Below are 72,089 nucleotides of genomic sequence, written 5' to 3'. Positions count from 1 at the left end.
TGTAATTACAGACACCATGTAGGTGTGATCTTTTTTTCATTGACAAGCATCACCCTTGCTTTTGACGATCCGTTAATCATTCTCTAAAGTTCTATTACGAATTACAACAATTAATGTTTTAATTCCGGTCAGATATAATTGTATTCATCAAATCCTCCTTTTGATATGACACGTACCAAACTGAACTGAATCTAAACTCATTCCTCCGTCAGAAGTAACGTATCTTCTGAATGGAGTATCATCAGAGTCTCACGTCACGTCAGAGACAGGGTGAATCTGATTCGTGAGAATTCACCAAGTCATGTCAGAGTAGTATTTAGCGGCCTTTTTACCGTGGTATTTACCTTTTGGCCCCTTGGTATTCACTTCGGGCATATCAAGTAACATTACATTGCAACTAATAGTTAACATCGATTCTGACAGGCTTGTAGGGGGCGCAGTGCTACGATGGCCCTGTATTACGACACAATAAGGATAAGATTTATTTACTACGTAAACCTTATATTTCAGTTCTAGTTTCAGTTTCGCAAATACATTTACGAAGATAATTAAAAATACCAATTAAAATCTAAGATGTATGATTTTAACGAGGGATTGTATTACTTGAGAAAACTGTATCTCGGATATTAAGAATAGATATAAGATTAAAATAAATGATAATAATCAGTTCAGATTAATGAACAAGGAGCTAAACAAACAATAGCTGGCTCAAACTTTCACACGTGATCTTTGTCTCTTCTAGTTCAATTTTCTTTTAAAGAGCACCTGCACTGAATATTGACCATATGATTAGAAAAAGAGAAAGAAAAAATGGAGGAAAGTTCGATGAATGGGAAGACATTTTTTCCCACTAGGTAGTAGAGGATAATGTTAAATAAAAAAAGATCACAAATATTTCAATCATTATTCAATATCCCCTCTCCTTACTTCTGTCCACCCTTTTATGCCGTGGGAAGATCCGGCCAGACAGGTTCTAATAATAAGAAAGGCTGAATTTGTCTTTGACCTTTTCTTAGATAACTAATTGTTTTAAATACCGGGGGAGAAATGAAAAAGATTAAAAAAAACAATTATCGACCTCCCCCCCCCCCTTTTTTTTCCTTCTGAAAAAAAAAATTGTAATATGCTATTAAAATTTTCAAAAAGTATCCAATGAACCTCTTTCGTACGTGGAGTCAATCAGTATTATTTATGTAATCGATTTGGAATCTTCTCAATATTTATTTGAAGGGAGTTTGTGGAAGAGTTGAGTAAATCCCTCAATGTTGAAGAGAGCTTATCATATTGAAAATACTATTATTACACTAATGCTCAAAAGTCAAGCGAGAAAATCGGAAATGTTTATAAAAGCAAATGTTCTAATTATTATTATTTTTTATTTTTTTTTAATTAATACAGATGAAAGGGTGAGAAGCAAAGGACACCTCTCTCGTGAAATTACAAAAACAATGGGAAAAACAAAACTCGTATAACTGCAGCAGAAAAGAACAATCATATATATTGAGTTACAAAAAGTTCAATGGAGAACGTTCGAAAATATAGGATATGATCAACTCCGATGCCGGATGCACATGCTCTACAACATAGTTTCCCAAACTTTTTGTTCCATCGCCCTCTTCTTTAAAGAAATTTTTCTCTCATGGCCCCCCAGCTCAAGCGAACCCATAGGATCCTATGTTATACCCGTGGCTTCTATCGCTCCCCTTGGACCTTTTCATCGCCCACCAGGTGGCGATATTGCCCACTTTGGGAAACACTGCTCTACAACGTCGATCCATACCAATAATAAGACTATCAATGGTGCTTTGCGGTATCAGGGTCGATTTAAGAGAAAGACTTGTTTGCAGCTCACCGAGGCTTTGGGAAGGGCCACGGAGAGCAGTTGAATGCTTTCCATGGATATCTTATATATTCTCTATTGAGTTAAAGACAAAAGAAATGGGTGGCTATTCTATTCGAGTCGCTTTTCAGACTGAACGTAATGTTCGACAACACAAACTGTGTTAACTTTTGCATTCTCGTCCATAAACATGGCATCAGGTTCCGTGACAGAAACAACTGGTGCGAGCATATGGTGCAAGGATGCCATCTTGATAGTACTCTACCATCTCTGAACCTCTAGTGAAGACATAAAGGTCGATGTGGGCGCCAATAGGAATTTCTGTTCAGATGATCATACTGTTACAATGGGGAATTATCAGTTTGTTGTATAACTCTTGAGCATGAGTGTACTTGACCGTACATGCACCTCGCGGAGAACGTAATTTGTGCGTAAAATGCGTAGCCCTAACGTATTATGGTGTCAGAGTTATGCTTTTTTCGGATTGTATTGGTGCTGCCAGCTGTCTTCCATACTTTGAAGTGTAAATGGCAGATGCTTGAATTTCCGTGTTACGTAAGTATCGTGATGAAGGTCTACATTGAAAGTATTGCAAAAATTTACAGCAGAAAATACACCCGATTATTGTCATGGGTATAAATTTTCTTATTTTTAAAATCGCAATATATATACAAGTCTGTCTTTGTATTTATAATTAAAGTTGGCTTGTTCAAAGCTGCCTACAGCTTTAACTACTCTTCATTAAATTATAAAATTATAAGGAACGTCTGTAATGAAGAAATGACGAGAATTGAGACTTCGATGCCCTTTTACGCTGAATGAATCACAGAGTGACATCACATTTCCTTGTACGTCGTCATCTGGTGGCTAAATGTTAGTACGTATAAATGGGCCATTGGCTGAGTTAGGTCTGACTGTCCATTGCACGGGCCCGTGCAAATGGACGGACCTCCAATGTTCCGTTCAGCGTATATAATATATAGAAAACTGTTCGCGTTGCATCTAGAGTATAGTGGTTGTGGAGTGTAATGCAGTGGTTCTCAACCTGCCGCTATGGTGGTCGAGTGGTCATAGTGACGGACTCCTATCACACATTCCAACATGTACCAATTCGTTAGAAGTTCCGCAGAGGAATATGAACGTGCATGCGTGGTTCAGTAGCAGTGGTTCTCAACCTTTGGGAGCCCGTGGAACGATTGATTTCCTTTTTGTGAGTGGAAGACACGGTCATACACACTATTAATGTGAAATGAATGGGTAAAAAATGAAACGACGAATCTTTCACGGCTCGGTTTGACTGATGTCAAGGTCCGGTTCCAGGCCGCGGCCCGGTGGTTGAGAAACACTGGTCTAGTGCAATAGCCTGGCTTGCGAAGAACCGGTGGTTCAATTCCCCGCAGAGGCAGCTGAATTTTTGTATTCGTAATAGAGTTTCACCAGTAAAGCATGTTCTTGTGAAATCTCGACGACATATTCTATTTATGATGAATGAAAAGGGAGACACAGCCTCCATATCTGATGGTCAAAGTCGGAACTAATTACTTCGCTCTCAGTTTTATTTTCCTATTTTGTTGTTAAGATGTTTGTCAACATGTTCGCAAAGTTTCATAGCTTTCCGATGGGTGGTAGACAGCTCAGAATGCGCAGAAGACTCATTTACTGTATAGTCTTGCCCACGGCACGGTGGGAATATAATTTCGGGGCTTAGCCCCAATTTCATATATTTTGTAGAGGGAGAGGAATTGACATTCATTATCACAGAATATACAGGAATGATGAAAAATATCTACTCACGAATGAGAATTCAGATTTAATGGGGGAAAAAAACCCAGAATTTATACTACAGTATAAAACAATTTTGAACAGATGAGACAAAAATCGCAGAACTGATGAAAGAGAAAATAGCAGAATTGATGAAAATTTAAAATTAATGAAAGAAAAATCCCAGAATTAATGAAAGTAAAAATCGTAGAATTTATCAAAATTTAGAATTAATGGGAGAAATAATTCCAGAATTGATCATTTTTGTCGCACCACGGTCATTTTCTGCACACGAGGGCTAATTAGACCGGGACCTACAATTTATTGCCGATTCCGAACTGCAGGCTTGTTTTTTTTATTCTCATCGAGAGGTTGGTGCACTAACCCCTCGATGGGGGACTATCTGCGGTAGCAATTTTTTTTTGCTGCGGTCAAGTCGCCGTTTTTTGTTGTACCCCTGTGTTAGGAAAGTTTTCTAACAAGGACGAACCGGGTATCGAACTCGCGACACCTCTAAACATCCTTTGGTACTTTAGGCGAGCATCTTATCGACCGGGCTACCGCGCCCCTCCAGAATTGATAAAAGTTCCAGAATCAAACCAGTTGAGGCTCAGACACTATGCTTATTACAAAAAAATATATTTGACATATGCATATTTTTTCATTTCTATCAACGTAAGTGTGAGGCCTCCTCTCAAACCGTGCGGCTCGGTTTTTCTCACCTTTCTCACACCACAAAGGACGACTTTAATCTCACCCCTCGGTACACGGATTGGAATCATCAGTGTGTCTAGCTGTTTCGGAATCAACCACAAACTAATAACCCTCGTTAGGCAATAATATCGTAAGGTGACAAAAGAAACCAAGGAGCGAGAGCCGGATCATGTGATTATTATTATTTTCATAAATCCCAAAAAGAAATCAGATAAAAAATAATAATAATCCCAAAAATCGTAAAAAAAAAGACCTCGTAAGCAAAAAGCTCTTTGATATAGAAAAGAACAATACAATAAAGGGAGCGGAGAACAACATTCTATGGAATCAATTGCGCGTAGCAACTAAGTACACAATATGCATGTGTTGGACCGTGTTTTTAACGAACTTTATTTTCAGTTCCTTTTGTGAACACGTTTTGCTTTAACAACGTACTTAATATTTCTCTCCACCAACATTCACTAATTGTCTCGCAGAAAATCGCATTTACGAGCAGACCCTCTTCCATCGGGGAAATACTAACGTAGTATTATTATTATTACCATTGTAAAATGCATTTCGGTATATCCGTCATTGAACTAAAAATTTCTTTTAAGACTTCAATAGTGAGACTCTTTGTAACGATTGTGTGTCCGGTCTGATGAATGGATTCGGTCTTGACCTTTAGCTGCTGCAGAACTAGAATAAACAATTAAAGCATCTATCTATGTATATATATGTGCGTTCGTTTTCTATGTTTTCTTTAACGTGTATTAAGTGGTGTCAGGATCAACGGAGCGTGGACGAGCTGCACGTAAATTGCGCGAAAGAACTAATGAAATTGCGCTGGAAAAGAATAGGTTGAGTTAAAGTTTCGAATTTTATGGCGAAGTCATTATACAATAGTGATGAAGAAACACTAGACGCTTCTTGTTTCGTTTCATTTATAACAAATATATATATATCTGATAAAGGAGACAATAAGAGAGAGAGAAGAAGGTAGGTCCTTAATACTGAGAATATCCACAAAAAACAAAACCCCGATGTTACATCTTATCTTGAAGCTTTAGTGCTTCTATTTATTTATTTTTTGGTAATTAAAGTTCTCAATTTTTTTCCATTCGAATGGCAACATTTTACCTGGGAGAATGAGACACCTTGGCACATTATTTTTTAAACTTTTTTTTTTTTCAGTCAATTTTCACCGTAAAGTTTCATTAAGTTTATTTTTAGAATCTGTATATTGTATGAAATGTGTCGTAACAATTTTAAATTACCTTTCTTCTTACTATAATCATGAAATATGGATTTTTTTGAAAAAGCAAAAATGTTTCAAGGTACAACAAGGGGGGTCTTGTACCTTGAAACAAGGATAAATTACAAAGATAAAAAAAAATACATGTTACAGGAAAAATATAACAAGTATTTTTTTTAAAAAATGCAAATCATATATTGAAATATAAAATAATGACAAAAATATGATTATTAATATATACAGGGTGTCCTGTAAGTGCTAATGTGGCCTTTACCTCATCACCCGTCCGTCGTAGAAGCATGGTTTCAATTCAAAAATGCTCCAAAGGCGTGCAAAAATTACCCTGTACCAGTTTTGAGAGTGAAAATACAATGTGTAACAAAGTAAAAATAAAAAAAATCTAAATTTTCGTACGGTCCCCCGTCGTTTAACTTTAAATTAGACAGTTGTTGTTCTGTCTCTCCTGAGGCCAACAAAAAAAAATTCCCAAGTGCAATATTCGCTGAGATATTCGAATTCAAATTTATGCTGTCTTTTAATGAGAAGGAGAAACGTTGTCCGTTAATTTTTGCTATTTTTCCATGACTTTTACCCACTCACTGATGAGTCCAACAAAAAAATTTCACGTTTCTAAGAGCAATATTCGCTGAGATATTTGAATTCAAAATCCGAGAAAGAAAGGAAAAACAGCATAAACATAAACTAATAGGCAACGTTCCTTTCCCTCATTTATGCTGTTTTTCCCCAACTCCTCTCCTATTTTTGAATTAAAAAATATTTTATCGAATATTGCACTTAGAAACATGGAATTTTTTTGTTGGCCTCGGGTGAGACACAGAGAAACAACTTTCTAACTAGAAATTGGAGGACAGGTGGGACTATATAAAAATTAAGATTTTTAATTTTGTTGCTCACTGTATTTTCACTCTCAAAACTAGTACAGCGTAATTTTTGAACGCTCTTTAAGCATTTTTTAAATTGAAACTATACATCTACGACGGATGGTTGATGAGGTGAAGGCCCCATTAGCACTTACAGAACATAATGTATAAACAAAAGTAACAATAATGGAGGTAGAAACGTATTTATGTAGATGAAAAACATAATTATATTCTTTATTATACTTGTAGAAAGGAAAGTTATGTTTCTAAATGCTTAGTTCTGTCAGTTCCTTTGATACTAGGTGATTTCATTAGAGATGCAACATCCATGATGTCAACATTTGCTTGTATCTAGAACTGATAAACAATAAAGTATTTTCTCACCTGTCCTTCTAAGAAAATTAATTTGGTAACATTTTTTGTTGGACGCATCCCACACTATTAACTTCATGTTTATTCTCAAGAAATTTGACTAGGAAATAACCGGAGGTGGAATGGAAGGGAAGAAATAGATACTGTATATATAGCTGAAGTTTTTATAGAGAAAAAAAAGATATAGAACTAAAATATTTAAAATATAAATTATATTTAAAAGTAAAAACACAAGTATTATAAAAATTAGAGTGTAAGTTGAGTATTCCAAGGTAAACTATAGGAAAATTTCAAGTTTCATACTTCACCAAGGTACACGATCATTTTTGTTTCAAGGTATATACAATGCTCTATTATTTGTGAACAATATTAACAACCTTCTTCATGGTGCTTGGTGTGATTGAGCACTTGGTACGATTTATCCGGAGAATGCATAGATTATAATCACTAAATATACTTCATTAAACTTGAAACGTTGAGAAGAAACACAGCGAAAACAAGAACAATATTTTTTTACTTCATACACCTGCTTGCAAACTTCTGTGAATACCGCAGACAAAGAGCTGAAACCCCGTTTGGTTGTAAAGTTATGTATATTTCTAATCTCTTGCATTCCAAAAACATCAGCTAGAAAGCAATACTGTCAAAACTATTTCAAGTGTTACAAGGTATAACAGTTTCCGCTATCAGTTGTTTACTGGTTAATACCACCCATATCGAGTATATTTACGCCATCAGAGTTATGCTTGTTTCCATCTGTTTTCCATATCTTGGAGTGAAGATGGTAAATGCTCGAATTTTCATATGTAAGTATAATGTGAACTATTTGACTCCTTCAAAACAACTTTTGCACAGTCTTGGAATCCTTCCCCAACATCAGCTTTATTTCTACGAATCTACTATAATTATTTTTAAACTGCAATTTGCTTCACCTTTGGACAGTTCCCGTTTCTCAAATAGATTGAACAATATATACTCTACCACTTATCCACAAAACTCTTCTGAAGAAGCATTTTACTTACCTCATCCCGAAATTTTGCAACTCTTTACCACCTGATATCCATAATTTTACTAATTTATTACCTATCAAAAGACACATGAAGCAATATCTTTTTTCAATCAGTGACATCGAGAGTTTTTTTTGATTTGCCTTATGCTCCTCAATCAGTTAAATTATGAATCTATTTGACCTTGCGCATTGCAACGATTGCATTGATTTTTGTTATTTGTACTTATCTGAAAATCATAATTGCACTCCTTGCTGTTGCCAAAAATACTACAAATTATGCGAAAGTTTTGTTTTGACATTTGATTTTTTTTTTTGAAACCCCCTCCCCAGTTTCATAAAACTGTGTGTGTGTGTTTTTCTAATATTTCGTTTTTCCGTTTTTGTTTGTTGATATTGTTCACTAATAAGCAACTGTGTTCCTTATTATTCATTATAAACTTGCAATGCATGGGTCTCCAGCCTCCTTGGTTGATTTTTTTTTTGTTTCATCTTGTATTTATGTGAAAAATTAAAACAATAAACAATGAAAAAAAGTGAAAAAAAAAATGTTGAAGGTAGGCCTCCTCCCGTGGAGAAACTTTTTCAATTGGGAAACCGGCAGTAGCAGTAGTAGTAGTAGACTACTACTAAACCACACATGCACCTTATCCACATTCCTATGCGGAACTTCTATCGAATTGATACATGTTGGAATGTGTGTATATGTGCAGTGAACCTGACGTGAAGTTTGTTTCTGTGCAATGCTTATTGTGTGTAGTGCTTCCATCTGCCATCAATTTTTTTCTAACTATGGGTAAAGTGCAATGATTAAATAATTGTATTGTTGTAGGCCTGTTGCTCTCTGTGGTGAGACTTTTTAAGGGGGAAATCGGCTCATATTCGCACCTCGAAGTTGGGAACTACAGAAAACCAACTTTAATCGACCACCACTATGGCGACTGTGTTATGTGTACTGCCGTCAGTTTATCTAATTATGATTGAAGTGCAGTGATTAAACACACACATCTCAACATGTACCAATTCGTTAGAAATTCCGCAGAGAAACGTGAACGAAATGCATTTGTGGTTTAGCAGTAGTAGTGATTGAATAATTGTATCGTTGTAGGCAGGGACGCAGGAAGTCAAAAATGTTTGGTATTGCTCGATTAATGAACACTTAATGTTCACTTGGATATGCTTGAAGACCATACGTCACAAAATGTCCGAATAACAAAAATGTTCCGTTTTAGATAAATCGCACATCGCCCGAACTGAGGGTGAAAGCTATATTTGAATGACGATTGGTGTGTTGCTGAGCAACACCATTCAAATGCAAACACCAAACATGGCCCCCGCTCTGTCCCTTGTGGGATATAAGCAGACTACCTTGCGGGTGTGCCATGCTGGAAAAAAGAAAAAGCCCCGCTAGCCACCAAGACCGCAGGGCACCATTCAAGTGATTGGTGTTGCTTTAGCAACATGAGCACATATGTTCCGGCGTCCCTGGCTGTAGGCCTGCTGCGCACTGGAGCGAGACCTTTTAACGGGGGGGATTGGCCTGCATTTACGCTTCAAAGTTTGGAACCACAGAAAACTAACTTCAGAGTAGTAATAGACAGCAGTGCCATCTGTTGTAAAAATTACTGTTGATTCTGAAATTTTCTCTTCATAAATTGACTGTTTTTACAAGCACAATTCCACATACGTTGCACATTTATATCGTCCCAGTTCTTATTCATTTTTCAAATAGGCCAGTTAGTTTTTGGATACCCTGTATATTATTCGTCAACTCTAAATAAAGCATATCATTAAGTCGTGTGTTCTCAAAAATAAACTTACAAAATAGCATTTTAGAAATAAATTTACAAAGGGCTGTATCTGTTCATTGTTTTTTTTTCTGCCGTCTCATTCCTACAAACGGAATCCACATAGAAATGAAATGAAATCGTGCAAACGAATGTTTCGAGATGTACAAGAAAATGAGATAGACAGATTGATCAGATATATTGCAACATTACAACTAGGTCAGAAATAACGGGTGGTGGATGCAAATAAAACAAAAAAAAAAAAAACAACAACAACAACGAGTGCATCGTTTTCCTGAGCTACATTTCACGCGAAAAACACAGCAAGAAAACGAATACCAGTCACACAAAATGGAAATGAAAAAGAAAAAATGAAAAAAAATGGGGGTACGTATTAGTCTTGAAAATTAAAACAGAGTGTTCAATAGTCACGACTCTCTACTCATGAGATATTTTTTCTCCTTTTTCCTATATCTATCTACAACTGCTACTTTTCGTGAGAAATTACCTACAAAAACTGGTAGTGAAAAAAAACCCCCATCTCTTCTCGTATAATCCAGGAGCCCACACATACATAATACCAGGTAGTACAAACCGATCGGAATATGAACAACGGGTTACGGTCAACCATTAGTATATAAGCTAGAGTTCAATTTTTTTTTTAATAATCCAATCTCCTCCTATTTCAGTCAGTATGGATCACGACTGCCCTACAGACAACACCAGTGACGATAGATGTTTTTATTTTACAGTTGTGTAACTATCAACTCAATGAAGAGGTAATTTACAAGCTCTTTTCCTTTTTTAATGGTGATAACTGGTTCGAACGCGGAAATTGGTGTTTTGTGATATATGTTACTTCTGTTCCGATCATGGAAAACAATAATAATAATGAAAAGAGGTTTACTGAAACCCTTAAAAAAAAAAGAAACCCGTTTTTCTGTTTAGAAGCTATTATTTTACCCTTTTTTTTTTTAAAGAATACTTTAATTATGTGAACATCGTAAAATTAGAGAGGTTTAATAACCTTTTTACAAGATAAAAATTGAAAGAGTTCCCCCCATTAGGAAAACAATACTAAATTAAGGTATGTTAGATCTATTCTTATTTTTTTCAGGACACATCTTATGGAAAAAAAGACTAGTTCGGAACTTGTGAAAAAAAGGAGTGCAGAGATGTGTGAATATGTAGACCACACAGAGTAATTGTTAAAATGTGAATAACCACAGCCATTAATTCATATTTTTGGAAAAATTAATTTCTTAGTGTTTACAGCATTTCTATTAAGGGGTTGACGGATAAGAAAACCGTCGAACACGGGACGCAGTTTTTGCAGAAAATGACCGTGGTGCGACAGAAATGATCAAATGATCAACGGGACGCACGCATTTCGTCAAAAATCTGTTTACTTGAAAAATAGACGGCAGCACCTACTGACATAAATAATTATAGTGGAACCTCACCTCGGACACCTCCCATTAGCGGACACTTTTCTGATTCCCGGTTCCGTGGAATAGGCCTTTAATGTATTTCACTCCCCGCTAGCGGACACGCTCGATAGCTGACAGTAAAATTAGGTAAACTCTAATTTTTTAACATAAGACGAGAATTTATCATATTCGAATACGAATACAAATACAACGCCACAACAGGCAAAATGCCCAACGCGGTGGCTGAGAAAAATTTGCCCATAATAAATATGGATGTCATATATTTCAAAAACACAGCAACCCAATGAAAAATGCAATTACAAACAATATTTTTTGAAACAAAAACGAAGATTATGTATAATCCTAATCTCGTTTAGATAAATAGAATAAATCGTCAATTAAGTAAATTAATTAATCGTCAATACTAAATCAACTGAACATAACTACGGTACAGAATCCAGATGGTGAATTCGAATACTAATGTGTTGGTTTTTTTTGCGCATTTGGATACGTGTGAAGAAAGCCAACATTACAAGACTGATAATGTTGTGTTTTTTTATGAATGTTTTCTTCTTTTTACACTTATTTTAATTTTATATATTTTTTGTTACAAGTACGTGTATCATGTGAGAGCAAAATTAATTAATTGGTTTAATGAAGAGAAGAAAAGTTACAATTTTTTTCATATTTTTTTTCATATTCATCAGTTTCCGAGTTATGCATAATAGCCGGTAAACGTTATAAATTTTGTGGAAGTTAATCAAGCTTTCTTAATCGAGACGATTGGTGACTAAATGATTACCATCGGTGTATCACTTCTAGAGATAAGATATAAAAAAATGTCGTACAAATGTGAAAGTCGCAAAAACGAGGTTTCGCTGTATATTGTACCTCTCCGTTAGAGGACAAAATGTGGTTCCCATATCCAGAGGTTGTGCTGTATGCTTATACGGGAAAAAAAAAACATTCAGAGAGTCAGTGATTGCTAACTTTTCCCTCTTGAAGCATATCAAAGCAAACTCAAATTTTGCGGAACACCTAAAAGTACGTATCACTTTGTTATTTTGTATTATAGCATTTTGTTTCTAGTTGGTAAATGGCAACATGGGATTCAGTCAAGAGTTGCTTCTTTCATGTGAATACACATATAATTAGGATTTAATAAATTGTCGGCCCTGCGTAAATGATGAAAGGATTCAGCTCATAATATTTGATTAAATAAAAGTATTAAATATTGCGGAGAAATACAGTTGAATCCCGTTTTAACGAACACTATTCTAATCCACCAGATAAGTTTACATAGGAAAAATGCAAAGACCTGGAATCCCTTTATAACGAAATTTCATTGTAGCGAAGTGATTTCTCCGGTCAGTTGGAATTCGTTATAATGGGATTCAACTGTATATCAATCGGTATGTTGGCATATTTATGAATAACTAGCTGATACCCGGCGACGTTGCCCGCCCCGTAAAAAAATTATATATGTATACCTTAATAATTATTTAACGACTGGCAGCTGGAGTTGAACATTTTTATTCTCAGTTTTGTCACCGTAGTTGTTGTTCTCTGCTATTAGTGACGTCCCATGTCCAGCGAATATTATTCAAACGCGTTTTAAGCATTTTCTAAATTGAAACTATACCTATACTATGGGCGGTTGATGAGATAAAGGCCGCATTAGCACTTACAGGATACCCTGTATACAGGCTAGCAGAAATACCCGGCGCTCTTCCCGGGTTTTCTTCAATTACTGGGAGGATTGGAAAAGTGACAAACCGTTATAAAGGAGTAAACTGTTATAATAACAGAAATAAAGGTGCGACAAACCATAGTAAAGGCACATATACACGTCTGAAACGCATTGTTGGAAACCACGGTAACCAAAGTAAACGTTCGGAAAGTAATTGTTGAGGCCCCAAAACCATTGTTGCCCGACAGTTTTTCGCCCATTTCGGGCATTTGCCCAGCTCTGACGAACTTTTAAAGTAGCCTACGGTTCAATTCCGAACCTGTTTGGTATATATGCAAAATCTGGCGACGGTCGGTCTAAAACTGTAGATTTGTATAAAGAGCATACATACATACATACTTTCACATTTATATATAAGATGTCTAATGAAAGATAATTAGTTATTAAAGTGAAAATTAATTATTTGAGAACAGATAAGCTGCTGGAATAAATCTGACATCAAGAAGAAATTAAAATATAAATTTAACATTATAATCTCCCTACTTGTTTTCAGTCGCATCTACTCACACCATTTATAAATTTTTAAAAACGTATTTTTTATAAAATAGGTTTTCCTAATATTTTATCTCTTTTTCAGGTTCTCAGTAAAAGATGCTGCAAATAATACAAGAATGGTGTATAATCCACAATTGAGAAATTTTGATATTTTTAAGGAATGTTCGCTGGATTAAGGGCATAGAAATACGGTGTGTATATCGTTTTCTTGTTCCCACAAAACATTCTGTCTCACAATCTGTGATGACTATATTTTATGCAGACAAATAAGGGAAACTATAATGGCTGATACAGGAAACTAGAGAACTATGCTAATTGTTACCAAACTTATCACTAATTGTCTGTCCCTTTGTTTGCCAAAGCAGTAGTTCTCAAACTTTTGTCTCCTACGGCCGTCTTGCTCAATTCATGGTACATCCGCGGCCTCCCAGAACAGTTTGATAGATATTTTCACTTATAAATGAACCACTTCAAAGCATAAATGGGCACACACATCAATATTTCAAGTGCGTCGTGACGCCTCTGACAAAGGTTGGTGACGCTCCTAGGAACCGCGAAGCACACTTTGAGAAACACTGTGCCAAGTATACTAACCGTCTTCAAGGGAAAAAAACCATTAAGGGACTAAACTCCATTTGTACAAGCCAAATTAAAGACCAAATCTGCAGTAAATTAGAATGTATTCCATAAAAGTTAGAAACATCATTTATACGTTTTCAGTTTTAACACATTTTTTGAAAGGAAAAAACACTGAGTGGGAATGACTCCTACCATTCATTGGCAAAGAAAAAAACTAAAATTTCGAATAGAAAATTTCCTTACCAACCGGCGTTAATGGGTTAAAGTTATGAAAATCATCTGTGAGTACGATTACAGTGAAGATGACAAATCAGAGTAATAGCATGTTTTGGGGCAGCCGAAAATTGTGAATAACACAGGGAAAGTCTTTAAAAACACTCTGGTAATCTGGTCACTCTTATCATAATTCGAATAGTCGAAGTTTTATCTGCATTTCTCATTTGACCACACGCTGTTCAACACCGACAATTTGTTGTTCGATGGATGCGTACGTACTCCGTGGGAGACGCAATTCCACAAAGGCACAGCATTCTGTAACCTGTTACAGGTACATACAAGGACTTCGCCGTTATTTCATGTATCGTTCGAATTGAGTCTCAGTTAGATTTCTTGAAACAAAGTTGTACGGATAAACGAGTTTCTTCTGTTTCTTGTGTGTGCGTTTTTTACGTTTTCTGGGTATTCTTCATATTTCAGTGAATATACGTGAAATGTAATTACTTTCTGAACTGCTTTTCACTTCAGGAAGTGAAAAGCAGTTCATGTACGTTTAATTTATGCCGCTTCTTCTTCTTACAAGCAACAGATTGTGGAAGACGTGTACGCAAATGATTTCATTATATGAAGACGGGGGGGGGGGGCAGGCTTAGTTATCCTGCGGTACTCTACAATATTTCCATGCACGGCCCCCGCCCCACAAGGGAAAAAGCTGGTATGGACCTATCCTATAGGCAGGACCGTCTTAAGAGCATAATGGGCCCCCGGGCCAAGTGATTTTTCTGAAGCCCTATCTGGAAAATTCTTGAAAATTTCAATCAGTTATTCTCATTTTTGTGAAGCCCTTGATTCAATCCGGGGGCCTCTTCCCTTGAGGCCCCCGGCCACCATGGGTGGGCCCATTCGTTCAGGGGTTAATAAGGTGGGCCAGGGGCTAATTATCCTAAATATTTTCCTAATTTTTTGTAGTCGTCGGTAAATGTATTCTTTTTTTTTTCAGTTTTCTAGAAAACCAATGTAAGAGGCCCTATTAAACTTACGGGCGAGGGCAAAGCCTCCTAGACGGTAATATCTGGGAGGCTTTAATTAGGGCATCGAAAATGCTGGCCTTGGGGCATCCTGCGTACTTTCTATATATTTTGTATTATATATAGACAAATTGAATGAACGCTTATTAAGTTAGCGCTTCAGCCGTTGATTCGTGAATGCGGTTAAAAAAGAAGAAAAAACTTCATCAGAAAATCCATCAATATTAATTTTGCGAAAGCACGAGCAACAGGAGAATCCGGAAATAAGCTTAAAATCGAACTTCCTGTACTTTAAAGGATTTGCATATTTTCAGTGATTTGATTTCAAGCAGAGCCCTCTGTTGGCCACTTTTTCCAAAAGGGGGGGGGGAAATCTTCCTTCATAATAATGACTTTTTCGCTAACCGCTTTCATATTTTCCAATGAATTTTTAACCTTTTTTCGAATTTATGAGGCGCTCTGTAAAAACACCGCAATTTTCCCACTTATTTATAATTTTTCTGCAATTTACCCATATATAACTATCATTACCGATATTGTCAGTGAGAAAATTCGCAATGTCCCATACCTAAATTTCCTACTTCCGACAATATTGTCGATAAACTAAAACTATGGTCATCCTGATAACGGATAACGTTAACAAATAAAATCTGATGTTGGAACCTGTTCTGCCATCTGTTAGAGAACAAACAAACTTTCGCAGTTTCTCCAGCTTCATGACAGATGACAGCACACACACCTTTCCAGAATCTTTCAAGATCGCAACAATGTCCCATAAAAAATTGCCCGTGTTATATGGTCATGATAAAATCGATGTACACACACACACACACACACACACACACACACACACACACACACACACACCAATTCATGTTAGTTGGTGCTGCCATCTGTATTTCAAGTTGACAACCACTGAAGATATATGTGACCCGTAGTTGTTCTGAATGAAATCTGAATATCCTTTGATGTACTAATTTCTTCCGGCTGCCAGGTGACTAATTTCTAGTTCTTTGAACGGAAATACAGCGAAGGGGAGAAAATATGAAAAACTTTTGAGAGAGAGAGGTGAAAAGTCCATAACAGAGACGGCGTCCAATGCGCACGCATCTTTACTTTGTTGACAAACAATCATTTCTCAAGATTCTTCCTAAATTAGGACTCGTGTCTAATATTTCCACGTGGATATCGGAGGTAAGGATGAATTCACGGATGATTTCTCGAATTCATTGCGAGCTCACAATCAACACCATCGCGATGCCGAACATTTTATTTATTCAATTATGTAAATAATTAGAATTGAGTGTTTCAAAGCGGCCCGCATGATCCAGGATGACACTGAAAAAAATTGATTTGATCCTGTTTATTATTTCATTTAGTTCCGTTGATGACTATAGAGAATAGTGCCAAATCGGATCGTGCGATTAGAAATAAAGTCGCCAAGCAGCGGTTGTCCGTGCAATTGAAATTCCCACCCATGTTTGTTAATTATAAGAGCTAGAGCGATGAGTTTTAAAGAGTTTAGGAAAGACGAGAACATTTTTGTATCATTTTATTGTGGCTAAGATTCCTTAATCGAGGTTTACCGCCAAGTTAGCAATTTCGGAACAGATGCAGTATGATCCAGATCCCTTGGCGACTCTTTTTGGCGCCAAACATGTCCGATGGCCCGAGAAAAAAAGTCGCCAAGGCCCTGACTGACTATTGATGAAGAAAAAACCCAGCGTAGAAAACATGACAAAAGCGGAAACCAACGATAATATTACAAATAATCGTACTATTAAATATTCTCAGTGGGGTCATTGAAGTATTACGTCAGCATCGAGGTGGGTTTCGGATTTGATGACGGGGGGTCAAAAATGGCTAAAAATCTGCTTACGTAATACTTGAATGGCCCCAGTATGAAAAAAAAAATTTCGAGACTCTCTTTGAAATAATAGTGGTCGGCTGAAGTTGGTTTTCTGTGGTTCCCAACTTCAAGGCGCAAATGCGAGCCGATCTCCCTCTTAAAAAGTCTCGCCACAGAGAGCAACAGTCCTACAACGATAAATCATTCAATCATAACACTTCACTCATAGTTAGAAAAAAAACTGGTGGCAGATGGCAAAACAAACTTTACGTCAGGTTGCACTACACATACACGCACATTCCCGCATGTACAGGTTCGTGGGGGGGTGCATTTGGGGTGTAGCAGTAGTAGGTAGGGCCTCCAAAAAATGGCTCGGGGATCCATGATGTTCTTAAGTCAGCCACCTCGTTGGGCAATTTGCCTGTTGTGGCGTTGTATTTGTATTTGTATTTGTATTTGTATTTGATACAGCATAAGTTTCTCAGGGTATCCACTCTTTAAAATAATAGTAAACTAAAATAATGATATTTCTTTACGACACTGAAAAAGGGCAGGAGTTACAAAAAATAACAAGAATAAATATATCGTAAAAATACAACCGACAGAAACAATCCTAGTGAGACAAGATAACGACACGTTTAGACAACGGAAAATGAAATGACGTTATTTCAAATAATATTACACAAAGTGGAGACACCATTTGAATAGCCCGCGTTACTAGCACCACCTGGAATGGAAAATATAAAAAAATTACATTAACGTGGCACTATTTTATGCCTGCCTTGGCGACTTATGGCACCCTTGATGATCTGGATTATAGGCCTACTGCTTTGGCGGTCTGGATTATACTGCATCTGTACCGCGATTTCTGATTGTGCCAAGGTTCTGGCGTTTTGACAACCCAGAACTTTTCTAGAAATGAATTACTTTTTGGGTTAGATAATACAATTTAAAGCTGACGTAGATGAACCCAAAATTGCAAAAAGAACCACGGCTGTACGCGTTTCGGAACTATATGAAGTTCCTTCATCAGTAGCAGAAACGAAGAAGAAAACTCCTTATATCGGGAGTTACTCACTGTTGTAGATGAAATGATCGAATTCAAGATTAATTTTGAATTTGACTTGAATTAAAATGAATTTTGCGACCAGAACTTTTATGTTCGCAGAACGTCAACATTATAGAAAGTGAAGATGGCTGCCAACAAAAAAAACAAAACAAAAAAACAGCACAACATTCAAATACCACAAAAGAAAACAATAATTTATAAAATAAATAAGGTCACGTTAAAAATCAATAAATGCTAAATAAATTTCGATTATTTCCCACTATACAGTACTGTATACCTTTCTCTCACCAAGTTTCAGATTGCACCAAAACCGTGATATCCCGCTAAAATAATCCTCTCTGTCTCATATTTTAAACACTATTGGGTGTAGATATCATTACTCTGGTAATTCTAGCAAATACCGCCAAATCGGTTTTGGTGGTAAAAAAAAAATGTCGTCAAGCAGCAGTATACCATATATTGGGAATTTACCTTTTTCCATAATGCCGAAACAGTGATGTATCGCCAACACCTTCCTATCTGGTATATTTTAAGCATTATTGGGTGTTCCCATAGTAACTGTAGTAGATAATGCCAAATCGAATCTGGTGATTAAAAAAGAAAAGTTGCCAAGCAGCATCACACACACACACACTTACCATATACTGGGAATTTTCCATTATTCTAATAGCATGTTTTGGTCAAGAAATATTTTGCTGGTGTAAGACTGACTTTTGTTAAAAACAAATGTTTTCTCATTAGATTGAAGAATATTCATCCATGGAAAAAATGGAAAATTTAACAAACCACGTTTACATATTTAAGTAACAATGAAAAGCGTTAATGGACGAGGTTTAAGGCACTAATGACAATAAGAATTGAAAATTATGTGAAAAAAAGACAATAATAGCACCTTGGCTTGAAAAGTAACAGTCACTTAACGGACAATTTTCTCTCAAAGATCCAAATTGCCGAAGTAAACTATTTTACTGGTGGGAGAAAAAACCTGCCAATTCGGCTGAAACATAATTCACAGAATCTTAGCCATTAATATCAATCGCTATTTATCCCCTTGAGAATTTATATTAGATAATCTCTTTTTGGTGAATCTTTATTTATTTGACGAGAATGAAGGGCTATGATTCCCATGAGGGGGTGTGTGAATGTGACCTTCGCAACATTCAATCATGCTATTCAAAAATGATTGAAAATTCTACATAATGGTAATAAATAATAATTGATGATTGCATTTTTAATGATAATTGCCTACATGACGATATTACTCCTTGGTTCTAATGCACTTTTCATAGTGTTAATGTATTGCTGCTGTGAGGGTCAAGTGGCCATAGTGACAGACTTGTATTGCAAGGATCCGGGTTCGAATCCAACCGGCCCCACAGTGCTGGTCAGCTGAAGTTGGTTGCCTGTGGTTTTCAACTACGTGGTGTGAATACGAGCAGATCTCTGTGTTATAAAAAAAGTCTTGTCATAGAAAGCACCAGGCCTACAATTGTACAAATATTCAATCATTACACTTCACTCACAATTTGAAATATAGATGGCAGCAGTAAAAAATCAAACAAAACACTAGATACACACTCAGACTGTTAAGTGAACTTACTTTGTTCCAGACTGTGCTGCGAAGTTGGGCTGGAAGAGATCTGAGCAACAGGATAAGTCTGGTGGCAGAGTCCTGGCATTCATTCATTCAGTGTTAATATATTCTATCTATGATAGTAAATCCTTAAAAACTGTGATTCTTCCCATCCCTTGAGTATTGTTATATTGATGTTAACTGTATTTCATACACTACTGCTACAGTGAAAGTTCCATAATGAACAATCAACATCAGTGGACACCTCCCATTAGGGGTCATTCAAGTATTACGTCAGCGTCGAGGGGGTTTTTCAACCACTCCTTTTTGAAAATATGAAATATTCTAAGCTGCTGACGAAATTTTGCTGACAGAGGGGGAGGGTCAGTGTTTTGCTGACAAGGGGGGGGGGGGAGAGGGGGGTCAAAAATGGCTGAAATCTGCTTACGTAATACTTGAATGGCCCCTTAATGAACACTTTTAAAATCTTTAAAACGGGGAGTCACACAATGCTTTTCACTATATATTAATGGATACTCGACGTTAGTGAATTGTACTTACAGTCCCATGGGGTATCTGTTATTTACAGGTTTTGCCGTAAGCCTACCATGTAGCTGAGCATGCATCTTGTAAACATTCCTCTGGGGCCCGGTCTGAAATTAATAGCGCGCACTGGAGATTCTAAAAAATGTTGGGGCTCTCCTTAGCAGGTATCTAAAAATCTGAGGGGGGGGGGGTTAAATCGGCAACAAAAAATTAATACATTATCACAGAATTTATAGAAATGCTGAAAAATATTCTTAAGAAAATTAATTTAATGAAAATTTCAAAATGAAAATTAAAAACTAAAAAACAAAATTAAATTAATGAATAATTCTCAAACAGAACAAATAGGACACAGGAAAAGAAATTAACTGAGAACTAAAGAAAATTCAGCATCAATGAATTAGGAATAAGAAAAATAATTGAAAGAAATAATTCCATAATTAATGAAAAATAATGCAAGCATCAATGGAAATTGCGAATAATTGAAAAAAAAAATTCCATGATCAACGAAAAGTTATGCAAGCAATGCAGAATTCATGCAAATTCAGAATTAAGGAAATCATGTCGGAATGAATGAAAAGAACAATTCCAGAATTGATGAAAACTCAGAATTACATAGTTGAAGCTCAGACACCTTGTTTAATGCACAAAAAGGATTTGATATACATAGTTTTTTTTCGCTTGTATTACTATTAGTGTGGGGAGGGGGGGCCTAAAATTCAGGGCCTGGTGCGACTAACTGTCGCACACCTCTGAGGTCGGCTCTGCTCTGTGGAATTCATAAAGAATCCTTCACTGTAAAGCAATATAGGGTGTCAGAGAAAGATCTTTATTATTCAAAAATATGAAAAGGTGAAACGAGATGAAGTTTGTGACAAAAGAATGAAGAAATCTAACAGTTTTTCAGTACAATTGCCTGAGGTAGACAGCGCTAGTTGCTTGGCAGCTATAATAAGAAACAAAAATGGTGACTGCGCAGGAGAAAGCGCAATGTGTATGGAAATGGGATCACTGAAAACAGTGCAAAGAAAGTTTGCGCCTGATGTGTGCCATAAAAAATCACCAAATATGCCTTCAATTTATGCATGGATGCAGAAGTTTAAAGACACAGATGGAAATGTTGAGCATGTGAATTTCTAGATTTCTCACCAAGTGTCAATTACAGCCTCGTGAAAAAGACCTCACCAAACATTACATTTCGGGCTGTCTCATTCATGTTTGACTGAAATGTCTCTCTGATTCGCTTGACACTCTTTTGATGTTGATGGTGGGCCGTAATTTTTCATATGCTCAACATTTCCACACACACACAGTGTCTTTAAACTTCTGCATCTATACATAAATTGAAGGCATACTTGGTGGATTTTTATGGTTTATTAGACAAAACTTTCTTTGCCTGGTTTTTGGTGATTTTGTTTCCACCAACCACAATACACGCTGCGTGGTTGGCATTTTTGTTTCTTATTACAGCTGCTGAGCAACTAGCACTGTCTACTTCAGGCAATTGATACTAAAAAAACTGTTAATTTCTTCATTCTTTTGCCGCAAACTGCATTCATTTCACCTTTTTGCATTTTTGTTATTAATGTTTAGAATAATAAAGATCTTTCTCGGACACCCTGTATAACCAACCATGTCCTTTATTATGATTCAAAGCATAGACATCATGACCAGTAGGAATATTTAAAAAAAATATACAAGAATCACAAAGGATTATTTATCCAAGATAGAAAACCATCAAGCATTGGCAACCATGTATACTTCCACGTGGTGTGATTTTGTTTGCTTGGCGTTGCTTATCTTCATTCATTTCTTTTGGTTAAATTGAATTACATGGTGACAAATCGAGACAGTAGATTAAGTGGCACAAATAGGTCAATATCATTTCCATGCTAAAGCATCCTATTCAATGTTTGCAACATGAGGATGAGCCTTGTTGTGCAACAAAATCACACAATCTAAAAGTGTGCCTGCCTGGCGCAATTAAATTATAAGACTATATAATTTTTCAAATGAAAAAAATAGGACATTGTTTGTAATTGTTTTTTGTTCGGTCTTCTATTTCAGATATTCCGAAGAAATGGAATCCATTGACATAGAAGATTTAGCTAGTCACCTGCAGTCTAGTCATATAGATTCTTATAATGTCGCAGAAAGCAGACAAGAGAATGAAAACAGCGAAGAACCCGTTGCTGATAGCATCATACCAGGCACTCAAAAAATATACATAAAGACTTGGGGATGTACTCATAATCGATCTGACAGTGAATACATGGCTGGTATGCTCAGCGAATATGGGTACAAGATCACTGATGATGAGAATAGCGCCGACCTATGGTTGTTGAATAGCTGCACGGTCAAGAACCCAGCTGAAGATCATTTTCGTAATGCTATCAAAAGCGGTCTAGATAAAAACAAATATGTTGTGGTTGCAGGGTGTGTATCACAAGCAACTCCGAAAGCATCGTATCTGCATGGGCTCAGTATCATTGGAGTGCAACAAATTGATCGAGTTGTGGAAGTTGTTGAAGAGACTTTGAAGGGAAATTCGGTTCACTTGCTTGGAGTGAAGAAATCTGGTGGGAAGAAATTAGGAGGGTCATCCCTCCAGCTTCCGAAGGTGAGGAAGAATCCTCTCATTGAAATAATCCCGATAAGTACAGGCTGTCTGAATCAATGCACGTATTGCAAAACGAAACATGCTAGGGGTAAACTAGGAAGCTATCCTGTCAATGAAATAGTCGAAAGGGCTAAACAGGCTTTCACAGAAGGGGTCAAAGAAATATGGTTGACATCCGAAGATACTGGAGCCTATGGACGGGATATAGGACAGACGTTGGCAGTGCTTATGTACAAGCTTACGGAAATAATACCAGAGGGATGCATGTTGCGCCTTGGAATGACCAACCCACCGTACATCTTAGAACTTTTAGAGGACATGGCTATAATCCTGAGCCATCCTCGAGTATACTCATTCCTTCATGTGCCTGTACAGTCTGGAAGTGATTATGTACTCGGGGAAATGAAACGAGAGTATTGTATAGAAGATTTCAAGCTTGTTGTTGATTTTCTTCAACAAAGAGTTCCTGGTATCACTATCGCCACAGATATAATTTGTGGTTTTCCGACAGAGACAGAAGAGGATTTTGAGGAAACCATGCAACTCGTTCAGGATTACAAGTTTCCTGTGCTTTTTATAAACCAGTTTTTCCCTAGGCCTGGAACTCCCGCCGCTCGAATGCAGCGCATACCCGCAAATGAAGTGAAGCAACGCACTAAGCGACTGAATGAACTGTTTCGTTCCTATCAGTGCTACGACAAGAGTGTTGGGTCTATCCAGAAAGTTTTAGTAACAGAAGAATCTAGTGACTCTAAATATTACGTTGGCCACAATAAATTTTATGAGCAGGTTCTTGTCCCTAAAATGACAGAGTATCTGGGGAACACCATCGATGTGCTGATAACAAGTGCAGGGAAGCATCATATGTTTGGAAAACCTGTCAGCGCTCATGAAATAAAGTGTGAAAAATGTTAAATTCTCTCTCTCACTTGTTAAAAGGAATGTTGTCAATTTCTTTACGGGGACCTAGAACTTTCTCCCTATTGATAAGTCCTCTGCAGAGCCACTTTTGTGACCTCTGAATGTTTCGTGAATCCAAGTGATTTGGGAATGTGTCCAGGATGGTCAAGTGCAGTTCTAAATGCATATAAAAACCATTTTACCCACAGTTGTTTTATCTGCAAATTCCCACCGTTTTTCGAATATCTCAGTGAATACTGCACTTAGAAACTTTGAGCATCGAGAGACAGGGCAACAACTTTCTAATTGGGTTTTGGGTCATACAGGGATTGCTAAATTTATTTTAATAACTATAGCAACCCTTGCAACATGAATGATGTATCAGAGTACTAAACGTTGTTTGAAAACTTTTTCCAATTGAAAGTATACCTCTAGGATCAACGGTTCGCCAGTAAAATGCCATGCGCCCTGTGTAATGCCAAATTATCATAGGCATAAACTTGAATCCAGTCCCCAAGCCCACTCAGTACTTGCCACTATTTTACTGGACGGCTATAATATTCAGTCTACTGTACTAAATTACATAAATGAACATTAAGGATTTACACAGGTCGACCACATTGATTCAACCATATAAACAGCTTGTTTCAAAGAAATTTAACGGCAATAATAAATTGGCATCAGCAAACCCGGAATTTCTTTTAGCTCGTTCCTATAAATGGAATCTGAAGGTGTAAAATTGATTCAGCAGAAACAATTTCAGAAAAACAGACCAATGGTAACAGCAAGTGAAAATTGTCACCCCAGCAGGAACAGCGCGAAAAAAAACTCTACCCATGCATGACCTATGTGTTTGGCATCCCCTGCCGATTTTTTTTGGTTGATACAGCTGTTTTTGTTCTTTCAACTCTTGATTTGACGCTCTTCCCCCCCCCCCAGTTCTTCCCAATGCGAATAAAAATAGCAGTGATTGTTTTATAAAATATATTCTCAGATAAAAACACACACGAATCTACTAGAAAAGGAAGAACATCTATAAACATCAGAACATTTATTTATTAAAAAACAGTATTTTATGTACACTACACAAGTTTTTAATCAAGCGAATAATAAATAAAATCATTTGTACATCACACTACTAGAAGCAGCAGCAAATAAATATAATCTTAAACTCACAATTGCCATTAATGTTAAAAAAAAGTGCATAAAATGATACAATTTGCAGAAATGGCAACTCGTAACAGATTTTCTAAAAAAATGCATCTAGCGCAACACTGTACTTTTCGTCAAACAAATCTTTTAGAAACGGGCAATTTCACCAGGACAAAAGGACCATACCAAGAGCCTTTCAAAGGCAGCTATTTATGCACACTGTGAGGATAAAACACTAAAAAATGATAAACATACACAAAAATTTTCAACTGGCATATCATCATGTTATGTCGGTCACAATTAGGTATACAATGGCACAATCAGCTTTTTTTCCCCCCAACAGGACAAGTTACGAAACATAGAAAAATGAAAAAGGGACAGAAATCTACAAATGGGGGATTTAAATACCACAGCATTTTCATATATCAAATCACAAAATACAATTTCAAACACGCTTAAGCAAAGCAGTAGATACATAGGAATTTCAGGGAATAAGATTTTTTTCCCAAATATTCAATATTTTTACAATTTTTTATTGCCAAACATAGCTAGCAATGATGATACTAAGTTTTGTCGTTTGTATAGAAATCATATTTTCAAGAACAGTGACTTTTGTTCGAACCGGACGATTACTTTTTCACAGGCTTTTAACCATATTTTGTTTTAATAACTTCATATTTTTTATTTCAAAGCACAAATAACACTTGAAACACATTCACATCAATGAGAATTCTCGTTTTCAAATTCTGTTAAGTACTTTTACACAAAGGAAGCCATTCGCACTAATTATCATACTAACAAAAAATCACATATATGTTGAAATATTTTTATACCATTAAAATATGCCATTTTATAGGGAAACTTTAACAAAACTCGCCTGATGTGAATTTGTTAAAATAAGGAAGATGATTCTGCAAAGCATATTTTCAGTTTTGCGATAGTCTGGGGAAAACATATTTCCCATAATATCCTGTTAGAAAATACAAAATGATAAACATGCATAAGGATTTCGTATTAATAAAATACATGGAATTTAAACTTCCGCTACATGCAATAGATGTTACCAGGGTTTGAATTCACAATGTGAAGTATCCTTGTTGTTTTTATTATATAACTTTAATTCAGGAATATCATGATCACAATATATAAAATATATGTATGTATTTTTCGCAACGAATATTAAATTTGAATGAAAAAATATTAACCCTTGTTTTTATGAACATTTTGAAAGTTAAAAACATTTTTTTATATGTACACACACAACTATGAACATACATTCATAAAATCAATAACTATAATGGAGTAAAAGACCCATGCAAACTTGCACAGCTGGATTCAGTCTGAAAACTTGATTCATCTGGGCTGTTAGAGAGAATAAAACCTGTGAACTAGATTTCAAATAAAACCAGAGCCAGTCTGTGATGTGCAACTGTTCATAACGGAGCACAAAAACAACAGATGGACAACTGAGTGGAAACAGATTTTCAAAGACAATTGTGTGAAATTTAAAAATCCAACAATTCACAGTTTTAACATTTTTGAGGGGTCAAGAAGGGAATAATAAAAATCAGACTCATTGACTCTCACACTCAAAATCAGCATTAAGACTGGCTCTGGATTGAGCCACAGTATGCAAACCATCTGATTCGAATTTTGAGTTCGTCTTGATATAGCCTGAAATGAACCAAATTATTAGTGAGAACTGATTTTTTCTCATAGATGTAAACCTTGATATAGGATATCCTATAAATGAAGCAGGATTTGAGAAGTGTGAGATACCCATATGTAGATGTAGCGATATGCAAGACAAGAAGGCGTCAAAACCATTAAAACATTAGAAATATGTTTAAAGTTTGGATGAAGATGTGAGTACTGTAATACCCAGACTTGCACGAGTAATTTTTTCTAGGCCTAATGATGTAAGAACAGATGCAAAGTCAAGGTAAACATTCCCATAACCGATTCCCCTCCATCCTTAGGAGGAAGGGTAAAGAGAAAGACTAAAAATGCACAATTTCATTTGTTCTTTATATAATTGACAGACATTTGTGGACCAGAGGGCATTTACATTCTAAGACTGCAATGTCAAAAGCCTTTGCATTGCCTCAACTCACTCGGAAGCCACAGAAAAATTATTCACCATATTTTACAGAAAATAATCAGGTTATATGCTGTGAAATTCAACACAATATATACAAGTATTTTCCAAAGTAGGTGATGTGGGGGAAGATAAGAACAAAACGTTTTTAAAGGGGCAATGGAACAAAATTTTGATATTTTATACTAGGTATGGACAAAACTTTTCCACCATATTCCCAATATAATGTAACGATTGGGATGCACTCCTGTATCAGGTATCGCCATATCTTGCAATGTATATACTACACACTGCCGTCTGGATTTGCTTATACAATGATGGAAAAGATTGTATGAAATTTGAATTCTGGTAATTTCTGGAAAACAAAATTTTTTTGCTTTTCTTAAGACACACATACTTTCGCAAGAAAATAATTACAGGCCCAAAAATGGGTTTTTCTCCACCTAAGTGCAAGTGAAATTAAAGAGTGAAAACCTTTGTGCTCTCTCTCTCATGTGCAGCAAATATTTCATCTCAACTATTGAAAATAATTAAATTTTTGGCACAACTTTTGTAAGATTTCGATTTATCAACAGACGTATAGAAATCCAATTTTTTCTTTCATTTAAAAAGAAGTATAGTCACCAGAAATCAACATTTTTTTCCCCTTCTTCCAGATTATAATTACACATAGAAAAATATATGAACAAAAATATGTTTTTATGTGCGTTATTTACAATCAATCTTTTATTTTTTTAAACATATATAGATGGATAATGGTACGATTGTTGAAGAAGCTCTGCAGAAATTTAGTCACTGAATCCAAATATGACTTATTAAAATAATTTGTTATGTACAGATCAAATAAACAAAAATTAACGGTAGTGGATGCCTGTACATGGCTGATTAATCAATCATTTCTCTATGTGATTCACACCACACATAAACTGAGCTATCATCAAAATGAAGGTCTAGTCTCTGAGCACGAGAAAGGAAAATTATGAAATATTTCCTCATATTCATTACCAAGTAAAAAAAAAAAAGATACATGAAAACATTTAAATGCAAGAGTATTTTTCGAACACATGAGCGAATATTACTTTTCATTAGAGCTGTCCTATGAAGTCATAATAGTTCATTATTTTGATATTATAAAAAAATTCATTCTAACAGGAGGGGGGGGGGGTGGTGAGAGTAAGCATTTAGAACAATGAATATATCACTATCATTTCAAGCACATGCATCGGGCAATAAAAAATTCAACTTGAAAACTAGGGATATATGAAATGCCATATTCTAAGGTGTATAAGGAACTACTTTTTTGCCAAAAATGGAGTCCAAAAACTAGAAAGGTTTCTTATACATTGATAGTATTAGATATTTTATCAAATTAATCATTTCCTCAAAACTTTTAGCAATGTTCTAATTTTCTTTGCAGAAATTATTGTTCTCCAAAGACAGAACAAACACCAACATGACGGAAGCAGTTCTGAACTGTGGCACTTGTGCCTGAGTTCCATGCAGAATCAATCGTTTCCACTACATCTAAAACAGAAATTTCTGTGTCGATTCTAACATCCAAAAATTTCCCTCATTTTTTAGCATTGTTGAATGCTAAAAAATGAGGGAAATTTTTGGAACTCAGACACAAGTGCCACGATTCAGAACTGCTTCCGTCATGTTGGTTTTTATTCCGAGTCTTTGGAGAACGATAATTTCTCCAAAGAAAATTAATTACTTAAAATAAAAAGATTATTTCTCCTGAAGATTCCTCCCAGATTAAGTGGGAAGAAAGCATAAATAGCACTGGGTGATTGTATCAATGATGAATTTGTGAGTATTGATTCTGATCTTGTAACTTCAGGACTTTTAGCAGACGACAATATTCTAGAATCAATCACCCAAAGCAAGTGTTTCATGTTTCAAAGAAATAGAATCAGAAAGTTCAGATGAAGTATCTGCACCATCTCTCCATGATGCACTAAAAACTCTAGATGTGATACGTCACTTCCTAGTCAGGAAAAAGCCGAACAATCGCGGTATAAATTGAATAGCGTAGAAAAATTTTTGTTTTCTCTTCGGAAAGGAAAACAAGCAAATGTACTTGACTATTTTTCATGAGGTAAACTTTTTTTTATGTTTTGATTCTATTTTGAAACAACCCCAAATTAAAATTAATGAGAATTAGCATTTTATTTAATACAATTGTTAGAATGTATATAATCACATACACAAAAACGATCGGACAAAAATTGAGAGTGAAACGCTGCTAACTCGACATGTTTGTCGATACTTTTGGGGTGTCGAGTTACTGAGAGTCTACTGTATTTTGTTGAAACTTGATATGTAGGTTATATGGACTATGGGTGGGAATAAAACTGCAATTTAAAAAAAGAAGTTAAATATTTTTAACACCAAGTGAAAAAAAAGTGGCACATTTTCATTGCAGTTTCCCCCCCCCCCCATGGTTCATTTAACCTACATATCAAGTTTCAATGGAATATGTCCACCAGAACAGGTGCTACTACATAGGTCAGAGTAGTGTCAGTTTAATTACAACCACCCTGTATATCAGTTAATTCAGTTTTTCCCAAAAGTCTGCGATTGTGATGATATCAAATGACAGCGATGATTTTTCTAAATCATATACACCATCTTTTTTTTCTAAAAATTCATGGGGTGTTCCTTATACCCATTAAAATACGTCATATGAAAATATATAGCAAAAAAGAAAATAAATTTCAAGCGAGAACATTTCTATACATTCAAGAACTGGGTTTAAAAATACACAAACATTTATCGCAATTCATAAATGAGGATTTAGAGACATTAAAAACCAGAATCACAAGTATTTTCTCAAATACGTAGTAACTAGTAACAATTTTTCAACGCATCACAGCATTTAATATCATTTGTAGAAAAAATTTACAAAACGTTTCAAGTTAATCATAGATAGCACAAATACATTATAAACATGCAGTTTTTTTCTCTCTCTCTTTATTTTATATAAAGATCTTTATTAACCTTCAATTGAAAATAATGAGAAAAAATTACACGTTAACAGTAAAAAACAGTTCAAATTGTTGCAAGTCATGCATAAAATAAACATTTAAACATACCCACTACGATGTCTTTCTCTCACTTTTCTTTCTTTTTTTAAATTGATTAAAATTACAAACATTCTATAATGCAGTCACAAAAAAAAGAAATGAATTTCATCGAAAACATTGCACAACATTTAACAGGATTAATACTGTACTCGCCAAAAGTTTCAACTTGTACAACTAATGCCATCGATCACATTTTTTATATAAGACGAGAATTTCGAAGGTACATCACAAGAACCACATATACAAACTTGTACTGAGCCAGTGTCTGTACTGTGAGCATACGTTGCATGCGGAGTTGGGTGAGGACTTTTGGTATATCTATAGCCTGAAATTTATTGGTTGAAACTAATTATACCTGCAAAATACTACTCATTTTTGCTTTCAACAAAAGAAAAAGAGAAGAAAAAGCATTTTTTTTTTGCTGTAGGATCACAAGAGTAATTTATAATACCTGATTATGGTCCAGTGCATATAGCATGATGTCACACAGAATAACAACGCCAGACCTTCCCACACCTGCACTGCAGTGAACAACCACTGGGGATGTGCTTTGGCTTTCCTGGGGTAATTGACTCACAGCCAAGCGCCGAACTGCATCAACTTCACTCATGAATTCTGAAAAAAAGGAAAATCAAATAAGCAGGAAAATAAAGCATTTGACAGGACAAATGATTTTCATAATACTAACAAAAGAACCTTTTCTTTGTTTCAGGGTAGAAGTTGTGATTTCTGTGTTTGCTTAGCTTAACATGCTGATTATAATATTGAAAATAACAAAAAGGAAATTTTTGCACTAATAATAATTTTAAAAACGGTAAATAACTTTCAGCATACGAGTTACATATCTAGACATTTAAGAGGAAAAAAAAGTTAAAAAATTTTAAATTAAAAAAAATAGGATGTTTTCCCATCTACATTTCATCTGCAAGTTTTAGCTCCCAAAAAATAATATCCCACAATATTTTTTATGTGTTCATTTCAAATCCCTATAGTGCGGAAAAGTTGCCTCCTTTAATAAGAAAAATTACAAAATAATTTAAAATCAGTTGATCTTCCAGTCATGCATCGTACTTGAATTTATGAAAATTGAATATTTTTCTCAAATTTTTTAATATTAGTCAAAATTACACAATCGAAATGCAAAAGTTTGTTATGCTTATTTTATGGTTCAATAAAGTAAAATAAATTAAAACATCATTAATATTTCAATGTTTATTGGTCGCGCAAATGTGTTCAAAAAATATTATTCAATTTTTTTCCAATTTCATTGTGTAGCTTTCACCCATTTTGTCCGAACAAAATGACTCAGAATTCATCCCAAGGAAGTATCTGCACCTCGAGTTCCACCCACAACCTACCCAAACACCCACCCAAAGTAGACGTGAGTATGTCTAATTTACATTATATTTTGAAACTAGTTACCACAATTGACCAGGATTCAGTGGTTCACAGTTGTTCAGACTTGCAATTGTACAGGTTTGAAGTCTGACTTTTAGGAGAAATCAGACATGATGATAACAGTGTAGATCAAATGTAGTCATCTCTAGCTTTCCATGCCCACATCCTTTAGCTGAGGTCGTGGTAACAAGTTTAGCACATCTCCCAACTGCCCGAGTGTGACTAGAGCATGTGTGAACTGCCCGTGGGAAGACCACTACAGTGGATGAATCAATGAACGCCAGGACTCTGCCACTGGACTTATCCCGTTGCAGAGATCTTTCAGCCCAGCTTCGTTACAGATTCTGGAACACAGAGCGTGTACCTAACAGTCTGAGTGTGTATGTAGTGTTGTTGTTGGGAATTTTTAGTGCCACCATCTACATTTGAAATTGTGAGTGAAGTGAAATGATTGAATATTTGTACCATAGTAGACCAGTTTCTCTCTGTGGTGAAACTTTCTAATGGGGGGGAATCAGCTTGCATTCACACTTACAAGTTAGGAACCACAGATATAGATGGTGCATCTAAACAAGGTCAAAATCTTTTCTGTGTCTATTGCATAACAGCTTACTGGGTGTGAAAACTCCCTGTGGTGGAGTATGAATCTGTAGATTGTTTGATTCTAAAAGTAAATGAAGATGCTGAGCAAAGACCAGCAGTACTATATTTATTAGACACATTCAAAGTAATAAAGTTCGGAAATTTTCCAGAGGATTTGTCAATTGGAAATCCTGTGCATCTGCCACTTTCTGGATGGCTAACTGCGGCCAATAGAGTTCTAACATTATACATTAGTTATGGCAGTGCTTGCTATAACTTGTCATTTTTGTACCCCATGCAAAAATTTACATTCGGGCCCTTCTGGGTCCCCCTTTCAATTGGGCCCTTTGCAGGTGTACCTGTTGCACCTGCCTAGTTACGGCACTGATAGCAAGTCTCAAAACTGGATATGATGGACTGTATTGACATTTTTGACATAATAGTTTCACATATTTTGCAAATTTTTTTTGCAGTTACAACTGATTATTTTTAACCTTCAACCCATTTGCACTTTTCCTCTAAATTTAGTACCTGGTCCATATCATGATACATCGATGAGGAAACAAGTTTTCACATACTACAAATGGATTACTCCATCCTTGTTAATAAGAAACTCAAAAGTTATTAAAATCAAAGACACAAATGGATTAAAATCAGAATTACACAACTTTTTTTTCTTTTCAAATTATAATTTGTGAGTTATTTCTATAATCAGTGCAACTATGTAAGTAATTTTAATGATTTTTTTGCAGAATCCCCTTTTTATATCGCATTATAGCAAACTTCATGATATAGTGTGTGTCAGATATCTATTACTTTGAAGTCCATTTTATGTACACAAAAGCTTGGATTTAGTTTCCAATAAATTTTGTTTCTAAACCACTAACTATGATTCAAATCTAGGCCCACCAAACTGGTGAGCTAACCGCCAAGGACATGAAAACTATCAGAAATATGCAGGTATGCGTACTTATAAAACCTTTAACATCTTCAGGACAACTGTGATCAGGCCAATCTGTGTACTGAATATGCCAAACACTTCGCTGTTGATGAGAGATGATATGGCACAAAGTCAATGAGCAGGTTATATACGTTGGCGAGGACATACTGAAGTTACGAATAATCTGAAACTGATATAAAGAAAAGTATGAAAGTAATTCATCAAAAATGAAAATCAGAAATTAATAAATAACCAATAACAAATAATTTCAGTCACATTGTTTTTTTCCCTTACTTCTCCAATTTGCAATGTTTTATTATCTTCTTGAGGCCAGTAAGGAAAGCATTTTTCCTGCCCTTCTTCCTGTAAGAAAAAAAGATGTACACATGAGTACTTCCATGATAGCTTTAACCCAAGCTATCTTTTGTGGATTTATGGTTTTAGAACTGTATGGAGCACCCTCCTTCCCCCCCATTGAGGTAAATATTCAAAATAAACTTTTTGTCCAGCAAATTACTTTGATAGAGGTAGTGCATGAAAAGTTCCATGTTATATAGTTCTTAGCTGATTTTGGAAGGTGAATAGAGAGCTAATGCAAATATTTATTTACAAAATACACATGTTTAAAAATACCCTTTACTCTACAAGACCAAAGAATAAAATCCCAAATTATTAAAAATACGCATTATAAAAATTGCATACCTGTACTTCTGTCAGCATTACAATGACAGATACGTGATGTTCCCAAACCATTTGCCAGAAACTATATAGAGTATTTGGTAATGGGCCTTGAGCAGCTATATAAAACCTCTGAACTCCACCTACAGAAATCTGAAAGCAAATAGAAAAGAAGTCTCCAGTCAGATTCAATATAACACGGGTATAGAATGAAGAAACAAGTTTAAGAATCTGATACATATACAGGGTGATTCAAATTATTTGTCTGTAGGGCTAACTTTGTAACTTTAGAAGTTTACTTTCAGTTACAAAAAACTTTCAAATGACTCCCAGTTTCTTTAAATGACAAATTTTTTTTGAGAGATTGTACACATTAAAAATAAAAACTAACTTTTTATAGTCCGTCCCAGTGTTCTAAAAAACCCAATTAGAAAGTTGTTGTCCTGTCTCGCCCGAGGCCCCTAAAATAGTCTATGTTTCTAAGAGCAATATTTGATAAGATATTTGAATTAAAAAAATGGTGAAAAATTGGGAAGAAACAGCATATATGGAGAAAAAAAAGATTGTTCAATAGTTTATGCTGATCTTAATTTTACTCCACTTTTTGACTTCAAATATCTCAGTAAATATTGAACTTATGTGGAATTTCTTTCTGTTTGCCTAAGGAGAGACAGGGTAACAACTTTCTAATTGGGTTAGCACATGGGGACTGAATAGAATGTTAATGTTTTTATTTTTTGTGTGTAAAATCACCCACAAAAATTGTCATTTAAAGAAACCGCTTCTCATTTGAAAACTTCTCTTGTAATTGGAAATGCACTTCTAAAGTCAATGGTTGCAAAGTTGGTCCTACGGACAAACAATTCGGATCACCATGTACATAGGGTGTTTGCTGTTTGTGTTATCCCAAAATAAAAATCAGCTTTTGAAATTATGACTAAATTTCAAATAAAAGCAAAATTGCAAATCATTCTTTCAAAATCTGTTTCATTCCATAAAAAAAAAACAAATAAATAAAAATAAATATACACAGCCAAACAATTTTTTTTTCAGCTTATGAAATGAACTTCAGTTGATGCAAAATAAAAAAATAAATTCCCTGAATGTTTAAGGCTTTTTTTGTTAACATGGGTTAACTGCAATAAAACTTATTTCACTCAACACATTACTTGGAACAGATATTTTCGACTGAAAATACTGCTTTTCTCACTATTTATGTCATATTGTGTGGCCTAATATTTCTTCTTCAGATGATAAATGCATTATTTGTCCAGAAATGAAATAATCTTTCTGGACAGCTGTATCAAAGAAAATAAACAGTCTGACTAGTAATTGCATGCATAATTAAATCTGTTCAAAGCAACTTACGCTCAAATGTGAAGCATTGATATAACCCGTTTTGTTCTCATTTGTAGGTGTGAGCTTCACCCTGTTCTCTTCATATGGGAAAACATCTTTGAAACGATTACGGGGAACATTTTCTGTCATCAGAGCAGTTGAAAAATCTGCCATTGGCTTCTTTTTGACGATGTGCTCAAATTCTAAGAAAACTTGGCCTTCAAGAAGTTTGGTTTCCAGAGCTTGGATCTGCATTAAAAAAAAAAAAAATTGACTCCATTTTTCTCCCTTGATGATAAAACTTTAACTAAAGTTTTATCATCAAGAGAAAAAATCTGATGACTTAGAGAAAATTACACTAGTGTAATTCCATGAATTTTTTCTGATTCATGAAAATTACCCATTAAATTGAAAAAAAACAACAAAATCAATATGTGATTGAAAATAAACTACAGTAGAACCTCCGGAATGTGAATGAATTCATAATCTGGACACTTTTGCTCAGAATCCTGCTCCCACAAAGCAGATATTTAAAGTTTTTTCTTTACACAAATTCTGTTTTGACGTATTCTTTATTGCACCAGCTATTTTCTATCTTTTTCGTAGCACATTTTCCTGATATATTTTTGGTGTCCACTGCAGTTTTTGGGCTTATGAGAAAGTGGGAACAAAGATGGCACCTGTCTCTCTCAATGAGTGCGATTAAGAATGTCCACTTTGGTCTAAAAACAGAACTTTTCTTCCTTCATATAATTTCTCTGCACTGCACAGTTAACCTTAGAGTGCTGGACAAGTTCTAAACCACTATTATTTCCAGTGATTATCTAAGTGCATTTTCAAACATGCCAAAAATTTGAAGTGATGTTGCAGGGATAAACTGCTGACAACAACAAAACACTTTAAATATCTGTGAGAAAAATGAACTTTCATAAAAAGCTAGAATGTGAAAAACCAGAACAAATGTTGTGTAAGGAATATGAAATCAGAAAATTTACACCTTTCACAATCATCAAAAACAATTTTTTTTCCCCAGTTTCTTTTATATTCGAGTAATACCTACGAAATGTGTTCAAAGAATAAGTGTAAAGGGATCTTTTTACTAAAAATGTAAATTTGAAATTATGATTTAAAATTAAAAATTACCTGTTATTATATGCATGTACAATAGAATCTGGACTATCCGGCCTATGGTCTATTGTGGCGGAAGGGCGTGTCGGATAGGCCAGAGTTCTAAAAATGCTCACTTCCTACTGCCCCCATAACATCGAAATCACCATTTTAAGAGCAAAAAACCACGCCTATTCATATTTTGTGACCTGTTGGTGTAGGCCAATGATTTACACATAAATGTATACATAATGTAAATATTTCTTACGTACTGTACATTTTAAAAATTTATTACGTGAAAAAAAAACTCCAAGAATATAAATATTATGAAAATTATGTGAATAGCTCTTATTTATCATTTACTGTAACTTTCTGCTAGTAAATAGTCATTATCTTATGTAACAATTAAAACTTCTTTGTAACTCTCGCCAAATTGCAACTTAGTGAAGTTTGGCAACAGCTCTGATGATTTGGCGATGTCATGGTGCCAAGAGACTAGGCCACATATTCAAGATTCTACTGCATATTCCTTTATTAATTTTCTTCCAAAAGAAAATATGAATCAAAATGCTCAAAGAGGCATACTACTGCTTTAACCCATTGACACCGGTTGGTAAGAAAATTTGCTATTCAACATTTTAATTTTTTTTCCTTGCCAATAAATGTGGTGGGAGTGGTTTAACTCAGCATATTTTTCTTTCTAAGAATCAAAGTCGTCTTTAATGGGTAAATTATGAAAAGCAGTAGTGTGCCTCTTCGGCATGCAAAAATAAACCAAATAAAAAATACTAGGTCTATAATCCAGAATCACCTGGGTCCAGAGGAGTTTGGATTAGAGAGGTTCTACTGTAAATGAATACATACAAGGTCTGTACAAAAAGTTCCAGATTTTCAACGTTATTTCAGGTCAAACAGACTTTGTAGGTCTCTTTGACCTGAAATAACTTGTAAACAGAACTGCTATGCATCTCAGATAACAGCATAGTAGATTTTTAATTTTATCTTGGTGAGTTTAATATTTTTGGTACAATAGATAGAAATTTTACTAATTTAGTTTTTTTACATTGAGTGCCTAAAAAACAAATTGATTTTTATATTTCTTCCTAATTACCACTTCACATGCTGTTGTTTGTTGCACCTTAGGCATAATCATTTTATTATACTATGATCTATGTTGCATACAGTTGCATTAAAAAAAATCAGATGATCGGTTTTTTTCCCGTTTGAAATGGAATGCAAATTATATTATGCAAATTGGAATCACGTTGTATGATGTGTCTCTACATAACTCTTACGAATGAGTAAATTCTATCGGAAAAGAAAGGGTATATAATATGCTGCTCTCCAAAAGGAAGTCATTCAAAACTCAGAAAAAGTCGGACAGGAGGAATTTTTCCTTGTTTCTGGAGCTATTTTTTATTTAATTCAAAATCATTTGCCTCAAAACTTTAAAAGTGGAGACAATGCCTCGTAAAAGGAAAATGTTTCCATTAAGAACACAAAAACTCATGGTTTACTGCCAAAAAAAGAATTCTAAGATGGCCATCACAGTAACCTAATCTAAATCCAATAGAGAATCTATGGCAGGTGCTTAAACGTCATTGTAAAGCTATGAAATTTTCTAATCTGGATGCAAAATTTCAGTTTTTGCAGCAGGAATGAGAAAAAAATATCTGTCAAAACTTTGACTAATTTGGTGGACTCACTGTGGACTTTGTACCCAGCAAATGCAGTGTAGTAATTAGTCATGGGATATCCTACTAAATATTGAAAAGTATGTCATTATGTTTAACTTTTATGTTTTGATAATTCTTGTGAATCATCATCTTTTTTAATCACATAAGTTTGAGTTATTATTGCTTAATCTATATGCTTTATATACTGCTTTAATCCATGCATTAAAATATTTGAACAAAAATAAGGTCATCACACATTTTTTGGAACACAACTAACAGCAGCCCCATCTTTATTTGCAAATTATTTTGGGTGAAGAGACTTTCCTGTGCGCCCTGTGTAATTTGACCAGAATTATAAAAACCAAATTGTTACCCTGGAGTCTACAGGAAACCTCTTGTCATCTGGATCTGATACTGCAAGTATGTCTGGCTGGGACAGGGTCAAACCATTCATGGCGGCAACTAACATGGGACCCATAGTATGAGATTCATCATTCAGAGATAAATTCATTGGCTTGGTTTTCTCAAGTTGATGAGCCCGTGTACCAGGTGTCCTCTTTGCACCGACGGAATCAACAGGCTTGGAGACGCGTGTTGCAGACTGCGGCATCTGATAGGTCACCTCTGTACTCTGGGCAGTCATTACAGTGGAGAAAGCTGGCTCAGTAACTCGGCACCCAGTGCTCTCTACTGCCGTCACCTGTGTAATGACTGGATTCATGTTCTGGTAAGTGTGGTGTCCTGGAAGACTGTTCCGAACTTGGGCATGAGAAACATAATGATTGCCACTGTTGAGATTAGAAATCGGACCACCACTCGCATCAGTAAGATTAGTGTCTGAGGATGAAGTAAATGGCAGGCCATCAGAATGGTACTGAAATTGTATAGGAAGTTGTTCCACATTTCCCAGATGAGCTGACTGTTGAGTTTCAGTGTGGTAACTGAAAGTAGCTAAAGGTGATACTACGCTTGTAAAATCTTTTGGAGATGCACACTTCTGACTAGAGTCTAATGGTAATTGCTGCAAAAAATATATAAAATAAAATAAATAAAATAAAACGCAATTTAAAACATAACAATAGTACAGTAGAACCCTCGATAACTCGACATGCACAATTGTTATGTAGTTAATTGTTTATAATATGCTTAATTTACTGTTATATAGTAATATTGTTTTTCAGTGTAGGGCCAGGATTACACTATAAAAGTTTTTGTAAAACTTAAAAAATGCAACCATTAATAGTACTGGTTATATTTACACAAATGCAACCAATAGTTTTATTGGCTAAATTTTTAAAGTTTTACAAAAGAACTTTTATCAAACTTTCATAGTGTAATCCCAGCCTAAGAGAAAAAAATACAGTGAAACAAATTTATAGCAATCTCCAAAGCAGAATGTGCCAAAATCTGCTACGTACGTCACAGAACAATTTGGAAGAATTTTAAGAAAAAGTGCAAAAAACACTATTACATGAATGGGGATTTTTACAGCAGAACATTTCAAGTTAGCCGAGGTCTCCTCACAGAACAGTGCTAAACATTCTGCTTTGGGGGATGTCTGCTGCAGCAACGACAATCTGCGCTACGAGATCCTCCGGTCCACAGGCATCGCATAAACGAGTGATTTAAGGAGGCCCCATAGGAAAAAGTCACACGGAATGAGATCCAGCGAATGTGAAGGCCCAGCAATGGGTCCCATACGTCCAATCCACCTCCTTGGGTATGTAACATTGAGGTGATCGATCATCATGGCAAAGTTAGTATAGTGCGGACAACGCCTCATCGGATATTGCTGTTAGTACATCCGCTGTGTGCAAAGCACCCACCGCCATTTGCTTGACCATAAATCAGATGCATATCAGCGTATTCCTCGTTTGTGTAGTTAGCCATCACGATACTCATTGAAACAGACAACTAACTGCTGCACGTGATTACTATCCCAATAATGCCAATTTACGTCATCCACAGCATGTGACTCTACACCAGTGCATGAGTTTCACAACGCTGCTTACGTCAGATATGGTGAGCGAATGCATTCAGCGATCAACTGAAATCCACCTTTCGTTTCCTCTGGACTCAGAGCCTGCATGCTTTTTTTTTTTGTGATTTTCACCCTTTCAACGTGGTTTATGACACCATCTTCCATTACAATTTTTATTCCTCTTGATGCCTACTAACAACCCTGGGTTTGTTGTCTCATTAACAGAACGCCCTGTACAGTGTAATGAAAATACAGCAAATTAATAGCGTTATTTTAATATACACGAAAATGGACATAGTGGCTTTTACATATACATAGTATTTTAATTGCAATGTTTTATTATTCCCCTTATTTCATGGAATGAGCATCGCATTGCTTACACTTTAAAAAACATGATTTTAGAGACTGGTGGTGGTATGAATGCTCATTTTCGTCTCAACAAACACAATTTGTAAGATATTGGCCTACTGCATTACGTGATATTCAAAATCGTAGTGGCATCAAAGTAGCATTTTTAAAATGGGCAATTTAGGAAGCATTGCCGAAATTAAAAATGTGCATTAAATAAATTTTATATCAGAAATGCATGGTGGGTGTGGGACTTATCTAAAGTCCATAAACAAAATGTCATATTTTGATGGTTCTTTTTTCCCGATACAGTGACGCATACATTCATGCTGTTGCCCGACATGCCCGGGGTATGTAAAAATTTGAAGCAGCCTTGTATTTTTTTTTCTGACCACATGGCCGTCGTAAGGATGAAAAAAAAATTCAAACACTATTTTTTTTGTAGTTTTTTAATCAACATTTATGTGAGTAATTAGAATGTGAAATGAATGTGATGACACATGTATTTGCAGAATAATGAATTGTGTCCAAAAAAAAATGAATTTTTCACAGAGATTATTCTCATAGACCTATTGTATCAACTCTCTGCCCAGTCCCTTTCTCAGAATTACCCCGTACCTCGTAATAGAGCTCAATTAAAACTTTTCGTTACAGACCCCTCCCCTCTGCAGAAGGGGTTTAGGGGTCCATCTTCTTGTCTGCGTTGGCGACAAATTTTAGTTTGTCATTCCTCACAAGTCAAAAAAGGGCGGAAAGATATTGCTCCAAGACGACACAGAATTCTTGAAGAGAGACTGCATAATCCACATTCGCAAACGTTGGGTTTCCTAGGCCCATCGTTTGGTGACAGAGATTTGAAATCCTAGCCATGCCCACGTGAGTGCCCAGGAGCAGCTTTACAAGTGCGTCCTGTGGCTGAAACAAATTTGAATATCATCCCCTTTTATAATAATTTTATCTATTACACTGCTATTGTTGAGATTTCAACAATGAAATTTAGTATTAAACAACAATATTTTCAACAATAAACCTGATGAACTGAAACAACAATGTTAGTATTCTTGCAACAGATTACTGTTACGATGAAGGGAAAGATGCCATTTCAATGTAGTTTTATTTTCTTATGCAGAGATATTTGTCAATAAGTTTCACGATTACCTGAAAAGACTACTTTTCTTTTTCTCATGCAATCATGTCAGATAATTGATTGCACGAAATCAATGTGATTCTATGGGGTTGTGGAATACATTTAAATATGACTGTCACAAGTCTTGTGAATTTAGTAAATTGAATATACAGTGATACCTCAGCCAATAAAGATAATTCATTCCAGAATCACGTTTGTTAGCCAAAATGCAATTTCCCATAGGTTTATATGAAAAATTGTTTGTTTCAGGTACTACCCATAATTTAAAGATAACTTTTATATAAAACAATAAAAAGCATTTTGAAAAACATAAAAACTAATCGAAGGCTGAGATGAGAAACTAATCCGCTTTTCCAAATGTATTTTCTCTAACTTTAATCTTATGAGAATATCTAATAGGCGTCCAAATACCAATATTGAAAACAGAAAATAGTACATCGAAACTTTCAAAGAAATAATGGTTTAGAATACATAAGGGGGTGTTCTGTTAATGGACAGACAAACTCAGAGGGTTGTTAGTTAATGTATATCAAGAGGAATAAAAATTACAACAGAACATGGTGTGGCAAACTACATTGGGAGGGTGAAAATCATGAAAAACGCAACTCAGAGGGTTGTTAGTTAATGTATATCAAGAGGAATAAAAATTGCAACAGAACATGGCGTGGCAAACTACATTGGGAGGGTGAAAATCATGAAAAATTCATTTAGGTTTCAACGTTACACTGGAATGATAAAAAGTACAATAATAACTACAAAAAGATTTATTTGATTAATTATTAGAAGAGTTGTTGGAAGTGGATGCCGCTGACGTCATTACAGTCTGCAACAATGTGAAAATGATTCCCAGATGCACTCGAAGATACCAGGTATGCTTTTGACATGTGCCCCAAAGCAGAATGTGCCAAAATCTGTGACATACATTGCAGAACAATTACCGCTACTGCAGAAAAATTTGGAAGAATTTTAAGAAAAAGTGCAAAAAACACTATTACATGAATGGGGATTTTTACCATAGAACATTTCCAGTTAGCCGACGTCTCGTCACAGAGCAGTTAAACATTCTGCTTTGGGGATAACAATATTCAAGGGACCAGAAAAATGTATTGTTACTGAATGCGATAATTGAACGTCACCAAGTTGGCATTCACCTCACTTATACAGTAGAACCTCGATAACTTGACATTTATTATTCTCATGGTTGGCATACTACTAAATTCAATGGGAAGAAACCTGTTTAGCTCGTCACAAGATAGCTAAACCCTGATGAAGTTGATTATGATTCACATTGTATTATCACAACCAATTTTTCAAAATTGCTTGTGGATTGCTAATTAATGTATTTTTATCGACAATTCTCTCGTATATTTCAACATTTTTTTTTATTTTATTAGTTTTTGCCGAAAGTAATTCCTTGTATCTTGAGTGGTAGGGTCACTTTCAACATTTTGAAAATTGAAAGGACTATGAAAGTCAGAGATAAGTGCAGATGATACCTGATATTTTTGAGAAATGGTTGAATAAGCTAAAAAATAAAAGTTTTTTCAACCTTTGGCAATCACACTGCTCATTTGCAAATAATATTGAAATAGATGCTTCTGATATACCATAGCTGCCAACTTTTGAAAATGAAAATTCGGGAGATTTTCGCGCAAAACCGTATTTTATGCTAAAACCACTCCCTAATAAATACAATAGGGATTTTCCAAATAAAATAGGGATTTACCAAACATAAAAGTTAAAGCGTAGGGAATAAAATCCCTACTGAAGTCAAATTAAAATAGGGATTTTACACACATGGAAGTTAAACCCTTGGGAATAAAATTCCTAAGCAAAAAAACAAGTGAAATTGGAGGCCAAAACTTCAATGATGTAAATATAAATATTGTGTTCAATCAGAAACGCTGTGAACAAACATTCTGCGCGAATGGCCCCAAAATCATCGGAAGATGAAGGAAAACACCGTCAATTTTTGAAGAACACTGACTTTTTGTGACACTTGCTTGATGGTTTTTTTTCATTTCACGAGTGATGATGACAGTCTTTCCATGACCGATGTTTATGTCCGTAACACAACTTGTACAAAAAGGAAAAGTTGGCCCTCTTCTGGAACGTTTGATGAAAGGAAATTCATCGGAATAAGTGTCTTTAAAATTGATTAAATATGTTTTTGCTTATCATTATTCATGCTTTGTTATATCGCACGTACGTAACTTCAACAAAAGAAATTTTGACCATATGCGCGTCACTAGAATCTTCAATTATTATCCAGGACTATTGGCTGCTAAGCCATTTCCCTGCACGATAAGACAAACAACTTTCTTGTTCTTGTTACCATCAGAGGGTTGTTAAGGGTGTATTAAGGAGTTCTACCCCTTAAGAAATTCCTTAGGGATTGTTTTCATAAGCGGGGATTTTTTTTAATGAAGTAGGGAATTTTTAGGGACAATTAGGGATTTTTGTGATTTTCGTAAAAATTCGGGAGATTTAAGAACTTTTCGGGAGGTCGAGCGATGACGCTAAAATTCGGGAGATTCCCGAAAAATTCGGGAGACTTGGCAGCTATGATATACTTATGTTTTTTTTCACTATAATTTGAGATTATTGGGAAATTTTTCGTAGAAAATTACAGATAACTTTGTTAATTTATAGATGGAATGGAATTATTCAATTATATAAGTACATGTACATGACATTAAATGATGTTTAAAAATTGAGAGGGCGAGATCAAATGAAACCTAGCTAACTTGACATCCCCTTAAGTTGACATGTTCATAGATACTTTTGGGGTGTCAAGTTATCGAGGTTCAACTGCATTTACTATGCACTGTGAAATACAATTCTCCTTCTTGACCTACAGATTTCACGAGCATTATTAAACAATTTGAGAACAAAAATAACACTAATGAAAGCACAAGGTGGCTAAAATAAAACTGAGCTACTCAAAGCCATCTGCATCTCAATCTAATCAGAATAGCACAAAATTATGAATGAGGAGAAGGATTCTGTAAAAGCATTTTCTAACATGGGAGGGGGCTCATACCTCCCAGCCGAGCAAATTTTTGAATTTTTTTGTAAGTATTTCAATAAAAAGAAAAAAAATAATAAAAAACCTTTAATGTGCTATTTTAATCAATTTCTGTTCATTTAAATATTTTTTGAAGGTTGATTACTCAAAATTTCTCAGAAAGAAATACTTTGGGCCTCCCCAAAATGTTGATTCTGAACATGGGATGTGCACAGTAGAAAATATGGGAGAAATAAAACTAACTGCCTTTTTATAAATGCAAAGTCTTGGTTGCAAATGCCCGAATGGAATTAAATAGGGTATACAAAAAGGAAAGTGAATCTTCAGTCAGACAGTCTGATTAGCATTCTAATTTATTCTATTACACACTCATCCTACTTACAGTGGAATATTGAGTAATAGTTTGGTTTTAACGTTGCATTCATGTATATTTTTGAATAAACAGGTGTCAAGTACAGTAGACTCTTGATAATCCAGCTGTGCACTAGTCCATCGCACCCAGTAATACAGTGTTTTAGGAGTTTTCTTTGACCACAGAATAGGGAAAATGCTCCTGCATGTGTGCACAAAAGTTTGCTATTTAATTGCACTTCTGCAAGTAACTTCCAGTAATCCATCACACACCCTTCGGTCTGATAGGTTCCAGATTAGTGAGTCTACTATACATAAATATATTTTCAACCTTCCTCGCTCAAATCGATCTACATCTGCATTTGACACAGGATATTGGGCTTAAGATATATAATGATTGTATGTATGAATATTCTCATCTTGCATATGTGCGTGTATGAAGAAAATGACAGGTCAAGTTAAAGAGGAAAATGAACATACAGCTAAACTTTGATATAATGATACACTGCAGATCAACAAAAAATATCATTGTAGAGAGATTTTTTGTTGTATCAAGAGGTTTAACATTAGACTACAGACATTTCCACACAAGCCTTGAAAAGATGTTGTAGAGGGATTTATTGTTTATATCAAGTATCGTTGCAGCTACATTTCACTGTAATTTTTATTGTGCAAAAAGTGGCCTTTTAATAGAGAAAAAATAATAATTATGACTGGGAGAGGTTAAGAGTCTGGGATCAGAAAAAATGACCTTAAATGAAGGTCTGGTCTTCCAGAAAGAAGTTTTACATTGTCTTATAGAAGAATGATTTACCTGATGATTTTTGGTGAGATCAGGAGTGCTAGAGCTCTGCTTGTAAGGATATGGCGGAGGTGGTTTAAACTGATACATGACATGTGCTTTTGCAACCATCTGCTCTGTGGTTATATCATTAGCTAAGTTTTGAGATGCTAATTCTGGTGAACTGTATGTATGCAGTGGAGGATTTGCACAAGGAAGAGGTACATTTTCATAATGTCTGCACAAAAAAAACACTAAACATAAAAATCATAATACAATTGAATCATATCAAAATAAAATTTAGAAATATTTAATCCATAACAGATTAATTTTATTGCTGTGAATAATAACAAATTTTAATATCAAGTAAACATTCAGTTCCATTAAATAAGATATCTGTATGGTGGAGATAAAGGGCATTATGTCAGAAAATGGAAATTTTATATTCGAGTCATTTGAAGATTTATTTTAGTATCTCTCTCAATGGAGCCTGCTTCTTTTAGAAAGTGAATACCTGTTATTTCATTGAAATAGTACTTAGCGCCTTATACCTTTGTGTAGTATACTGAAATAAATAATGTTATCTTAATATTGATTAAAATAGACACAGAGCCCTTTACGTTCATCATACACATATAAAACTCTATCCCTGAATTTCTTCAAAAAGTATTGAAAATATTTTCCCTCAAATTTTAATATAAAATATTAAAAATTAAATTTGAAAATAATTTTTGAAATTTAATTCACATAAATGTGATTTCATTTCAAATATTCAACATGGCCTTCCTCAACTCTGAAAATTAACATTAGCATCAATAAGGAAATACTCTAGCATTTCAATAGAATTAAAGAGGACAGATGAGCAATATTTTGATGATATAGTAACACCTATTACAAAAAACATTACCCTTTACACCATAGTTTTCCAAACTTTTTATTCCATCACCCAGTTTTTCAGAATTTTTTTTCTCTCCCCCCAACTCAAGCGCACCCATAGGATCCTATGTTATACCCGCAGCTTCTATCACCCCCTGGATATTTCCATCAACCACCAGGGGGCAATATTGCCCACTTTGGTAAACACTGTTCTACACGAATGCTAAGTTATAACTTGATAAGGAACATTTAGAAGGTTTAATTTGACACTTTTTCTAAAGCTGGAAAATTCTGAGATGAATTATTTAAACTTGTATATCGTCCGCTTTTTGTCAGAAACATGAATGTGCAAATTTTAAAACTTGGAAGATGACGTTTGAATGAAGGTTTTTAACAGTCGGCTGATGTGAAGATATATTTAGGAAAGAAAGAAAATTCAACTGCCCTTGCGAGAATTGCCTGAGTAGCACCAGCCAGCTGTTAAAAACCTTTGTATGGATAGCAGAGAGTAACATCCTCGGATGAGGTTTGAATGTTCACTCTACTCTATGAGTAACATAGGTATAACATTGGTCCTCATCACACAAGGATACTCAAATTGAGCATGAGTAGCCTCTACTCGAGAGTTGAGTTGACTTGAACGAGTCGAGTTGCGCCTTCTCCCTCACATGGCACAACTAAAAAAAATCTCAAAGTCTCGGAAAATGAGTAAAAATGACAGTGTTCAGTTTACCTTCTTATCTCCCTGTACCTCTTAAATTGGGATAGAAAAAAAAAAAAATTTCCTGTGATTCTGGCAGAGATGTGTGTGCGTGTGTGAAGACGATATTATTATATTATAAATAATTGCTATCCCACAGTACTAGCTCAGCTATAAAAGCCAAATTGGAAGAAAACTGTAGGTATATCCAAGGCCATAATTAGATACTTTGTCAACCAGGCAAACCAGCATTTTGACCCCCCTTGCCATGTAGAAGCAGTTAACAGGTGAATTGTTTGGCTCGGGGCACCAGACCCACCTGCCCCCCCCCCCTCCAGTTGCCATCCTGGGTATATCCATAGATACACACAAGTTGAAAAGATTATTCACTGTAGACTATCATTTCAGCACAGTGTCGTCTCAAGAGCATCGTGAGGCCTCGGGCAAAGTGATTTTCCTGAGACCCCTACCTGGTAAGAAAGCTGCCTGCAAATTCATATGCTCACTCTTGAAAATTTCATCAAGTTTTCATTTTCATGGGCCCCATGCATTAAGAGGGCTCTGTTTCAGCCACAGAATTACAGGAATCGTATTCCAAATTCATGGGAATCGAATTCCAAATTCACAGCATTCTACGGAATGAGGAAGTAAGAAACATTTACCTGGAATTAACTCCTGATATACCTACATTATAGAAACATCACAACTTAAGGGACGTATGAGCCCTGATAAGCAAGTGATTACTTAGAGTGAACTCCTATAATTTTGAGTGAACACCATTATTTTGAGCAATTATTTTTTTATTTCAATAATAGCAGACCACGTTAGTAATGCACTGAGAGAAAAATATAACTGTGCTTATTTGGGAGGGGATATGAAGCTTTCGTTATCCTCCTCCACCACACGTGTGCTGACCTATATTTATATCGCACACATTTCAGTCGAGGTGAGAAATTATGGGTGGCCAGTATTAGGAAGCATTTCTTTAAAAAATACAAGTAAAATCCAATGCGTGGTCACTCCATTGCCAGAGAAAATATGAAAAAAACCACTATGGAGTTGTGCGAAAAATGTTTATTTTGTCATGCATGAAAGTCGCCAAGTGACTCCGTCGTGTTGGATATTATGGTTCCAATATGCCAATATCCTCGTGTGAGAAGCTCCATAGAAATATACGTATTCAGTCCTCTGGATACCAAGTCTCCCATCAGTCATAAGACTACAGTAAGCCTATGTGAAGAGATCCTTATTTTCCTAACATGTTTAGTAACATGTGTTTCAATAGGAGTTACATATTAGTGTTTTTGACAAAACTTAGGGAGCAAAATAAGTAGTCTAACCAGCTGATAAACCCAAAAAGAGAAAATTTGCACATTCATGTCTCTGGCATAGGAGGGAATGATATACTAAGAAAAGTGAGAGCTTATTTTTACCTTTGTATAAGTTTTCCATTAGCCTCATTCTGAAATTCATTAACATCAAGATGGGAGAGATCATTATAATTTTTATACTGAGCATATGATTGCAGAGGAGCTGCCTGTTGATATGTCAGGACATTGTATGCATCAAGTTGGGCTCGAGAAACAGGTGCTGACAATGACTGGACTAGAGGATTGGTATTCGACATGTCAGCAGAGCTATAACAGAATAGAAAGCACAAACATTAAAAAAAAAAAAAAAATGCATACAATTTAGTTGCAAAAAATGTATGTGCCTAGTACATTTTACAACAATATTTTCAATACTTCCAATTAAAAACATAAAAAACAAGAAGGTCTGGCTCAATGACTGACAAAACAATATGAATGGCCATTTATGTGAACTATGTAAGTAAAAATACTGCCCGATCAAACCACCCTATTAATAGTTTCAGACAGTCGGGATATTCAAGTTTGATCTGCTCTCACCAGAGAAAATATTTGTAGTAAATTCCTCCTCCCAAAGCATACAAATGTAGCTCACAATAATGGACGCTATTTGTGGAGCTCATAAAGTCTTGGCATTGAAAAAAAATTTTAAACTATATAGGATACATTAATGAACTGTGTACTTTGAAATATTGCAGTTTATATGCACAGAAACTTTGCATAGTGATAACTAACACAAATAACAACATCTGCTCTGATGTTTTTCCTGGTCACTCATTTCGTTCCTTTGCAATAAAATAATTTTTGGATGAAATTTCACAAATTAGACTTACATCTATGAATATCCGTGGAAAATTAGACTTACATCTATGAATATCCGTGGAAAATTAGACTTGCATCTATAAATGTTTTTAGAAATTTAAAAAACAGTCTATCAGTACGTTGCAAGACCTTAAGGTTTTCTCATGAACAAAAAAATATGAACTAAATAAATAAAAAAAACTTTTCTGGTTTTTCATGTGCAGTCTTGAAGCATTGACATGCACAATTCAGCCTCATTACAATTTACAGAATTTCTCTACTTTTAAAGTTGTTTTTTACACTCACAAAAAACATTTTTTTTTTTCAACATAGCTTTAAAATTCGAGTTGGGATTGTGTCATGTCAAAACAAAATGAAATTTCTTTTAGCATTTTCTAAATGGTGAAATAAATTAAGATAAATGTTAAAAATATTTGAATTCAAATTTAGAAACCACTGAATGATTCCATACCTAATAACAAACACGATACTAAATGATGAATTAAATGTATACTCTCTAATTTTTCTAAACTCACTTTGGTATCCCATATTTAATTTTTATGGCTGTGTCGTAGTCTGGTGCAGGTCTGTATGATGGCACAATCGGGCACTTGTCTATCCTTTGTTGGCTGATCTGATGTTGTGGTAAATGGTTGAGAGATGGAGTGTGATAGAAAGGTGATTTTGATGTACCGGCAGTATGCAACTGTACATCCGATGATGAGACTCTGAGTGTTGTGGCAGTGGGCAATGGTTGAGAGTAGCTGGCTTGAAGAGTGGGAGTGGATGAAGTCAAAGGTGAGTTTGGCAGCTGATTATGCTGATTGATTGCAGAGGGTGATGGCTCTTCTTCTGCAGGAATCATATGCCCATACATGGCAGGATTAGAAACAACCTCGCTGTATCCACCTTCTGTATGATAAACACCCAAGCCATCTGAAAAAATGAAAAATATTATAATTTCATATTATACTGTAAAACCTCTTTTACTGACACCAACAGGGAAAAAAATTGTCTGCAAAACAGGTGACCGTTAATCAGGGGTTTGAAATGCATACTTTTGTTATACAATGGGAAAATATAATTTGGTCATAAAAGAAGGGTGACCATTAAGAAAGGTTTTACTGTATCAATAAATACATTGCACAGAGTTTACAAATATGGAACAAATAATTTAATTTTAAAATCCAAATATTGTATTTAAAAAAAATGAAACTAGTCATCTGAGTTCATATAATCCCATGCTCCAAGGTGAAATATAATAAATATATATGTTCATTAAAAAAATCACCAGACCTAGCGTTAAAGTAACATGAATGGTCTGATAAGAGTTGACTTGTTTGAAAAACTGCCAAACAACCGATATAGTCTATAAGAAATATGTTCATGTGAAGAAAAATCAAACAGCGTATATTTTCAGAAATACAGTAATTGTGATAATTATGACACGTTCATTGAAGTTTCTCAATTTACCCAAAGATTCATGGCTTTCCTGCATCTGTGCACATTTGGATTTTGTTTCTTCCGGCTATTGATAGATATACAAAATTATTAGTACAAGAACTCAATCAATTAAATTGATGATAATAACATAAATAATGATTAAAAACACTTCTATAAGCATACCTAAAAGAGAATTAATTTAGTTTTCATCCAAGTGGTGTAAAAACTGAGAAACATCATAGTTTGCTAAGAGCCACTTTACCATGGCGATTAAAAAAATTAGGTTTGGAGCTAAATATTTTTCACATGTGATTACTAAATTGGAATCTGAGACAACCCAAAATTACGAATGTATGTCATTGTCTCCACCAGCATAGAATTTCTAAGTTCTAACAAAAGTAAAAAAAAAAATATTTTTTGGCTTCTTAGAAATTTGGCAGACATTCTATACATTTGTTTTTCTATTTATCACAAGCCCTGCAATATGTCAAAAGCTCCAAATTAATGAGTATACATTGAAAAAAATGTGGTATGTTCATATTTCAGTTAATTTTGAAGGAAACACAATATGTAAAAATTATAAATCCTGTATAACTTCTTAAATTAGAGACATTGGTGTTTTTAATAATATTTAGGGGGTGGAAGAACTACCCAAAATCAATATAAACTGAAGAGCCAAAAAAACTGGTCCAGGCATGCATATGCAAATAAAGAGATATGGAACCAATCAGAGCGCTGCGGTCGGCAACGCCTATATAACACAACAAGTGTCTGGCATAGTTGCTAGATCGGTTACTGCTGCTACAATGGCAGGTTACCGAGATTTAAGTGAGTTTGAACGTGGTGTAATAGTCAGCACACGAGAGATGGGACATAGCATTTCCGAGGTAGCGATGAAATTTGGATTTTCACGTACGACCATTTCACGAGTGTACAGTGAATATCGGGAATCCGGTGAAAAATTAAATCGATGACATCGCTGCGGCCGGAAGAAGATCATGCAAGAACGGGACCCATGACAACTGACGAGAATCATTAAACATGACAGACGTGCAACCCTTCCGCAAATTGCTGCAGATTTCAATGCTCAGCCATCAACAAGTGACAGTGTGCGAACCATTCAACGAAACATCATCGATATGGGCTTTCGGAGCCGAAGGCCCACTCGTGTACTCTTGATGACTGCACGACACAAAGCTTTACGCCTCGCCTGGGCCCGACAACACCGACATTGGACTGTTGAGAACTGGAAACATATTGCCCGGTCTGACGAGTCTCGGTTCCAATTGCTTCGAGCTGATGAACGTGTACGGGTATGGAGACAACCTCATGAATCCATGGACCCTACATGTCAACAGGGGACTGTTCAAACTGGTGGAGGCTCTGTGGTGGTATGGGGCATGTGCAGTTGGCATGATAAGGAACTCCTGATACGTCTAGATACAACTCTGACAGGTACGTAAGCATCCTGTCTGATCACCTGCACCCATTCATGTCCATTGTGCATTCCAACGGACTTGGACAATTTCAGCAGGACAATGTGACACCCCACACGTCCAGAATTGCTACAAAGTGGCTCCAGGAACACTCTTCTGACTTTAGGCACTTCCGCTGGCCACCAAAATCCCCAGACATGAACATTATTGGACATATGTGGGATGCCTTGCAACGTGCTGTTCAGAAGAGATCTCCACCCCCTCTTACTCCTACGGATTTATGGACAGCCCTGCAGGATTCATGGTATCAATTACCTCCAGCACTACTTCAGACATTAGTCGAGTCCGTGCCACGTCGTGTTGCGGCACTTCTGCATGCTTGCAAGAGCCCTACACGATATTAGGCAGGTGTACCAGTTTTTTTGGCTCTTCAGTGTAATAACACTCCAATGTAGTAACAGAAAAAGCAAATTAGAGGAGAAAAAATAAATGGTTTATGGCATACTTTACAATCTGTCAGGGACAGCTTTTTTTCTGAAACCACAGAAACACTAAAGGAAGGGGAAAAAACAAATTTAGATGATAAAGTATATAGCACATCAAAATTTCAGTCTATAAATAAAAAAGAAATATTCATTGCACATAGACCAGCTATGCACTGGTCATATGACTAGAATCGCAAAAACATTTCAATTTTTAAAAAACAGTTTGTGTCAATTTCAAAATGCAAGGGAACAAACTTACAGATTATGTGCAGCAATGTTGTTTGCACTAGCACTATTAACCACCTGTTCAGAATTTCTATGGTTTCTAAAAATACAAAAGGAAAAGAAAATGTTCATAAAAAATTACAGATAACTATAAACGTGAGAAATACTGAAATACAAGATTTACTATTATACTAATAAATTTTTTAACCCTTCAGTTAAGTGCTGATGTAGTCAGCACTTAAGTAGTCATTGTTTATTGCCTGAATCCACATAAAAAAATAATAACTGCAGCAGAAAATATTTAAGTTCAATAAAAAGCTTCTAGCATATCTTTAGTTTTCAATTTTAATTCCTTGTTGATTCATTAGTCTTTCTGAAGGATTAAATTGATTTTTATCACAGACATGCACCGAACCTACTCAAGTCATTTGTTTGATTGCGACCACAGAAGAGTAGTCAAACACGTGTTCTGAATCTGATGTGTGATATTGATCTGATTTAAATTTATTCGAAATTAAAGATTGCAAATAACCTGGCAGCATCTGCATTTTTGGTATAAAATTGATGTTGCTGGATGCAGGTTTTCCAAACATATTTTGCAGTCTGAGAATCCTCCTGCAAAAGAAACAAACTTGACACAACAGAAGTGGAAAATAGACAAGAATATATATACATAGATAAAAAGTATAAAATTAATCGTCCTCCTATTTTAAACTGGTCTTGAAAAATTTTATGTATCTTATGTGTGTTTTATTTTATCAGATCATTAAAAGGTTATCTGCTAAAAACCGCCCATATGACTTTTCTGAAATAGGAAATGACTCTCATTAAGTAGATTGTAAGCCTGGCTCTACCTGTTGCAAGTGATACTTTAGTTACTATAGTATGAATGTTCAGTAATTTATAATACAAAATATATTTCATTTAAGAAACAATCTCTTAATTTTTGACTAATTTACTTACCTTAACTTTTTAAATAGTTCTCATCTAAATGAAGGCAACACAAACCTGTTGCTAAGTCAGTGAACAATATAATGATCATTTGAGTTGCATTTAAGAAACGGTATCATGTAGATTCAAGTGTGAGTGCATGTCAGAGTTGAAATCTGCATGTTTTTTGATGGGTTCACATGGTTTTCACTTATGATGGGTGTAGATGGTGTTAGTGACTAGAGAAAAGTTAGAGAATCCCCTCCTCTAAATGCTAACACTTCATGAAAAAGTACTCAATAGATTCAATACGCATGAAATGAATGTCAAATTGGTTTCAATCACCTTCATTTAACTGGATCATCTCAACGTGCTGACCTTTGATTCCAGTTATGACAGTCAAGAGAGGTTTTATTGTAACATTTATTTCAGCATGTTGATAGTATGAAATTCCAGAATGTCCTCAAACTATAAATTATATCAGGGGTCTGTTAAGACTTTTTTTAGTCTTGTTTTTGCAAACATTTTCCTTATTTTTGTGGAAAGCAAAACAATCTAGTTAACTTATCACAAGAAATAAAATGCTACATTTACGGTTTTGTTACTTTGTAAAGGGTCCCTATTTCAGATCCGAAGTTTTGTGAGAGTCCAGGAAACGGACGGACTCAAATTTTGCCTAGACAATACACCTACATATATCTACATAAATTTAAATAAATAAATATATATATATATATATGTATGTATATATATATATATATATTAATGTTTCAATCATTTAGTGTTTTTTTCCCTTTCCCAAAGAAATGCAATGAATAAACAGAGGGGTACAATAAATAATGGTTTTATAGCATACCATGTATGTCTGAACAACTCTTGGTCTATCCCTACATTCAATGCCAAAACATCGCTTGTGATGGACTAAATTGATTATTTGATCCCACCTTGAGAGAGAAAAACATCACGATCATAAACTAAAATGAATCAACTCATTTATCTATCATGTTTATTCACTTATCTGTTTACAATTTAAGTGATTTTCAATAGCACAAACACAGGTTTCATTCAATCTTAAAAAAAAAGAATATTCCCACATGAATTTATTGTAATACAGTAAAACTTTATTATTCACAGAACATTCATGTATTTAATAAACTTTGGGGACCAGAAAATCAGTTCACTATATCCCATGCAGGCATCACATACTGTGGAAAGAGTGCCAAAAATTTTGTTTGTTGCAAGATGGATTCACTATAGTGGGCTTCAACTGAATGCAACTTTTTTAACACCCAGATGGACACAGGTCCAGTTCTGGACATTTTTCCAAATGTAAGCAAATAATATGTAGGTGAAAAAAAATTACCCCCCTTTCAGTTGGGGCCCAAGAAAAAATTGGTTCCTACAGTTGGCACCTTCTGCGACAGTATAGTCTGCAGAATTTAAGGCCCAGCCCTGGATGGACTGCACCACTGGGAGGTAAATTGGTGGTTGCCTCAAATCTCAGAGATACACGATTGATTTTCACAATCTGCTGCAATTAACTTGGGATGTTTGGGTGAATAAGTACACAAAATTCAGAACAGACCATTTATGCTTTAAACAAACTGGTAATGGAACATTTATTTATTGAAAATTACGAATAGAATGTGGGTTTTATCAAAGCTGAAAAACTGCATTAAAAATTTGAATAAAAGGCAAAGGATCTGAGGATCTGGCATGACCATCGGAATGTTAATTAATTGTGTGTGAATTTCCTACATACAATACCAAATTGAAGTGCATTTAATCATAATTCTAATTCATTCAAACTTTTCACCATCATTTAGAAAACAAGAATAACTTTTTTAAAGTTATATTTACAATTCAAATAAAAATTTCATTTCACATAAAATAGATAGAACATCTACTTAATTTCAAGGGTAAAAAATTCACATAACATCCATAAAAACCTAAACACTCACATGAAGCACTGAGCAGGCTGGTCACTCATGTATCGGATAAAAATGCCCTTCAAAGAAAGACAAACAAAAAGGGCTGACCCAGAGCTATCCTATAATGAACAAAATGTAAATTATTAGCAAAAGTGTTTTCTGTAAGCTACCTTCAGATCCATAGAGTAAGTTCATTTCCTTAACAAACACGCATATAAATATTTATATACTTTTTAATTACATGCATCTGATGAATGTGAAATGAAATACCACTTATAACAGAATTTTCAATGGACAAAGATTAAATTTCAATACAAATTTTACATTAATTTTTTCATTTCACTAATTAAATATTATTGTTCAACATTAGACAAATGCATAAAATTATGAAAAACCCTAATTACATTAATTTTCAGACAAAATACACTACTAAGACACAAATTAAAAAATTACTACACAACAAAGGCACAATAACCCTTCATTATACTGTGCATGTAAGGAGATCGAGGAAAAAGTTTGAAATACTGGCACAACAGATGACTTTATCTAGCAAGATATAGACAACAGGCTACGATGGCAAGAAGAATTTTTGGAAGGAAAACTTGGAAAATCAGTTGGAATTGATTTGGACTGAATCAATCAATTTGGAATTGATCCACTTTCCCCTTACAATTTAGGAGGCGTGTGATGGATCACTAAGTTACAGAACCACTGACTTCCCCCTGGAGAATGTATGAGCAGAGTGAGATGGTACAATGGAGAGTCTGACAAACACAGTTAATGGCTCACCACAAGATTGTGACAGAGATCTCTGCATGCCCAATGAGGTGCCTGAGAAAAGATCAAAGCACAATATAATGAAGGGCAACTGTATTGTTGGAGAGAACAGATATGATGCAGGGTATAAATGAAAAAGTCTTAAAACTTTGGTGCTAAGAAAAACAGGCCAATTTATTCATCTGTGTTTAGTGAGCATAGCTGTCAACTCTGAAGAATTAGAATTCTGGAGGTTTTCACACGGATCCAAATTTCGTATAAAAATAAATGTAAAAGGGATCTTTTAAAGCATTTTAGGGATTTTTCATTAGTAAAGGGAAATATTAGGGATATTTCCCCATAGCAAAAACCGTGACATTGTGCAGGCCATCGCTAACCATGGGCACCCAGTAGGTTAAAGTCCTTGGGTTAAATTACCTCTCAATAATCAAATCTCACAAACCAAAAAATCTCAGTTGGGCCCAAAATGAGACATATGGATAAAGCAGATACACGCGATCATGCCAATTTTGGATCGAACGGCCAGACTGACACTTGCTGATTGTCAAATGTGGTGTTTTCTCCCCAAAATTTTTTTTTTTTTTGTAATTTGATGAAATTGCGACAACTTACACAACGCTTATGAGACAGCAGTTTTTTTTCCGGATAAATTCTCGGGGAATAATTTTTTTCTAAATGTAGGGATTTTTTATAATCATGGTCAGAATTCTGTAGATAAAAGAATTTTTCAGGAATTCGGGAGCCTCTTGGAAAGTCCGCGAGACTTGGCAGCTATGAATGAGGGACATATCAGGCTATACATGTTCTGTAGATGAAACTTAAATCACTTGCATCACTTATGGTATAAAATCTGTACGTCAAATTTCTGGTGCATCTGATCATTCTTTAATGCATTGCATTTACTCTGAATAGTAGTGTATCTTCATATATTTGTTGCAAAAAATGAGAAAAAAAGCTAAAACACAAACCTTGCCAGTGAAACATTCCTGACCATATCCTTCAAGATGCTGACATTCCATTATGTAATAGATTTCTGCGAGCTGCTGAGACAGACCCTGGAGAGTACGATGTGTGTGAATCACTTTTTCCATGATGGCTTCTTGGTTCCCTTTAACACGAGCAATGTGCTGCAATTATATATGAAGATGTCAAATAATGCATATACCTAAGCTTTAAATATTGCAGGTCAGAGACATGATACAAGAATGTTAGATATAACTATCTCAACAGAGCATGCGTTAAAACAATCATAACTTATATGTTTTTGATATTGTTCACACAGAGCAAGAAATTTGTGTCATATCAAAAAATTTACTTCAACATTAAAGTTTTGATTACTGGCTAAGAATATAATATAAGAATGCTATCCCTTTTTAATAGGTAAAACATGACTATAATGTAAATCAATGTATCAAATGTTTGAAGAAAATAATACCTTTGGTATAAGGCCGAAATTGGCGAGATATTCAGCAGTGTGCCTTTCAGGATCATGGTCACCGAATTCGGCTGTAAAAATTTAAAAAACATCAGTAATTTAAATTTTTCTATCGATGGAAATAATTCATAATCAATCGAGACAATATCAATGGGCTACCTTGCAAACTATAACCAGCTAAAAGAATTGTTTGTTCTTCACTGCAATGTAGCTTCCCTTCTATTATGTCAGATTTCAACTGCAAAAAATAATGATACCTAAAAAAAAAGAGAGAAAATACAAAAGCATCAGAAAAAGTATAGCTATCTATCATGATTTCAATTCAATTTCAAATATTTTGGTGAGCAATCACAGATGCCTATGCATTCTCAGACAAATTTTCTTTGAAGCAAGTAATAATGATGTCATTAAATTTTAAAATTTTTCCTCAAAGGAAGTGAAAAAAAATTTCCAAGAATAGTTTTAGAAATTATTTATGAAAATTACAAATTCGAAAAAAGTCAATGTGTGAATTATGAGATGTGTTAAAAAAAGTGAAGATACATAAGCTAATATTCAAAATCTTCTTACTAAGCGTCCATAACCAATAACTTTATGGTGCACACATTTTTCTAAATAATTGCTGCCATTACCCAAATACTTATTCAGTCTGGATCAGTGTTCGCCAACACACATCTAGACATGTGATTCATTCATCAAAATTCAACTTTACCCATTAAAATTTCATGGAGGAGTGAAAACACTCCAAATTTCAAGTACACGGTTTTTAAATATATAGTAAAACCTTGTTAAGTCGTCACCCTGATAAGTCATCACTCCAGTTAAGTCTGCATTTTTCTTCAGACCCTTCCAGCTCTCATAGACCACAATGTTATTAAATCCTTGTTTACTCGTCGCTAATTTTGGTTAAGTCATCACTATGAAAAAGTTTGAGAAAGAGGAACAGACTATTTTTATGGCCCCCATTAAGAAAAAAAAGCTTGTTAACAGCATTGACATGTGCTTAAGAGTCACCATAAAATCCTATATACCCAAACAGAACAGTTTAAGTAATGAAAGTTACGCCGTGGAAGTTCATTTACAAACTAAGGTACTTGGAACGTTGGGGACTGTTCAAGCCAGATCTCTTTTCTGTATGGGCTCTATTGGAGAAATCGCGAGACACCCAGGCTCTATCGCAAGAAGCAACGTAAGCACTTCGGGGGGCGAGGCAGGGCATCTCCGGCAAAACCAAAATTTATTGATACGTCAAAGAATACATATAGTGCAAGGAAATCAAAAATTATGTAAATCGAAGAATCAAATGAATCAAGTTAAAGTCAAAGTGCAACGGGCACGGATAATAAATAATTACAGAAAGCATGGACGTAATTTAAGGCTTGAAACTTAAACAAAATATCTGTGTTGAAAAAAATAGACATTCTTTCCCAAGTTGAGGTCTTCTGTTTACTTTTCCCTGCCCAGGGCCCCTCCACCAAGTCAAAAATGTTCGAGATTACTTTGTAGTTGCATCATGAACTAATGATGAATTCAAACACTAAAATTGAATTTGATGTATATGTAAAATTAACGTGCAATAGAGAGTTCTGTTATGAAGAAAAGCTATTTATTTAAACAGTTGCTCTGTTAGTCTAAATTAAAAAATTATTAGTATAAATCAGTGTACAGTACATTTCACCACAATAATTTAAATAATAAGAGATAAAAAGATAAAAAAATTGCTGTTTTTTTCTTTCGCAATCTATAAATGTTATTAATATATTGTTATTTTGATTCATACTTTAATAAATGTCATATTACTTTAAATTTATATGATTTTCATAACATTGCACATTAAAACTGATGGAACTCTGCTTAAGCCGTCATAATTTTTCGATAACTTGAGGTGACGACTTATCAAGGTTTTACTGTAGTATTACTCTATTTTTAAAAATAAATAAATACCCCTCATTTTTCAAAAAATAACCCCTTGAAATTACTCCTCAAAATTTTTGTTTTGGACAGCATTGGTCTGAATACTATCATCTACATCTCAGATGTAGAATTCTACCACCTGCTGCCAGAAACTGCATTTCAAATTTGATCTTATCATAGATGTGTTATCCCGCAAGATTTTTCTTCAGGTGAAGAAACAAGTGGAAGTCACTGGGTGCAAGACAAAGGTTGTATGGTGTATGGTCAAGAACTTCCCATTTGAATGAAACGTTGCCTTTTGACACTTCTAGAATGATTTTTTGTAATTTTTTTTTAAAAATTGCAAGACACCAAATCGCACAAATTGTTACCTCAGTTATTTGAAGAAGTTCATTAGAGATCACTAACAACCTACAGTTCCTGTGATCATTAACATCATCCCTGCCTGCTCAGAATTAAATAATCATACTTTATTGCATTTTGTCCATTTATAATGTTTGGAAACAATTTATTTATGAATATCTGCTAATTTAAGCGATTCATCTGTTCGCAATAGGTGAACACACGACACACCTCACAATTTGGGAGATTCTAAATCAGAACAGCAATGACAAAAGGGACCAAGGTCAAATGTAGTGTTGCCAATATATGCACAAAACACAAGCTTTATGCCTGTGTGCATTTTTGTGTCATTGATGTATTTTTATTTACCAGAGAGGATATATTTGTTCAAATCAGAAAAAATTCAGCACATACATAACATGTTTGAAATACATACTGTCAGCACTCATTATAACAACTGCGCCTTATAGCCACTGTTCCATCCTATAATAAGGTCCAAATGTTTTTCTTTAGCTATAAAGACCATCCGATATGACGCTCCTTTTTTTTTTTTGAAGGAATGGTGCGCAGTTGTTAAAACGAACGTTGATAGTATTTCTATGGTTTTCATACCATACATCAATCAAAAGAAAGCAATGGTTAGCTATACCTTGCAACTTCATCATGTAACATGTTCACATCCGAGACAAAATACATCACACCTAGATACAAGCTGCACCCTTCTTGAGCATACTTGTCCATCTGTTTCTTCAGAGGACGTTGCAGATCTAACCACCAGTATCCCCCTTTCTTGGATAAAAAGCACAGCCCAAAGTATTGTGGCTATGAATAAAAAAAAGGGCACAAAAAATTAACAGACATGATAAAATGATAAACAGACATAATTAAAAGATTAACAAACATTTGAAGAACAGAAAATTGTATAAAGGCATGAAATATAGTGATAAAAAATAATATAGAGCACTGAATTTTTATTCGAAAATGTTTGCAGTTACAGTAAGCTCTTGGTAATTAATCTGACACATATCAGACCAGGGTTAGACAGGATTACTGGAAAGTCATCGAAAAAAAAAAAATTCAAATTATTCAAACTACTGGAAGCCAGATTTTTATTAGAAAAATGCTATATAATGACAAAAATAAAATAAACTATAAATATGAATTTAGAATGTAATACAGGGTGCCCAACACACATAACATTTTACTGGCGTATCGTCATAGGCGGAGATTGACTTGGAAGTCTGGGGGGGGGGGGCAAGGTCATTATTGCTGGGGGGGGGGCACAATGATGATGATGTCAATTCATCTATACATATATACATTAGATTAGTCAACTCCACGTTTGACTCTGAGGGGGGGGGCAATGCCCTTCCCCCCGTATCTCCGCCCATGCGTATCGTGAATCCTAGAGGCATACTTCCAATTAGGAAAAAGTATCCAAATGACATGTAGAACTCAAATAATTCATGTTGCGAAGGGTTGTATAGTTATTAAAATAAAAACATTAACTTTTTATATAGACACCCTGTACTCAAAAACCCTAAGGAGAGTCAGGGCAGCAACTTTCTAATTGGGTTTTCGAGCACAGGGTGTCTATAAAAAAAGTTGATTTTTCATTTTAATAACTATACACTATGCTTACTTTTGCAATATGAATGACCTATTTGAGCTGTACACAATATACAGGTATTTGGATACTTTTTCTAATTGGAGGTATGCCTCTAGGATCATTGCTATGCCAGTAAAATGTTGTGAGTGCTGTTACTTATGCACACTGTATATTTTATAACATTTCTGCAATTGAGCTTAAAAACTGGAGGCGTACAAGGGGGCATATTCTTTGGCAAAAACAACCATTTTCTCACCTTTCCTCAAGCTTTTTAATAATATATTTTTTGAACAAGAGTTAAATGTTTCAATTGCAATGCCATTGCATACACAAAAGAAACAACAGATGCAGACAAGACACTATTACAAATGAAGAAGACTGACAATCAAATCTAAGCAAAAACCTAACTGACGCTATGTGTGGGTTACAATACAGAGTATTGTTTTTCTCTGAGCAGCAGATGCATGCAGAGACATGTGGTCACATTTTCTTATCACCACATCTGCAAACAGACAAAACTCTCATAGACAAGATCTTTATATGTATGGGGGTTATATAGTTTCTTGTTACGCACACATAGCGCAAACTGTATTTTTTTCAACCTCATACTGTTTGTCTTCATATTTTTATCTTGTCCGTGTATTGTAAAACATGTTTATAAGCATGTTTTTCCTATAAGTGGTCAAACCAGAGAACAAAAGAACCAATAAGAAAAGACTGAATTACTAGACATGCCAGATTAACGCACGGCCGGATTATTGACAATCTAATAAAATTTTTGCAAAATTTTCAGCAAATACAATTCAGCTCTAACAACTTATGTTGGGGCTGTAGGAGTGGGTGAGTTTATACTGTTCTTAAGAAAGAAGATTGAACACAAGATATAGAAGTGTAAATATGAACATCCATCAACTCTGCACATGAAATTAAGCAGATTCGTGTCGAAAGCAAAAGTGAAAATCATAATCACCTGGTGTAGACCAAGACGTTGACAAACATTGTTTAAGCATTCTTGGCCCAGGCTCTGTGCTGATAATGTGCATTCCACAGTGGTATTATCAAGAAGCTCGACTGATATCACAAACAGGTTTTTCGATGAGACATTGTACTGACGACTTTTCTTTAGCTTGAGCTTAAAAGGCATGATGAAGCTGAAATGGCAAAAAAAAGAAAAATATTCATAATGTTAAAAGAATAAAGAGTTCTTGCCTTTGAGATGCTTTAATTAATTCAAGATAGAGATATTCATGTAACTTAAGTTCACATTCATATAAGATGGGGAAATCTCAGTAGGTAACGAAACAATTTGCATAGGTACTTCAAACTTTTTAGATTTTTAGCCACTGTTACTGCTGTTAGTCATGATAAAATAATGTATATAAATGGGAGCAACAGCCGATTGGTATTCTGCACCATGGGCATTGTTATATGTAGTCTACATATTAGGCCTATACACCAGTGCTAGACAATGACGACTAAAAATTAGGCATTTGAGCTTAAAATTTTCTATGTGTGAGTAGGCCTACTAGTTTGGATAAAATGAAATACACCTGGCTAATACAATATCCGGTTGGCACATAGCTTTTTGCTATATTTATCAAGCCCTGCCAACACGACATCATGCCTTTATTGACAAGAGGAATCCCTAATAAAAAGCAGCACGAGTAGGCTGGCCATTCAGTCTACCCTTACAGCCACTGTGGTGGTCGGCTCAAGTTGGCTTTCTATGGTTCCCAACTTCGAGGAGCAAACACCAGCCAATCTTCTTGTTAAAAGGTCTCATCACAGTCACCATAGAGAGCAACAGGCCTACAACGGTACAAATCTTCAATCATTACACTTCACATATTGTCTGAAAAATTGATGGCAGCACTAAACGAACAAGCATTATACAGTAACAAACTTCACGTTAGGTTCACAACATGTACATTCTAACATGTATCAATTCGATAGAAATTCCACAGTGGAATGTGGATGAGAGGTGCATGTATGAGTAGTCGTCTACTCTTGCAGCTTCAACTCGGGCATCCATGACAAGCAAGGACCTCTGTTGATTCAAGTTACCTGAACACATGAGCCACCATCAACACGAGGCTTGTTGCAAGACACTGCAAAGCTGTGCGTTTATCAATGTAATCTGTGACTTGACAGGTTTGAACATGAGTTAGGATGCTAAAACATTTAGCAATTATCATTTAGAATAGGGCTTGACCAAAAAAATTGTGGGTGATTCTCACAAAATTGGCCTAAATTGTATCCAGAGCAGTTTACATTGAATTCATTTAACACAGAACTTTTATTCTAGTCCTTTTCTATTTTGCATTCCAATTTCTGAAAAGTCACCACTCTGTTTTTGACTTTTTTTTATCAATAGATTTTTAAAATTTGCTTGAACAAATTTTTGTTTAAAAAAATTACCTTCTCAAGGCTGTTCCAGTAAATTTTTCAAATTTTCAGCCAATCTTTTTCAATTTTCATTTTTCAAATTTTGATAATTTTCTATTTTAAAACAATTTTTTTTCCAGTAATACATGTTTTTAGGACCAGTATACTTTCACATTTAATCTTTTTTTTTCATAATTTTAAATATTTTTCATCAATCTTTTATAGCCAAATGAAAATTTCTCCCAGCTTTTCTCCCCCATTCGTGACATTTGGGAAACATTGGTTCATGTCCTACAGTACCAGTTGCCACTTGTCAAATTTTGTGTTGAAAAGGTTAAGAGAAGAACGTAGTCATATCACTAGATCTTTTATTTTTAAATCAATTAGAATTGTCAATTAACTCACAAATTAGATTTGTTCACGAAAAAAAGAGACGAGTGATTTATTAAATGCCTTTCTCCTGGCTACTTTTTTTTTGCGAAAAATATGTAATTGAAAATTATTTTCAGTTCACGTGTTTCAGTTCAAAAGGCATAATCTATTAATTCATAAAACCATGTTTTTAACATGCTTAGTTTTTTTTATCAGTATTGCGAAACATGTAAAAATGTCTTTCTCCTGTCTTACAAATCGCATTAAGTAACCAGAAGGAAGGTTTGATAAGGTAGGTGGAATTAAAAAAAAAAAAAAAATCAATTTCTCAGTTGCAACATCAAGCTGCAGCAATGTTTCATTTAAAGGCTTTACTTAAAAAGAATGTTTCTCGTGCTCTAGGAAAATCTGTTTTCTTCATAAACTTGACAAAAAAAGTGTGAGAAACACAAATAAAAAAAGAAAAATGCAATTGATGAAAAAAAACTGTTCAGATTATCGGTGCTTGTCTAAGTTGAAAATGAGCAACCAAAGTAGACGGAATATGTTGTGAGTGTCAAGCATAAATATCAAGTGCTGAAACAGGCAAAATGTCTTGTTGGATTTGCTCTATTAACATGGTTAAATTCAAATTAATTTCTTTCACCATGGATTTTTAACAAACTTTATTGCTGTCTATATTTCACTTATTAACAGGTAAAAAAAAAAAAGTGTTCCTAAGATTTTTTTAAACTTTTTGTCTAATCTCATGAGTATGGCCTATGTAGGTACCTGACAAAATTCTTAGCTGCCAAGCATATAGATGAGACAGTCAAATCCCTTTATGGATGCCACGCCAAACCCACTTGGTGCCAGAAATTTTTAGTGAGCAAATTTCAGTTTCTAAGCCTCACATGCGTAAAACAGTGATTCGAAATAATGACAAACTCTTTAGCCTATAAGCCAGAATTCTGCAAATAAATGGTGGCATTAAATCAAGGTTTGACTGCTGTATTTTTGTTTCTTTAGTTTGAGAATCGTGGAACCTTTATCTACACTGATACAAAAGCTCTCAAAGATTTGGAAAATTTCGTGTCATCCCCAGAATCACACACTTGAATAATTTTTTGTCAACATAAATTATTTGGTTACCCTGGTGAACTGGAGCTCCGGATTTGTCAAGCACTAATTGAATTGTCATACGAGGATGTGTGGGCATATTTAACATGGGATTTTGGATGTGTCTGTGTGTGGTGGATATTCATTGATGATTCAGGGCCATTTGAGAGCACGAGCTCCTCCATTTTCCAACCTATGTGTGCATAGGGTGCCACAGAAACACTGCAAACAATCTTCGAGAGGTAATTTTGTTACTGATAGAAATTTGCTTCATTTTTATTGATACAATTTTACATGACATTTATATTTTTATTAGCTTCAATACCACTTACTTTAACAGCCTCCTGCAGAATAATTTATTTGTGCCCAAAACAGGCAAAGCCCCCTATGCATATCTATGGGTGAGCAAGCTGTACACACGTCAAAGGCACACAATGCATTCCCTCCAAGCATTTTCAGGATAATGCAAACCTCCCACATATGTCTAGAAATACTCAAGCTTCCCACACATTTCCCGGGATATGCAAGCTTCCCACACATATCTAGCGATGAGAAAGCTTCCCACACATATCTAGGGGCACGCATATCTCCTAAATCTTCCCAGGGGCAAGCAATTCTTTTCATGTCCAGAGATAAACTAAACAGCAAATTTAATTACGATTCCCTTGTAGCATAGGATGTTTTAACTATTAGGGGATGGGTAAAACAGATGTCGATGCTTCAATTTCTCTCTTGAAGCTATAGCTTTGTGGAAAAGCGGAGGAATGCATTATTATTGCTCAGAACTGAGGAAAAAAACACCATTGCACACAATTATAATTGCAATTAACTTGTACTACTGTTTTTTAATTACACAGGACAACAATGAAATTGGATCTAACATGAAAATATACATTTCCGGATGATTTTGACCCACTGAATACTAACATCAAGAAAATGTTTTATTGGCTCTTGTTTTTCCGATATTATCCTGTTAACACTTGAAAAGTGTTTCACAGGCGTTATTGTACAATAAAAAGTGATAAGGACAATACAGCAGAGTTACCAGGAAAAATGGTCCACCCCCTAATGCTGGCTAACTACTGTTGAACAATTGTCAGAGATGCTCCCAAGACCAGTACAAGTGCAATGCAAAACTAAGTTTAAGTCAGACACTGAGAATGAACTATTGTGCTGTAACACATTTGCATTTATATTATTAATGTTGTGCCTCTGTACATTGGTGGAGTTTCCATATATTTGTGTTTTTTTTTTTTTGTGCATTTACTTCATTTTCTATCTACTTATGCTGTGTTTCAATGTATCATACGCCTATTTTTATAGGCTTATAGATTAGGCTTATTAATAGAATATTAAATTCTATTAGATGTACTATTTTTCGGACAAAATCGTAAGCATACACAATCCAGCTTCTTCATGCTTAAGTTCATGTTCAACGTACTGAATTACATAAGAAATGACAATATTTTTTCCTTTGGATGCAGGAACTTTGTCAAAATTTGTTGTTCAGTAAGAACGTGAACATATTGAAATATGCGCTACCAAGTTGAGCTTTTTATTGAGCTTAGCAGGATAATAGAATCCGAAAAAATCTCCAACCAGAATGTTTACATTTTATGTAAAAACGAATACTTGAAAAAACAGACTTCCATAGTTTTCCCCAATTTACCGTAATTCTATATTATATGGTAGAAATATGTAGAAATCAGGGCTGCACAAATTGCAAAAAAAAAAAAAAAAAAATTGTGCCAGAAAAAAATTTTCACCTGAAGAAAAAGGTCCAAAATAATGCTTCTTTTGACTTTTTAGGGCATAGTAACCTTCTATCCCGAAAGCAGAATGCTTTGCATTGTTCTGCAATGAGCCCTCAGCTGAGTGGAAATGTTCTGCAGTAAAAATCCCCACAATAGTGTTTTTTTTATGCTTTTCCTTAAAATTCTCCCAGATTATTCGGCAGTTGCACTGATTGTTCTGTGACATACATTACAGATTTTGGCATATTCCGCTACGAGGCCTTCTATCATGCTCGTAGATATGCTGCTATAAATTCCAAACATTTGATGCTGCACTCCGCCTGCAGTTTAGTAACTACACAAGTGAAATTTTACGCACCAATATCAATTATTCCCTAGAATTTGCCCAGTCCAGGTAAAAACTGCATATCCGTCATTAGACATTCAGTAGTTGGTAAGTATGTGCTTCTATCTGGTAAATCTCACATTTTTGATTCGATTACGGGCCTACATAGCAAGCTAAATGTTCAGTATATTGAAGTTTGTTATAGCCAAGATTGAATAGGCTACCTAGATCTAATATGCCAGAAAGGGCAAGGAAGGGCAAACATCACTTTGCCACCCCTTAAACATTCAAACTTGATCATTTTTGCTTGCCCTAAAGGTTGTCTCCCCTGGGTAGTGGCCAGAGACGTAGCCTTAGCAAAACAATCGTTTGTTGCATCGCTAGGTTTGACTATACAATACATATACTTTATAAACATCTATAGACACTTCATAATGAATAACAATACCATAATTCAAAAAAATATTTTATTTAGAGCCTCGAGTCTCGTATCTTTGATAGCTTAGAGATGACAGACACATTTTATTGAAGCAGTTTTTTCTAAACTTGCCATTCATTTCTTAATGAACAATATTGGTACAATTCAAGATATATTTCAGAGCAATATCATATAAAGATATGTAAATTATCTACCTACATTATAATGAAACTACAGTGCACGTGTACAAAAACTTACCTGAGCAAAGCCTAATTGTAAGCTTGAAATGATTAGGCTCTATGTTGTACTAAGCAATAACGAGGATTTCTCACTCAACTCGTTGACCACCATGACATTCAATTGAAGGAGTGGGGAAGAGGAAATAGAAATGGAATTAAATAATGAATGAAGCGGTTCCTTTCCACCGAAATAGGATTTTATATCTCAGCTTGGGGTTTTTGTTTACATTGTAAATATACACACACTACTAATACAGGTGGGTGGGGGAGGGAACAAAACATGGAGGATTTTTGTTAGAAAATTTTTCCCCCCTATTTTCACATAATTTCCCTCCGAGCGAGGAAAAAAAGTGCTCAAAGTTTTCGTGATCTGATGACTTTCGGCTTTAAGGTCATCTTACAAGAAATGTCATCAAGAGGAAAAATTTTTGTTAAACACAGGGAAAACAACTTTGAAACACATCCGATGTGAGGAATATTGGACGAGTATGTGGCATTATCCTGGCTGCTCAATTGTCTCTATCGCGAGTGGAGCACTCTTATCCAATCAAAAATGACTTCTTACAAAAATTTGCAAATGTTCTAAAAACGAACCCTTTTTCGATTCGCCGTTGAGCTGGAGACGCCACCCACGCATGTAGATGATAATTATTTTTTTTTATCCTAAGTACTTATAGAAGAGGAAGAAATTTTGTAACAGTGGATAAAAAATAATTAGTTGCAATAATATAATGTTTTGATTTGTTAAATATATAAATATACAAATATATAAATATATAAATACCACTAAGTATGTTGGGCTAAGAGCGTTGCACCTGCCATCTATTGCTTATCAAACTTAGCTTTGTGGAAGCCCCTATGTGATCATGTGGGCATCGTGCTGGAATCTCACCCTGGAAATCCCCGTTCGAACCCCGTCGGCGACACGGTGTCGGGCCGAACACTAAACAAAAGGCTAACCTGGGGAGGGGGGGGGGGCAGTGCCGTCTTAACGCATAGGCCCACCCGGGCACGGCCCGGGGGGCCTCACATAAATGTGAACCGGTTCAAATTTTCGAGAATACGCCAAGTAGGGCCTCAGAAAAATCTGAACTCTTCTTCGGGGAGCTTCCTTAGGTTTTTATGTTGATTGATGTCATAATAATAATAAAAAAAATGTTTTCTATACGAATATTTTCTTCGAAATACCAACGAAAAATATTCTAGAATGAGAAAGTTCAATTTACGTAAGATATCAGCACATACTTAATTACAAAACTTATTCTAATGAAAATCTACTAGAAAATCCCCCTTTATTTTTCTTTAATGCACTAAAGTAGAAATATTCCAGAAATATATATATATATGACTTCTTTCATATTTATGCATGGGTGAAGTCTTTACAAATCGATGGTGACATACATTAAAAATATTTTATGGGAAAAGAAGATTTAATACAGAATATGTAAATTTATTTAGAACAAAAAATAAGAAAAGAGCTTTGTATGTCAAATCTTAATATTTTTAAATTTATTTTTATAAAAATGGTAATTAGATAGTGGCTACTGAATCTAAGTAAAACCAGGTTATTTTTTTCGGTTTTTTTTTCTTTTGACAACTCTTATCAAAGGAGAAGAAAAGTGCTTCGTGAAGTGTGTGTGTTCAAGTCTTTCGGGAAAGGGGCTGTTCAAATATTACGTCAGCAAATTTTTAGCCATTTTTGACTACCTTTCCCCCCCCCCCCTTGTCTCAGCAAAAATCGTCATCAGCTCTGCCCCTCTGAATCTTAACGTATAGTGGTGGGACCAGAGTCGTACATGGGGGTGAAGGGGCACGTGCCCCCTATGCCCCCCCCCCGATCAAAAATTTATTTTTTTGATTAAAAAAAATATTTTTTTAAATTGAAATTTCTGAAGAAAATACCTTTATATGTTATTATAATCAATTTCTGTTAATTTCAATGCTATCTGAGGGCTATGAACTCAAAATTTATCTTTAATAAATTCAGTTTGAAGGAAATCTCTTCTTTTTACCAAGGTACCCTTAAAAACTTTTGAAAGGGATGAAGATATTCTTCAAAATTTATTTTTTCGAATAATACCGGCTCTAATAGCTACCATAAAACTGAACGTTTGTGAGTAGATTTGTAAATGTTCCCAAAGGAAATTTTAGTAGTTTTAGGGTATATTGGGGCTGTTGATTTCAAAACTGGTGTTGGTTTTGTCGAAGTGGCTGTTGTTTTTGGTACCAATATTTCAATATAGTTTGCAGCCACTAATTTTTTCGTGGAGATTTTTTCTTTAAACTTTTCATTTACTCTTTTCTATTCCATTCAACACATCATCACATTTATATCATTACCAGACATCAGTGATCTTTATGTGTTGATATTAAGTTTATTAATGATCTACATTTCGCACAGTTTCAATGTGATTTGTATGCTGCTTGTGGCATAAGCAGGTCTAAAGCTCGCTGTTGGGAGGGGTGATATAAAATAATAATAACAATAATAAATGAATAAAATGAGTTAGTCACTGAGAATAAGTACTTTCCGGAATAGTATCAATTTTTTCTGTTTTTTCTCCGTCCCGAATGTTTTTGAAAAAAAGTACTGGTTTTTCCTATTTTTTTAGTCGAAGTTTTTTTGAATTTGTTATTTAATCAAAAACGTTGATACAGGTAATTTTCAACGGATTGATTGAATGCAACATTATGATATAAAAGTTCAAAAATTTTATGAATTATCGCATTTTGCTTGGGGGGGGGGGGAGTGACCGGTGTGTCCACATCCCCCCCCCCCTCCCACACACACACACACAAATCCGCGCTTGGCTTATGGTATTGCCATTGAAATTCAACTTTTACTTTACCGCAAAAACTAGAGCTGATCTGATAAAAAAATGTAAGGTTCGGAATCAAGTGCCCCAAAAGCACCCTAAAATCCCTGAAATATCTTTGAGAATAAAATCAGTGTTGAGTAGTGTAATTGTTTGAAAAAATCCGAAACCAAAAATTGCTTTGAGTATGTCAATTCATAACATTATAATAAGTTTGATTAAAAGTTTCTGATTGAATCGTTGTTGTTATTTTACTGTTTCCACCAGTCACACATTCATCAAGCTACCATTTTTACATCCTTCATTGAAGCTTTTTACGCGTAACAGTTTCAATGAAAGTTAAAAAAAATCCAAAGAAATATTGCCGTTTTATTGATCAAAATGTAATCTGATTAAAACGAGAACGTAGAATAACGATCGCGCAGTAAAGACGTACGCACCGTATGCACCTTTCCGAAAAAAATTTGACTTGATAGTGAAAGTAAACAAATTACCGTATTTTGGCAAAAAAATAGTGTTAATTTAACTAAAAGTAATTTCAAACAGATCTCATTCGGCTAACACTTTACAAATCTGGTCACAAATTTGCCAACATAGGAGACGAAGATAACACGTAAGGTATACGTAATAAAAAGGTTATAATATCACGCTACATGGAGAGAAAAAGTGCCAATCATGAAAGAAGAAGGCCGAGCTTGGCTTCTAATGATAGTGATAGGAACCGAGAGACACGCAGGCTCTGTCACACTCAGTGATATAAGCACATCGTCCCTGGGGACTCGGGTGCCTCCGGGAAAACCTAACCATTTATTGATCTTGAGAAAGACATATTACATACATGGGTGTTAGGCCGATACATTAAATTATGTGAGTTGGCGGCTATTTTGTACGCCAATTGTAGCGAGCGTTTTTCTGTGACTGTATTACGAAATAAGTCGTTAACCAGGAAAGGAGATGAGCAGTAGGCTCTCCCTTTAAAAATAAAGTTAGTACTATAGGAGTACGTGTTTATGTTAAATTGTGTGATTGAATCTCATTAATGCACAGTAGCAGCATTTTTAGGTTAC

At 35.1% G+C, this 72,089-nt stretch overlaps 2 protein-coding genes across 2 annotated transcripts; one reads left to right on the top strand and one right to left on the bottom strand.

Annotated features, from left to right (window-relative positions):
• The first annotated feature begins 16,163 nt into the window (after positions 1-16,163).
• On the top strand, positions 16,164-25,994 carry LOC149082621 (threonylcarbamoyladenosine tRNA methylthiotransferase). The gene is made up of 2 exons (XM_089235886.1): positions 16,164-16,287; positions 22,198-25,994. Exon 2 carries the CDS (start codon positions 22,211-22,213, stop codon positions 23,663-23,665), a length of 1,455 nt encoding a protein of 484 aa, XP_089092012.1. The 5' UTR covers positions 16,164-16,287; positions 22,198-22,210; the 3' UTR covers positions 23,666-25,994.
• A 4,043-nt stretch (positions 25,995-30,037) lies between these two features.
• Pez (protein tyrosine phosphatase non-receptor pez) lies at positions 30,038-68,698 on the bottom strand. Its single transcript, XM_089235884.1, has 22 exons — positions 68,226-68,698; positions 62,586-62,766; positions 60,656-60,828; positions 57,910-58,007; positions 57,751-57,821; positions 57,284-57,442; positions 55,569-55,657; positions 54,464-54,551; positions 53,210-53,292; positions 52,712-52,777; positions 52,473-52,518; positions 50,562-50,616; positions 49,625-50,024; positions 48,354-48,557; positions 45,378-45,582; positions 38,082-38,729; positions 34,956-35,174; positions 33,612-33,740; positions 33,204-33,272; positions 32,940-33,099; positions 30,441-30,604; positions 30,038-30,314 (listed from the first exon to the last, which is right to left on the bottom strand). Exons 2-22 carry the CDS (start codon positions 62,757-62,759, stop codon positions 30,186-30,188), a joined length of 3,429 nt encoding a protein of 1,142 aa, XP_089092010.1. The 5' UTR covers positions 62,760-62,766; positions 68,226-68,698; the 3' UTR covers positions 30,038-30,185.
• Between the last annotated feature and the right edge of the window lie 3,391 nt (positions 68,699-72,089).

The sequence above is a fragment of the Pholcus phalangioides genome, unplaced genomic scaffold (genome assembly GCF_987345545.1).
Source record: "Pholcus phalangioides strain wild (caught in Gottingen) unplaced genomic scaffold, Ppha-v1.0 ptg000009l_1, whole genome shotgun sequence".
NCBI lineage: Eukaryota > Metazoa > Arthropoda > Arachnida > Araneae > Pholcidae > Pholcus > Pholcus phalangioides.
This window is presented reverse-complemented; position numbering and strand designations above follow the sequence as displayed.

Excerpts from the sequence above, each read along its gene's own strand:
- LOC149082621 (XM_089235886.1), top strand. The coding sequence starts at position 22,211 with ATGGAATCCATTGACATAGAAGATTTAGCTAGTCACCTGCAGTCTAGT.
- Pez (XM_089235884.1), bottom strand. The coding sequence starts at position 62,759 with ATGCCTTTTAAGCTCAAGCTAAAGAAAAGTCGTCAGTACAATGTCTCA. Across the intron at positions 55,658-57,283 it reads AGGAATGTTTCACTGGCAAG|GATAGCTCTGGGTCAGCCCT; the intron begins GTTTGTGTTTTA and ends TGTTCATTATAG. Across the intron at positions 52,778-53,209 it reads AAAAATGCAGATGCTGCCAG|AAACCATAGAAATTCTGAAC; the intron begins GTTATTTGCAAT and ends TTGTATTTTTAG.